Genomic DNA, 72,089 nt, shown 5'->3' with positions numbered 1-72,089 from the left:
AACATCAGAATCTTTTAAAATCTTAGGATTTTAAGAAATCTCAGAATTCTTAGAAACCTCAGAATTTTAAAAATCTCAGATCTCTTCGAAATTTCAATAATCTCAGAATTTTCAGAAATCTCAGAAATTTAAAAATTCTATGATTTTGCAAAAATCTAAGGATTTTCAAAAATATCAGAAATTTTAGAACCCTTAAAAACTTCAAAAAACTCAGAAATCTCAGAAATTGTAGAAATATCCGAAATCTCAGGAACTTCAAAAATCTCAGAAATCTCAGAAATCTAAAAAATCTCATGAATCTTTGAAATCTCAGAAATCTCTTAAATCTTTGAAAAATAAAAAATCTCAGAATTTTCAGAAATTTTGGAAATTCTAGAAATATCAAAAATCTAAGAATTTTCAAAACCCTCAGAATTTTTAAAAATCTCAAAAATCTCAGAATTCTCAAAATTCTCAGCATTCACAGAAATTTCAAAAATCTCAAAATTCTTAGAAATCTAATAATTTTCAAAAATCTCTGAAATCCTAGAAATCTCAGAAATCTCACAATTTTTAAAAATCTCACGAATCTCAGAAATCTTAGATATTTCAAAAATCTCAGAAAGCTCAGAAATCTCAGAAATTTCAAAAATCTCAGAAATCTAAAAAATCTCATAAATATCAGAAATCTCAGAAATCGTTGAAATATTATAATCTCAGAATTTTCAAGAATATTAGAATTTTCAAAAATCTCAGAATTTTTAAAAATTTCAGAAATCTCAGAAATTTCAAAAATCTTCTCAGAGGTTTAAGAATTTTCAAAAATCTCAAAAATTACAAAAATCTCAGAATTCTAAACAATCTGAAATCTCAGAAATCTGAGAAATCTCAGAAATCTCAAAATGCTTTGAAATATCGAAAATCTCAGAATTTTCAGAAATTTTGAAAATCTTAGAAATTTCAAAAATCTCAGAATTTTTTAAAATCTCAGAAATCTCAGATATCTCAGAATCCTCTCCTTGTGAATGCTCAAAAATCTCCGAAACTTCAAAAATCTGAGAATTTTCAGATATCTAAGATTTTTCAAAAATCTCAGAATTTTTAAAAATCTCATAAATCTCAGAAATCTCAGGAATATAAAAAAATCTCAGAATTTTCAGAAATCTAAGAATTTTCTAAAATCTCAGAAATCTTTGAAATCTCAGAAATCTCACAATTTTTAAAAATCTCAGGAACATCAAAAATAAAATAAATTTCACAAACATCAGAATTCTCAGAAATTTCAGAATTTTCTAAAATCTAAGAATTTTCAAAAATCTCAGAAATCTCAGAAAAATAAAAAAATCTCAAAAATCTTAGAAATCTCAGAAATCGTTGAAACTTAAAAATCTCAGAATTTTCAAGAATCTTAGAACTTTCAAAAATCTCAGAAATTTTAAAACTCTCAAAAATCTGAGAAATCTCTGAAATTTCAAAAATCTCAGAATTCTCAGAAAGCTAAGAATTTTTAGAGATCTCAGAATTTTCGAAAATCTTAGAAGTCTCAGAAGTCTTAAAAAATCTCATTTATCTCAGAAATCGCAGAAATCTTTGAAATTTCAAAATCTCAGAATTTTCAAAAATCTTAGAATTTTCAAAAATATTAGAAATGAAACAAATCTCAGAAATTTAAAAATTTCAGAAATCTTAGATATTTAAAAAATCTCAGATGTATCAGAAATGTCAAAAACTTCACAAATCATATAAATCTTTGAAATTTCAAAAATTTCAGAGTCTTCAGAAATTTCGAAAATCTCAGAAATTTCAAAAATTTTAGTAATTTCAAAAATTACAGAATTTTCAAAAATCTCAGAATTTTCAAAAATCTCAGAATTTTCAAAAATCTCAGAATTTTCAAAAATTTCAGAATTTTTAAAACTCTCAGAAATCTCTTCGAAATTTCAAATATTTCAGAATTCTCACAAATATAAGAGTTTTCTGAAATCTCAGGAATTTCAAAAATCTAACAAAAATAAGAAATCTAAAAAATCTCGTAAATCTCATACATCTTTGAAATTTCAAAAATCTCAGAATTATCAGAAATTTCAGAAATCTTAGGAATCAAAAATATCAGAATTTTCAAAAATCTCAGAATATTCAAAAATTTCAGAATTCTCAGAAACTTCAGAATTTTTATAAAGCTTACAAATCTTCGAAATTTCAAAAATCTTTGAATTTTCAGAAATTTCAGAAACTTAAAAATTCTCAGAATTTTCAAAAATCTAAGAATTTTCAAAAATATCAGAAATTTTGGAAATCTCTTAAATTTCAAAAATCTCAGAAATCTCAAAAATTTTAGAAATTTTAGTGAGGCAATGAAAATTAAGGAAATTACGGGTTTCATCAACTTTCAGGCACATCACGAAAACTTCACCACGCTGAACTACTTCCTAAATCTAGAAGTTGTCGGTGGTCGTCAGCTGAAGGAAAATCTGATCGCCTCAGTGTACATTGTTCAGTTTTTTTTAAATTTCAGATATATCAGAAATATTAAAAATCTCAGAATTTTCAGCAATGTTAAAAATCTTAGAAATTTCAAAAATCTCAAAATTTTTAAAAATCTCAGAAATCTCAGATATCTTACAATCCTCTCCTCCTGAATTTTCAGAAATCTCCGAAACTCCAAAAATCTCAGAATTCTCAGAAATCTAAGAATTTTCAAAAATCTCAGAATTTTTAAAAATCTCAGAATTCTCAGAAATTTCAAAAATTCTCAGAATTCTCAGAAATCTAAGATATCTTAGAAATCTCAGAAATCTACCAATTTTTAAAAATCTCAGGGATCTCAGAGATATAAGAAATTTAAAAAATATCAGAATTCTCAGAAATCTCAGAATTTTCTGAAGTCTCAGATATATCAAAAATCTCAGTATTTTCAGAAATCTCGGAAATCTTTGAAAATAAAAAATGTCAAAATTTTAAAGAATCTTAGAATTTTTAAAAGTCTCAGAATTTTTAAAACTCTCAAAAATTTCTGAAATTTCAAGAAACTCAGAATTTTCAGTAATCTTAAAATTTTTAAAAATCTCATATTTTTTTAAAAATCTCATAAATCTCAGAAATCTCAGAAATTTAAAAAAATCTCAGAATTTTCAGAAATCTTAGAATTTTCTAAAATCTCAGAAATCTTAGAAATCTCTGAAATCTCACAATTTTTAAAAATCTGAGGGATATCAGAAATATCAGAAATTTCAATAATATCAGAATTCTCAGAAATCTAAGAATTTTAAGAAATCTTAGATTTTTCGAAAATCTTAGAAATCTCAGATATCTAAAAAATCTCAAAAATCTCAGCAACCGTTGAATTATAAAAATCTCAGAATTTTCAAGAATCTTAGAATTTTTAAAACTCTCAGAATTATTAAAACTCTCAGAAATCTCAGAAATCTCTAAATTCTAAAAAATCTCAGAATTTTCAGAAATGTAAGATTTTTCAGAAATCTCAGATTTGTCGAAAATCTTAGAAGTTTCAGAAACTCAAATAATCTCATAAACCTCGAAAATCTCATAAATCGTTGAAATTTCAAAAATCTCAGTATTTTCAAAAATCTTAGAATTTCCAAAAATATCAGATAATTCACAAATCTCAGAAAGCTAAAAATTCCAGAAATCGTAGATTTTTTAAAAAATCTCAGATGTATCAGAAATTTCAAAAACTTCTCAAATCTCATAAATCTTTGAAATTTCAAAAATCTCAGAGTTTTCAGAAATTTCGGAAATCTCAGAAAATTCAAAAATCTTAGAAATTTCAAAAATATCAGAATCTTCAAAAATCTTAGAATTTTAGGAAATCTCAGAATTCTTAGAAACCTCAGAATTTTTAATTATCTCAGATCTCTTCGAAATTTCACAAATCTCATAATTTTCAGAAATCTCGGAAATTTATAAATTCTTAGAATTTGCAAAAATCTAAGGATTTTCAAATAAATCAAAAATTTCAGAAACCTTAGAAACTTCAAAAAACTCATAAATCTCAGAAATTGTAGAAATTTCCGAAATCTCAGGAACTTCAAAAATCTCAGAAATCTCAGAAATCTAAAAAATCTCATATATCTTTGAAATCTCAGAAATCTCTTAAATCTTTGAAAAAAAAAAAATCTCAGAATTTTCAGATATTTTGGAAATTCTAAAAATAGCAAAAATCTAAGAATTTTCAAAACTCTCAGAATTTTTAAAAATCTCAAAAATCTCAGAATTCTCAAAATTCTCAGCATTCACAGAAATTTCAAAAATCTCAAAATTCTTAGAAATCTAAGAATTTTCAAAAATCTCTGAAATCCTAGAAATCTCAGAAATCTCACAATTTTTAAAAATCTCACAAATTTCAGAAATCTCAGATATTTCAAAAATCGCAAAAAGCTCAGAAATCTCAGAAATTGCAAAATTCTCAGAAAACAAAAAAATCTCATAAATATAAGAAATCTCATAAATCGTTGAAATATTATAATCTCAGAATTTTCAAGAATATTAGAATTTTCAAAAATCTCAGAATTTTTAAAAATCTCAGAAATCATAGAAATTTCAAAAATCTCAAAAATCTCAGAAGTCTAAGAATTTTCAAAAATCCCAAATATTACAAAAATCTCAGTATTCTAAACAATCTGAAATCTCTGAAATCTGAGAAATCTCAGAAATCTCATAATGCTTTGAAATATCGAAAATCTCAGAATTTTCAGAAATTTTGAAAATCTTAGAAATTTCAAAAATCTCAGAATTTTTAAAAATCTCAGAAATCTCAGATATCTCAGAATCCTCTCCTTGTGAATGCTCAGAAAGCTCCGAAACTTCAAAAATCTGAGAATTTTCAGAAATCTAAGAATTTTCAAAAATCTCAGAAATTTCTGAAATTTCAAAAATCTCAGAATTCTCAGTAATCTAAGAATTTTTAAATATATTAGAATTTTTGAAAATCTCATAAATCTCAGAAATTTCAGAAATTTCAAAAATATCAGAATTCTCAGAAATCTTAGAATTTTCTAAAATCTCAGATTTTTCAAAAATCTCAGAAATCTCAGATATCCAAAAAATCTCATAAATCGAAGAATTCTCAGAAATTGTTGAAATTTTAAAATCTAAGAATTTTCAAGAATTTTAGAATTTTAAAAATCTCAGAAATCTCAGAAATCTTTGAAATTTCAAAAATCTTAGAATTCGCAGAAATCTAAAAATTTTTGAAGCAAAAAAGCTCTTCAAGCTTGATGCTTCAAGCAAGCAAGAAAAAAAATATATCCCGACTTCCTCAATCAGGGTTACGTTTCAGAAATCTAAGAATTTTCAAAAATCTCAGAAATTGCTAAAATTTCAACAATCTCAGAATTCTCAGTAATCTAAGAATTTTTAAATATATCAGAATTTTTAAAAATCTCATAAATCTCAGAAATATCAGAAATTTCAAAAATCTCAGAATTCTCAGAAATCTAAGATTTTTCATAAATTTCAGATTTTTCTAAAATCTTAGAAATCTTAGAAATTTAAAAATTCGCATAAATCTTAGAAACCGGTGAAATTTAAAAATCTCAGAATTTTCAAGAATTTTGAAATTTTCAAAACTCTCAGAATTATTAAAACTCTCAGAAATTTCAGAAATCTCTAAATTTTCAAAATTTTTAGATTTTTCAGAATGTAAGATTTTTCAGAAACGGTCTGCCTCCAGCTTCCGTAGCGAAAGGACTTGTTTCGCTCGAAAGCGTCTTTACGGATCATTTGTAAACGGCAGAAAGAGGTTATTGTTCTCGAGTGCGAATGCGTAGTCAACGCGATTACCCGTAACGCACCTATCGGTGTCTCCGTCTTACTCCGATATTCGTGCGGAGAGTGTCCCGTTATCCCTATCGATCGACTGGCGATCGACGTGTGCTCCTGTGGTGTTGCTGTGTGTGTCTGCTGATCGTTGCGATAAGCAAGCGTATCAACGCAACGCTATCGCTTTGATCGGCGCTTGTGCTACAAGTTAGTGTGTGTGTGTGTGTGTCGGTGTGTGTTTATTTGTGCATCGTGTGATACGGTAAGTGTTACCCCTTTTTTATCCGCTCCGTTGTCTCCGGCCCTACCATGGCGGTAGAGCAGGATGCTTCCGACTCTGATCGGGAGAATGATCTTACCAAGGAGGTAAAAAGAAAGCCGGGGCGTCCCAAGGCTGCACCAGCGGCAAAAAAAATTGCCTTGGATGATAGGCCTTCGACTTCGAAGGCCACATGTAGTACCCAACCAAAACGAACGGGGCAAAACAGCGTGTGTCTTGCTCTAAATCGTCTAGCTCACTTATTTACACTTATGTACGAGTATTCTGTGACGTCATGAGGTTTTGGATTTGCCGTAACCGTACGATTCTGTGTTTCGTTCACACTCGTATAACTGTTTCATTCGCACTTACAGACGAGATAGGCCGAGCAATGTTTGTTTGCCAACGATATCGATGTTGTGTCTAGATCGTATCGATGCATTGGTTTTACATTTCGCTCAAACTCGTATGTCATTCCTCTCGCACTCACGGACAGTATAGACGGAGTAAATTTTTGTTCTGAAAGGTATCGATACATGTGTGTATACGCCGGGTGTTTTCCCTTGCTTGCACTGCTATACCTCACACACAAACGCATACATACACGCCTCGTACCTTTAAACGCGTAACCGTCTGAAATCACGCCAGACGGCGGAGTAAGTGAAAGCGAAAAAAATATTCTGGTGCCATGAAGTTTGTAACTCTTTGATATTAGAAGAAACATATATTTTTTAAATACAGGAAAAATCATTATCTCACAAAGTATTTAGTTGTTCAGTTCAGTTTTAATAGGTGTTTATTTCTTGGGTGTTGGTCCAGCTGAGAGATCTTTGTAAAATAGTGTTATTTGAAAGTGTTGTTACCGTTTTTGTAATGGCTGACTTAAAACGTCTGCGCAAATCTGGCATGTTTTATCGCCAAGCTGCAAAGTATATGGCGCTGGAACCTACGGGAAAGGATAATCAGGATGCAGGACCAAGCCAACCATGTTAGTTGACTTTATTACACAAGTTTAACGAATATAAAGTTCGATTACATCGTAGTGTTAATGTTATATTATTATTTACAACATACCCAAAATATAGCCACGAGCAATTTAAACCATGAAATGCAGCGCACATCGCCAACCCCAGAACAAAGTCCAGTACCAAATATGAACCAGACCGAAGAAGAATATGTCGAATTGGCTGACTACATCGATTGCTGTTCTTCCGAAGATGAGAATGAAATCAACACTGACGATACGTTCAAACAAATTATCGATAAAATGTCTTAAGTTGATGGAATTCGTTACTGGGCACTTTCCACCAACGCGCCGCATAGCTCCATAAACATAATTTTAAAGCTTTTTAAAAAAGCCAACATCAAAGTCCCTTTAACCGCTAAAAATTTGCTGCGCACAAATCGGAATCCTTCGACGGACTTCAGTACTAACAAAGTAGTTAATACCATTTTTCCCACGTTAACATACCTTTTGCAATTGGAACAGTATTTTCCTTTCCAGTGTCAGTAGCTAACGCACAATATTTCAATATATTTATAAAAAGCTGTTTAAACCATACATAATGCAATTTGAATGCTACCTTTCGATCGATCCTTGACAAATTGGTTGTACTCAGATGAAAACGTCATATCATCTGTTTCTTTGTCCAGCGGCATTTTGCTTAAATAGTAAAAGATGATAATGAATAAAGGCGATGCATTACATCACGGTCCACCACGACGATTCTTAACAAAACCATGGATCATTGAAACTCAACAATGATATTCATTATAGTTTGCTAGTTTTGCATTTACCAAATACAAATACAAGAATGTACACAAAAAACACATTTTCTTTAACTTGCGATCCTATATAGCGCATGTAAAACAAAACCTACTCCGATCCACACTAGATTATCACGACTAAAAAGGACCATCGCATCACCGCCGCAGCAAATCATATGGTAAATATGCATTATACACTAATAATCACAGTTCAATTCTCACTTCTCCTGCTCACCTCTAGATATCCAGAAAAAACAGTACTGCATATTTCAATCTCTTCTCTCTACAGTTCAATTCTCACTTCTCCTGCTCACCTCTAGATATCCAGAAAAAACAGTACTGCATATTTCAATCTCTCCTCTACACACAGGCTCAAAAGCAGCTACCTTGATCCATAAGAGAAACAGAGCAAAAAGCATGGAAGAACGAACAAGCAGTGCGAAAGAGAAAAAAACAGCATACACAAATCAATTTTTTTGCACATCTTCATGACGTCAAAAATTTTGTGACGTCATAATTTGTGGTAAACAAAATTGCCCCATCCGTTTCTGACTACGGGGCAATTATCGTGACAAAAGTAGGGCCCCATTTTAGCCCCATTCTTGCAACGACTTTACCTATTTTGTTGTGCTTGGGTAGTGTCACTTTGGCAAAGAGTGCCCAGGTGACAAAAAGTGCCCCGCTAACAAAGAGTGCCCCGCTGGTAGCAACTAACGAGCCGCTATCAGAACACCGAGCGCGTGCTTATCCGCCGTCGTGGGAGGGTAAGCCAATAGTGTATTTTATGCCGCGAGTTAAACAACTCGATGTAAGGACGATCGCGGCATCGTTATTTAAAAAGTACCCGGGCGTTGCCGATGTTTTTCGGATGCGCCCAAACAAGATCAGGGTTACCGCAAAGGACCGGGCTCAAGCCAACGTCATTGCGGCTGACCCAGAATATACGGAGCACTATCGTGTTTATATTCCCGGTAGTTTGGTTGAGGTTTCCGGCGTAATCGAGGATTTCGATTACCCTGAGGAGGAAGTGGTGCAATTGGGCTTTGGGGTTTTTCAAACCCCAAACTCGCCCAAGATAAAAGTGCTTGAAGCAAAAAAGCTCTTCAAGCTTGATGCTTCAAGCAAGCAAGAAAAAAAAATATCCCGACTTCCTCAATCAGGGTTACGTTTGAGGGTACGGTACTCCCGCAGGCCCTCATTCTAGAAGGCCTCCGGATACCCATTGACCGGCCGTACGTACCAAGGGTGGCCACCTGTTCAAAGTGCAGTCGGATTGGGCATGCCGATCCGTTTTGCACTCGCAAAACTTCCTGTGGAAAATGCAGAGGGGCACATGCCACCGATGAGTGCAAAGCCCCTTCCCAGAAATGCTCGCATTGTCGGGATGAGTGGCATGAGGTAGCTTTGTGCCCCATGTACCGAAAACTCCAAAAGGAGCAAACGAAAACAATATCCGAAAGGGCACGCGGATCGTACAGCGATGCTCTAAAGGGAGCAAACGCATCAAACCCTTTTGCTGTTTTGGGTACAGATGCAAATGACACGTCCAGCCCGACTGCACTTGAACAGGTGCCATTGAGACCAGTGAAGAGAGTACTTTATAAAAAGGTACAAAGGAAAGTCCTAAGGACAAAAACTAAATCCTTGGCACAACAGCGTCTCGCCAAAGCTAAAGCTTCCACCCCAGTCCAAAAAAGAGATGCTGAACAACCCATTCCCGCTCCCCAAACTGCCAGGAAGGAGCCCAAGAAAAAGCGATCCCCCCGGACTGAAGCCCCTATAGAAAGCTTGGCTTTTCCAACCGGGGGTTCTCCGAAAACCCCTACCCCGTCCCTTTCCGAGATCCTAGAGTCCCTCCTCATGACCCTCAACCTCCCGCAGCACCTGCATATGATCGCTACTTGGGCCCTTCCTTTCCTGAAGGGGATGATCAAACAGTGGCTGGCCCAATGGCCATGCTTAAGCATGATGGTCCGATTGGACGATTAATTCCTCCAAGAGCTACCATCTTACAGTGGAACTGTAGGAGTTTGCTTGGCAAGCTAGACTCCTTTAAAGCATTAGTGGGCGAGCACAACTGCGATGTGTTCGCCCTCTGTGAAACTTGGCTATCGGAAGACATTAATCTTACCTTCCCAGGATATATTATAATCCGTGAAGATCGCATTACAAGGGGTGGGGGAGTACTAATTGGTGTTCGAAAGAGTCACGCTTTCAGCAGAATACCTACCCCTAGGCAAGAAATGATCGAAACTGTCGCAGCAAAGGCAAAAATTGGCGATCTTTACGTGACAATTGCATCCATTTATATCCTCCCGATAGCCAACAATGAAAAAGAAAAAATTGAAAAGTTCAAAGAGGATCTTGGAAATTTAGCAGCGGTCTTGCCTGGACCACTTTTGATCCTGGGAGATTTCAACTCCCATGGAATCGACTGGGGCTGCGATAAGGATGACATTCGCGCTCCAATTATCCGAGACATCTGCGACAGATTCGGGTTTTCAATCCTCAACTCAGGAGAGGCAACTAGGATGCACACACCGAAGAGTAGGGCGAGTGCACTGGACTTGTCTCTATGTCCATCAGCGATGGCCCTGGATTTTAGTTGGAAGGTGATCCAGGACCCTATCGGTAGTGACCACTTGCCGATAGAAATTTCCTACATCAAGGGAGGATGTCCAGAAGGTGGAATCCCCGTTAAATGTGACTTAACGAGGAACATCGACTGGACGAGATACGGTGAATTAGTAGCCGCTTCGCTTTCTCTTGACTTGGAAGATTTGTCTCCAGTTCAGGAGTACGAAAAACTTGTTTCCATTATAAACAAGTGCGCTCTTGAAGCCCAAACAAGGCGCTCCCACCAAGCAAGGACATTCAAAAAACCTCCCACTCCTTGGTGGGACCAGGATTGCCAAGCGGCTTTTAACAAGAAGCGGGAGGCGTTTAAAGCATTCCGGGACACGGGCTCAAGGACTTTATATGAAAAATATAAAGGACTGGAGAGATCGTGTAAAAACCTGTTGAAGGCGAAGAAAAGGGCTATTGGCGTAGATACGTCAATAACCTAGACCCTTCCGCTTCACTTAATTCGCTTTGGAGGATGGCTAGAAGGATGCGAAACGGTAACAACATCAACGAGAGCGAAAGCTTTTCTGGCGAGTGGCTAAATGAATTTGCCCACAAGCTCTGCCCCGATTTTGTTCCTGCACAGAACTTTCATCAAAATGCGCCTGGCAGTGACCCTATCATGGACTCACCGGTCACTATGGTTGAGCTATCGCTTGCTCTCCTTTCAAGCAAAAATTCTTCCCCAGGCCTGGATCAGATCAACAGCAAACTGCTGCAAAATCTTCCCAACATGGGCAAGAAACGTCTGTTAAGAATCTTCAACGATATGTTGGAGTTCAACAGCGTCCCGCAAGAATGGAGGGAAGTGAAAGTTGTCACTATTTTGAAGCCTGGCAAACCGCCAACAAGACACGATTCATATCGGCCGATATCATTACTTTCGTGTCTGAGGAAACTCCTTGAAAGGATGATTCTTTTACGGTTAGAAGAATGGTTGGAAACCAACAACCTTCTCTCAAGTACTCAGTTTGGTTTTCGTAAAGCCAGGGGTACTAATGACTGTTTAGCGCTTTTGGTGACTGAAAAAGAGCTTGCCCGTGCACGCAAGCAGAACATGGGGTCTATCTTCCTTGACATACAGGGGGCATTTGACTCAGTTTCTCCATACAAACTGAGTCAAAAGTAAGAAAATACGGGCCTGGGACCAAAGTTGAATAACTTGTTATTTAACCTTTTGTCGGAAAAAGCTATGAATTTCAACAATGGTAACGTGCAGTTAAAACGGACCAGGTTCCATGGACTAGCACAAGGGTCCTGCTTGAGCCCACTGTTATATAACTTTTATGTTAGTGAGATAGACTCTTGTCTAGCGCCAAACTGCAGTCTTAGACAATTGGCAGACGACGGCGTTATATCTGTTGCAAGCAGAGACACCGACGAAATACAACTGGCTTTACAAACCAATCTGGATAATCTTTCCGAGTGGTCTGAAAACCTTGGTATCAAGTTCTCTGCAACGAAAACTGAGATGGTAGTCTTTTCTCCTTTTAGCGACACGGGAAAAAACCGGGAGAAAAGGCTATATGACCCGAAAATTGATGTCTTTCTGTATGGTGAAAAGATATCAATTACCGACAATTTTCGATACCTTGGTGTATGGTTCAATTCTAGGCTAAACTGGAGTACTCATTTCACCCATCTGGTACAAAAATGCAGTAAGAGAATCAACTTTCTAAGGACAGTCACAGGATTCTGGTGGGGCGCACATCCATCAGACGTCCTTAGACTGTATAAGACAACGGTACTATCCGTATTGGAATATGGAAGCATATGCTTCCATTGGGCATCCAATACGTAGATACTCAAGCTAGAAAGGCTACAGTACCGCTGTCTTAGACTCGCACTAGGGAGCATGAAATCTACACACAACATGTCCCTAGAAGTGATGACCGGAGTGATGCCGCTCAAACTACGATTTGAAATGCTGTCGCTTCGCCTTCTAGTCCGTTGTTCAGTATCAAATCCCTTGATAATAGAAAATTTTGAAGCGCTTCTAGAGACAGGTTCTAAGATCAAAATCCTCAAGATTTATGAAGATTTTGTTGCCCTACAAGTGCATCCTAGCGCTCCACAGGCATTAAATCGTGCTGCCCTTCCTGAGAACTACAGTTCCATTTTAATAACAGATTCCTCATTGCACGAGGAAATTAAGACCATACCTAATGATCTTCGCCCGAGGGTAGTTCCGGGTATTTTCATGAATAAGTATGGTCATTTAGACCAAATAAGCCAGTACTATACTGATGGATCATCCGCTGAGGAGGGCACTGGCTTCGGTGTTTTTAGCGAATCCACCGAAGCATTTTTCAAATTGAGGCAGCCATGTAGTGTCTACACCGCAGAGCTACCCGCAATATTTTACGCACTATCGATGATAGCAGCGAGACCTTCGGACCAGTACTTCATCTTCACTGATAGCCTCAGTGCTATTGAAGCTCTGAGATCTCCGAAGGCTGTTAAGAGTCAGGATTTCCTTACCATAAAAATCATTGAACTGCTTGGCTCAATGTTCGATAAGGCGTATAGGATCTCGCTAATTTGGGTCCCTTCTCATTGTGGAATTCCCGGCAATGAGAAGGCAGACTCACTGGCCAAAACAGGCGTCCAAGAAGGCGCTTTTTACGACCGACCTATCTCGGCCCAGGAGTTCCTTCGTTTTCCACAGCAACTTTTCCTGTCTCGGTGGCAGAGCATGTGGGAGGCGGATGAACTCGGGCGTTTTCTCTTCTCGATCTCTCCGCAAGTGTCCCTGCGGCCTTGGTTCGATGGGCTCTCTGTAGACCGGGCATTCATACGAATGATGTCTCGACTGAGGTCGAATCATTTTGCGTTGAATGCTCATCTACAGCGTATAACTCTGGCTCAGACAAAAGTATGTGGCTGCGGTGACGGATTCCACGATGTGGATCACCTTCTGTGGTCCTGCGTGGAATTTGAAACCGCAAGACCCTCCTTGTTGAGCGCAATCGAGAATATCGGCAGACGACCGGGTACAGAAATCAGAGAAATGTTGGCTACCAGGGACCTCCTCTACATGAGGATCATTTACCGATTCGCCAGAGACAACGGTCTTGTCCTATGATTCCACATCCCAAGTATCCTTTCAATCCTTATTCGTATTTCCCCATTCCTTTTTTGTTAAATCTTGTGTTGTCTATGTTTTAAGTGTATTTTTTGTAGTGCCACGGGTGATCTGATGGGTGCACAGCACTCGAGGGCGATTCCAACACTGCCGTACAAGGGAGGCAGGCGTTGTTCAACGTGCAGAGTTGTCCACTCCAGTCCAGTTTTGGCACATTGAGTTTGACAACGTTGGCGTCGGGTTCGGGGTGTTTGGCGGGTTCAGTCTCGTGAGTAGTGAAGTCGCTTTCGCTGCTGCGGGATAGAGCTTGTCGATCATCCTTCGACTGGACGTTGACTAGAGTTAGCTTGGAATGTCATTGCTGGACTGCACTGGAGAACACTGTACGAAGACAAATAAATGTGCTGTCTTAACAATATTTGTTTGTTTGTTGCAGACCAGACCAATCCACAAAGGACAACAATAGAACGGCCACAACACTACAATAGCCGGAATTTTAATGCAACCAACCACCATCATTACAATAGCCACAGCAATCTCAGATTTTTCGAAAATCTTAGAAGTTTCAGAAATCTGAAAAATCTCATAAACCTCGAATATCTCAGAAATCGTTGAAATTTCAAAAATCTCAGTATTATCAAAAATCTTAGAATTTCCAAAAATATCAGAAATTTCCGAAATCTCAGAAAGCTAAAAATTTCAGAAATCGTAGATATTTAAAAAATCTCAGATGTATCAGAAATTTCAAAAATTTCACAAATCTCATAAACCTTTAAAATTTCAAAAATCTCAGAGTTGTCAGAAATTTCGGATATCTCAGAAAATTCAAAAATCTTAGAAATTTCAAAAGTATCAGAATCTTCAAAAATCTTAGAATTGTAAGAAATCTCAGAATTCTGAGGAACCTCAGAATTTTTAAAAATCTCAGATCTCTTCGAAATTTCAAAAATCTCAATCTTTTCAAAAATTTTGGAAATTTTAGAAATTTCAAAAATCTCAGAATTTTCAAAAGATCATTAAAATTTTAAAAACCTCAGAATTTTCAAAAACCTCAGAATTTTTGAAAATCTCAGAAATCTCAAATATCTCCGATTTCTCAGAATTCTCAGCAATCTCATTTTTTCTCTCAGCAATCTCAATCTCAAAAATCTCAAAAATTTCAAAAAATCTCAGAGTTTTCAGAAATCAAAGAATTTTCAGAAATCTCAGAAATTCATAAAATCCCCGAAATCTCAGAAAGCCTAGAAATATCATTAATCTCAGATATCTCAGAAATCTCATAAATCTTTGAAATTTAAAAAAACTCTAAATTTTCAAAAATTTTGGAAATCTCAAAAATTTCAAAAGTCTCAGAATATTCAAAATTCATTCAATTTTCAAAAATCTCAGATATCTCAGACACTTCAAGAATTTTTAAAAACCTCAGAAATCTCAGATATCTCAGAATTTTCAGAATTCTCAGAAGTCTCAGAAATCTTAGAATATTCAGTAATCTCAGAAATTTCCAAAATCTCAGAAAGTAAAAAAATCTCAGAAATCTTATAACACTCAGAATTCTTAGAAATCTTAGTATTTTCAGAAATCTCAAAAATTTGAAAAATCTCAGACATCTCATAAATCTTAAAATCTCCTTAATCTCAGAAATCTCATAAATATTAGAAAATTCAAAAATCTCAGAATTCTCAGAAATCTAAAGATTTTCAAAAATCTCAGAATTTTTAAAAATCTCAGAAATCTCAGAAATTTCCGAAATCTCAGAAATTTCAAAAGTCTCAGATATCTCATAAATCTAAAATATCTCAGAAATCTCAGAAATCTCAGAAATTTATAAAAACTCAGAATTCTCAGAAATTTAAGAATTATCATAAATCTCAGAAATTTCAAAAACCTCAGAAACCTCAAAAATCTAAAAAATCTCATAAATCTTAGAAATCTCAGAAATCTCTTAAATCTTTGAAATATCAAAAATCTCAGAATTTTCATAAATTTTTTAAATCACAGAATTTTCAAAATCTCAGAATTTTCAAAAATCTCAGAAATCTAAAAAAAATCAGAAATCTCAGAAATCGTTGAAATTTAAAAATTTTAGAACTTTCAAGAATCTTAGAATTTTCAAAAATCTCAGAATATTAATAAATCCCAGAAATTTCTGAAATTTCAAAAATCTCAGAATTCTCAGAAATCTAAGATATCTCAGAAATCTCAGAAATCTCAGAAATTTCAAAAATCTCATAATCTTAAAAATATCAAAAATTTCAGAAATCTAAAAAAAATATAAAATCTTAGAAATTAAAAAGATCTTAGAAATATCAGTAATGTCAGCAACTTCAGAAGTCTCATTAATTTCAAAAACCTCAGAAACCTCAGTAATCTAAAAAATCTCATAAATCTTAGAAATCTCAGAAATCGCATAAATCTTTGAAATATCAAAAATTTCAGAATTTTTACAAATTTTGGAAATCAAAGAAGTTTTAGATATCTTAGAAATTCCATAAAATTTCAGAATTTTAAAAATCTCAGAAGTTTCAAAAATCTCAAAATTCTCAGAAATTTCAGAAATTTCAAAAATCTCAAAAATCTCAGAAATTTAAGAATTTTCGAAAATCTCAGAAATCTTAGAAATATTAAAAATCTCACAATTTTTAAAAATCTCACGAATCTCAGAAATGTAATAAATTTCAAAAATATCAGAAATCTCAGAAATCTCAGAATTTTCTGAAATCTCAGAAAATTCAAAAATTTCAAAAATCTCAGAAATCTAAAAAAAATTCAGAAATCTCCGAAATCGTTGAAATTTAAAAATCTCAGAATTTTCAAGAATCTTAGAATTTTCAAAAATCTCAGAATTTTTATGTATCTCAGAATTCTCAGAAATTTCAAAAATCTCGGAATTCTAAGAAATCTAAGAAATTTCGGAAATCTCAGAAATCACAAAAGTTTCAAAAATCTCATAATTTTCAAAAATGTAAAAAATTTCAGAAATCTTAAAAAAAATATAAATTCTCAGAAATTAAAAAAATCTCAGAAAAATCAGAAAAGCCAGAAACTTCGGAAATCTCATAAATCTTTGAAGTTTCAGAAATCTCGAAATCTTCAAGAGAAATCAAAAAGAAAATTAAAAATCTTTCAAATTGTGAAATTTAGAAAATCTTAGAATATTCCGAATTCTTTGAAATTTCAAAAATCTCAGAATTCTCAAAAATCTTATTATTTTCAAAATTCCAAGAAGCTTTCAATCCTCAGTATTTTTTAAAATCTCAGAAATCTCAGGTATCTCAGAATAATTAGAATTCTGTTTATTTAGATATCTAAGAATTTTCATAATCTCAGATATCTAAGAAATCTCAGATATCTCAGGAATTTCAAAAATATCAGAATTCTCAGAAAACTCACAATAAGTAAAAATCTCAGGAATCTCAGAAAAATCAGAAATCTCAGTAGTCTCAGATATCTCAGAATTCTCAGAATTCCCAGAAATCTCAGAAATCTCAGAAATTTCAAAAATCCCAGAAATTTCAGAAAGCTCAAAAATCTCATAAATCTCAGAAATCGTTGAAAATTTAAAAAATCATTTATCTCAGATACCTCAGAAATCTCATACATCTTTGAAATTTCAATAATCTAAGAATTTTCAAAATTTTGGAGATCTTAGAAATTAAAAAAATCTTAGAATTTTCAAAAATCTATGAAATCTCAGAAACGTCAGGATTTTTAAAAATCTCAGAAATCTTAGATCTCTCAGAAATTTCAGAATTCTTAGAAATCTAAGTATTTTCAGAAATTTAAGAAATTTCAAAAATCTCAGAAATCTCAGCAATCTAAAAAATCTCATTATTTTTAAAAATCTCAGATATCTCATAAATCTTTAAAAACTTAAAAAACTTATAATTTTCAAAAGTTGTGCAATTTCAAAAATTTCAAAAACCTCAAAATTTTCAAAAATGATTAAATTTTCAAAAATCTCAGAATTTTTAAAAACCTTAGAATTTTTTAAAATCTCAGAAATCTCAGATATCTCCTATTTCTCAGAATTCTCAGAAATCTCAGAACTTTTAAAAATCTCAGAAATTTTAAAAAATCTCAGAATTTTCAGAAATCTCTGAAATTTCAAAACTCGCCCAAATCTTAGAAAGCCCAGGAATATCATTAATCTCAGATATGTCAGAAATCTCATAAATCTTAGAAATTTCAAAAATCTCAGAATTTTCAAAAAATTTTTAAATCTCAGAAATTTCAAAAGTCTCAGAATATTCAAAAATCATTCAATTTTCAAAAATCTCAGATTTCTCAGACACCTTAAGAATTTTGAAAAATCTCAGAAATCTCAGATATCTCAGAATTTTCAGAATTCTCAGAAATCTCAGAAATCTTAGAATTTTAAGTAATCTCAGAAATTTCAAAAATCGCAGAAAGTTAAGAAATCTCAGATAATCTTTTAAACTGATAGACGAACCGTAAACAACGTAGCACATTCAGCATCCGAGTTTCACCACCCGCAGTCCATCTCCAGCACTCATCAACGGACGGATCTGCATGATACTAATGCTAGCTTATCGCCGGCACGCACATCTACATTGGCTCCCACAACACTCAATACCACGGGTCCGTCTTCACCACCACCATTGCAGGCGCAGCAATAACAATCGTCTACACCGGTTCCCACTCTCCCAACACCAATCATAAGCTAAATCTCTACTACCAAAATACGAGAGGTATTAGAACTAAGCTTACTGATCTTCGCCTCGCACTCACGGATATATGTTATGACGTCATTGTTATCACCGAGACTTGGTTGGATGATTCGATACCCTCGTCCCTCTTTTCCGATGACAACCTCATCGTTCACCGATGCGATCGTACATCTAATAATAGCAGTGCCACCCGCGGTGGTGGAGTTCTTATTGCCTGCTCATCGAATCTCACAACATCGCAAGTTCCTGTGTGCTATCCCTCCTTAGAAATCCTATGGATAAATGTTCTCTGTAAGGGAATCCGTGTCTTCATCGGAGTATACTACATCCCTCCCGAATCAAGCAGAAACACAGCAGTGTTAATTCGCTGTTCAACTCGATCGCGGATGTACAACGGCGTATGAAGTCGCACGACGTATTACTCCTTTGTGGGGACTTCAATCAACCACATATTTCCTGGTCGTCCGCCGATGGATTCTTCGTCCCATTCCCCACGTCACCTTCTCATGCTTATTTTTGTGATGGAGTACATGAATGTAATCTTAAACAAATTTCAAACGTAAAAAACTCAATGAACAGACAGTTACATTTAGTTTTCATTAATGAGTCGGCTCTGTTCACTGCCCCGAGAGTATCAAGCGCTGCCATACCTTTACTTAGGTTAGACAATTACCACTCAGCTCTAGAGTTTAATTTATCTGTTAGTGCTAGTGATTCCCTCCCCTCCCCTATCCATAGCATGAGGCGAGGGTTTAACTTTCGTAAGTTGGATTCCGCGAAATTGGCCCGTATGTTGGGCGCTTCCGATTGGTCTTTTTTGGACTCGTCTCGGTCGGTGAATGAGGCAACTGACCATTTTTACGAAATTATAAATGCGACGTTACCGTTATGTTGCCCTCCATCATTTCCCACTCAATCCCCCCCCCCCCCCCTGGTCCGATTCGACCCTTCGTTCCCTCCGCAGAGATAGATCTCTGTAGCACTACGGCGTCTGCGTAGACATCCGTCACGTCATCACCACGTGTCATTTAAATACGCAGCATATGCTTACCGCATATACAATCGGGCACGATATTCCCGTTACCTCCACATACTCCAAATCCGTCTTCATTCCCGTCCTAATTCCTTCTGTGCTTTCGTCAAGAGTCAGCGCAAAACCGCCTTCGTTTCCACTGTTATGTCGCTCGGAGATGTGTCGGTTGACAATAGCTCTGATTTCTGCGCCCTTTTTGCTGAGCATTTCTCCTCCAATTTCTCTGCTCCTGTGAATAGTCAGCCTCTAATTACTCCAGTTAGATCACATATTTCAGAGACTTCAAACACTATTCCTTCCTCTCTTATTACGATCGATGCAATACTCCTCGCCATTAACAAACACAAATCATCCTTTTCTCCTGGTCCTGACGGTATCCCTGCTGTAGTTGTGAAAAAATGTAGTACTGTTTTCGCCCCTCTGTTACTAAAGTTATTCCGTTTATCTATGTGTTCGTCCGTTTTTCCTTCGGTCTGGAAACAAGCTTGGCTTGTTCCTATACTTAAGAAGGGAAATCCCTCCATTGTCTCGAACTATCGCGGTATCTCACTTTTATGTGCATTTGCCAAGGTATTTGAGTATGTCTTGCATGCCTGTATCCTTAACGTTTCACGAAGTCTTGTCATCCCTCAACAGCACGGGTTTGTTCCTAAATGTTCCACTTCCTCCAACCTCATGTGTTTTACGTCGTTCGTGTCGACTCATCTTGATGTTGTGCCTCAAGTCGACGCTATTTACATGGATTTCAAATCCGCGTTTGACCGCGTTCCTCATGAGTTACTTCTTGAGAAATTGTCACAATTAGGGATCAACAGCATAATTGTTTCCTTGTTGCAGTCATTTCTAAGTGAGCGTACATATCGTGTTAAACTAAAAGTTAATTTCTCTACTTCCTTCTGTTCTGGGGCCGGTGTTTCCCAGGGTAGTGTCTTAAGTCCTCTATTGTTCGTCCTATTCCTTAATGACATTACCACAAGATAGCTTTCTTTGCTATGCCGATGATGTGAAAATCTTTTTCCCAATCTCATCGGGTGCGGATTGCGTTTTCCTTCAAACTGTTCTTAACTTTTTTTCCTCTTGGTGTGCTCATCCTTCCTCAACTCACCTTTTGTCCTGTGAAGTGTCAAATCATTTCGTTTACTCGTTCCCGCACTCCTTTCCTCTATCCTTATGTGGTTGATCAGGTCCTAGTCAACCGGGTTTCGCTGGTCAAGGACTTAGGCGTATGGCTCGATAGTGGCCTACCCTAACGTCCCACATCGATTCTATGGTTGCTAGAGCCTGGAAAACACTGGGTATCCTGAAGTGAATAATAATAATAATAATAATCTCAGAATTTTTAGAAATCTAAGTATTTTCAGAAATCTCAAAAATTTAAAAAATCTCAGATATCTCTTAAATCTAAAAATCTCATAAATCTCAAAAATCTCAGAATTCTTTGATATTTCAAACAATCTCAGAATTCCCAGAATTCTCAGAAATCTAAGAAATTTCAAAAATCTCTGAATTCTCAAAATTCTAAAGATTTTCAAAAATCTCACAATTTTTAAAATCTCAGAAATCTCAGAAATCTCAGAAATTTCAAAAATATCAGAATTCTCAGAAATCTCAGAATTTTCCGAAATCTCAGAGATTTCAAAAGTCTCAGAAATAAGAATTTAAGAAAATGACAAATCTGAAATTTCTGAAATTAATGAGATTTTTTAGATTTCTGAGATTTCTGCGATTTTTGAAATTTCTTAAATTTCTGAAAATCGTTAGATTTCTAAGAATTCTGAAAATTCTGTGAGATCTTAGTTTAGAATCTTTAAAATTTCAAAAATATCAGAATTTTCAAAAGTTGTGGAAATTTCAGAAATTTTAAAAACCTCAGAATTTTCAAAAAACATTAAATTTTCAAAAATTTCAGAATTTTCAGAAATCTCAGAATTTTCAAAAAATCTCAGAAATTTCACAAAATCTCAGAATTTTCAGAAATCTAAGAAATTTTTTAGAAATCTCAGAAAACAAAAAATCCCCGAAATCTCAGAAAGGTTAGAAATTTCATTAATCTCAGATATCTCAGAAATCTCATAAATATTTAAAATTTCAAAAAACTCTAAATTTTCAAAAATTTTGGAAATCTCAGAAATTTCAAAAGTCTCAGAATATTCAATATCGTTGAATTTTCAAAAATCTCAGATTTCTCAGACACCTTAAGAATTTTTAAAAATCTCAGAAACTCAGATATCTCAGAATGAACAGAATTCTCAGAAATCTCAGAAATTTTAGAATTTTCAGTAATCTCAGAAATTTCAAAAATCTCAGAAAGTTAAGAAATTTTAGAAATCTTATTAATATCAGAATTCTTAGAAACCTAAGTATTTTCAGAAATCTCAGAAATTTCAAAAATCTCAGTAATTTCAAAACTCTCAGAATTCTTTGATATTTCAAACAATTTCAGATATCTCATAAATCTCAGAAATCTAAGAAATTTAATAAATCTCAGAATTTTCAGAAATCTAAAGATTTTCAAAAATCTCAGAAATCTCAGAAATCTCATAAATTTCAATAAATCTCAGAATTCTCAAAAATCTAAAAATTTTCAAAAATATCAGAAATCTTAGAAATCTCAGAAATCTCACAATTTTTAAAAATCTCAGGAATCTCAGAAATTTCAGAAATATCAGAATTCTTAGAAATCTCAGAATTTTCTGAAATCTCAGAAATTTTAGAAATCTTCGAAATCTTAAAAATCTCAAATATATCAGAAATCTCAGAATTCTTTGAAATTTAAAAAATCTCATAATTTTCAAAACTTTCGAATTTTCCAAAATCTCAGAATTTTGAAAAACCTCAGAAATTTTAAAAAAATCATTAAATTTTCAAAAATCTCAGATTTCTCAAAAACCTGTGAATTTTTAATAATCTCAAAAATTTCGGAAATCTCAGAATTCTCAGAAATCTAAGAATTTTTAAAAATAGCAGAAATTTCAGAAATCTAAGAATTTTCAAAAATCTCAGAATTTTAAAAAATCACTGAAACCTCAGAAATTTCGAAAAAAATCTCAGAAATCTAAGAATTTTCAAAAATCTCAGAAATCTTAGAAATCTCAGAAATCTTACAATTTTCAAAAATCTCAGGAATCTCAGAAATCTAAAAAATCTCATAAATCTCAGAAATCTTTGAAATTTAAAAAATCTCATAATTTTCAAAAATCTTAGAATTTTCTTAAATCTCAGAATTTCCAAATATCTGAAAATTCTATGAAACCTCAGAATTTTCCAAAATTTTGAGAAATCTCAGAAATCTCATCAATCTCAGAAATTTCATAAATCTCAGAATTTTCAAAAATCTCAGAATTCTCAGACACCTCCGAATTTTAAAAAATCTGAGAAATCTCAGAAATCTCAGAATTTTCAGAATTCTCAGAAATCTCAGAAATCTTAGAATTTTGAGAATCTCAGAAATTTCAAAAATCTCAGAAATCTCAGCAATCTTATAAATATCAGAATTCTTAGAAATCTAGTTTTTTTCAGAAATCTCAGCAATTTCAAAAACCTCAGACATCTCATAAATCTAAAAAATCTCATTGTTAAAAAACGAGCGGCTTCTTTTGCCTTTTCAGTGTACTGAGCTTTCCTTTATTACCAAGCTCTTGAGATACAATAGAGAGAAAGAAAGAAAGAGCCAAAAAATTAGTCCGCAGTTCGCGCGCGCTTATATTAATTTTGCTATCTTTATCCGCTCGTGATACGTTTTCGAATGACTCGATCGTTCCCTAACTGATCCCGGGGCAGGCTCGTCGTGCCCTTTTCTGATCCTTCTTATTTCTTCTATTCTTCTTCTTGCCTCCTAACTGACAGGGCGTTGAGAACCTTATAAAGTTTCCAACATTGTCCCCCCAAGTGTGCCACGGTTGAATAATCTAATCGTCTACAGCCCGTAAACACTTGCAACGTTCAACCCGCCGTAGTGACCCAACCTTATCTGCGTATCATCTAATCAACTAGTGCACGTAAACGCTTGAAACGCTTAACCCGCCTTATGTGATGACGCAACCTCTCCGTTCTCTTATCTAGCTATCAACCGTGGCTTCACTTCCTTTACCCTGTCAGTTATCGCGTGTGTAGTCCTGTCATTTACGTGTCGTGTACGTATGTGTGTTGTGTGTCGCGTAGTTGTTTCTTTTCCTTGCTCCGTTAAAACCACGCGGTTTTTTATTAGACTGTAACGTCCAAGACTGCTATTTTGTGTGCAGTCCTATCTAACTTCCCTATCCCGATCGGCCGTACCGGTTCGAACCACTTGGTTCGACGAGTAAGCAGGTAAGTATTTTAAAACCCACTGCTTCCAGCATGAATCCGCTGTCTGCTGTGCCGCTCTCCACGTTGATCTTATGGCAGCGAGACTGTTGCCGTAAACGGCCGCTGCATCGAACGTCATGCGGATCTTGCCGTGTTTCTCCGGGGTAGTCACCGGTAAGATGGGTACAAACCGGTCATTATTGCGAGTCTCCACCGTTTCCGCGTTGCTCAACCGCCGTAAGTATCCTTTCGCTTTATACTCTTTCATCTTGGCATTCACAGCACCAGCTTAAATTGGATCCTTGAATATTTTACGTTTTGGGCATACATAGCGCTGAGGTTTTGTTGCGAGGTAATTCAACGCTGTCGTACCGCCACAGGAGTCCGGTCTTGTAGCGCTGTCCGTCAAAGGTAGTCTCGCGTTCCAGTATAGCGAGTGCCCTCTCGTCGTCCTTAGATCGCAACGGCTTTACGGAATTGTCGATTCTGGATCTGGAGTCGATACTGATCGACACCAGATCGGAAGCAGATCGTTTCGTTGCTGCGGTAAGAAGATCGTCCGGCGCAGCGTTACACGAACACACATGGAATGATTTCCACGTGGATCCTGGTGTGGCACTCGCAACCGAGCAAGGACCGTAGAAAACCCATCCCAGGCGGGTTTTCGAAGCGATTGGCTCGTCACACTTCCCATCCACACTCTTCAACGCTCGGGTGATGTTGCAGTTGTCGATGCCTATGAGGACACGTGGCAAGGCACAGGCGTACGACTTAACGGGAAGACCTCTCAAATGCGCATAGCAGCCAGCCAATTGAGCCATGTTAACGGACTGCGTTGGAAGGGCAAGCTCCTTGACGGTATGGACCTCAGTCAGTTCGTACAGCGTTTGCGACTCGTTTCGGCCCGATATGCGAACTGTCAATCTAACGGAATCCTTTTCTTCTCTGGTTACGTCTCCCGTCCATTGTAGACACAGCGGGTGCGGTGTTCCGGCGATGCCTAGTTCCTGCAGCAGTCCGTGTTCCATGAAGGTGGATGTAGACCCGTCATCCAAGAAGGCGAATGTGTCTACATGTCCGTTGGGTCCATACAGTGTCACCGGCACGTATTTCAGGAGCGTGCTATCCTTCAGTCCTGAATGGGTGTGAACTTTAGCAATGCTAAGATCTACTCCCTTACCCGAGTCGGCTCGAGGATCGCGCTGGTCGGGGCTAGCAGTTGTGCGATCGTCCAGGTGGAGCAGCTCGTGGTGATGCATGGTGCATCCGTTTACGCCACACGGTGTCTTCGCACTGCATCGACCTCCGTGGTACCCAAGACATTTACGGCATATCCTGCGCTCGTTTATGAAGGCCCTCCTGGCGGTAACCGTTGTTCCTCGAAACCGCTTACACTGCGCGAGAGACGAACAGTCCGCGCCGCACAGAAGACAACGGGGTAGCAGGGCTGGCGCGTCGATTGACGAAGTTGGGTCCTTCTCGGCTGGGTCCTCTCTCAGCAGAACCGAGGTGTTGCAGTAAGCTGGGTGAACATGCCCAGTACCAACAGGTTGCCGTCGATCGGGCTGCACTGACGGGAATCGATGGGGCTGGAATCGCTGAGGCTGACTACGGGATGGCTGAGCTTGAGGTTCCGCCTGTCGGCGATTCTGGTCGCTGCTGCTCGTCACGGGGTTTATATCAATAACGCCGCAGAGATCCTCCGCAAGATCTCCGATCCATCGACCAAACTCCACCAGCGTAACCTCCGGTAAGTGTCTCCTAGCACGCGCCCAGTCAATGCATATGACGGGTGGCAGCTTTCTAACCAACTCTTTTAGGAGGGCTACGTCGTACATGTAGCCTCGTAGCCCGGACGCCGTCATCGCTCCCACCAAACGCTTCACTGCGAATCCGAAATCCACCACCGTTGTCAACCTGTCAACCTTCGAGGGTGCCATCCTCCTGATCTTCTCGATCATCGATTCGACGATCAAATCGGGTCTTCCGAAACGCGCGTGCAGGGTTGCCATAGCCTCCTTCAAACCACCCGGAAAGGACAAAAGGTGTCGCACAGCTTCGAGAGCCGCTCCTCTCACCGCATGCTGCAGGCGCCCGATGTTTTCATCGTCGTTGTAACCGCAGGAGGCGTTGGTGCGGTTTTACGTCGCTATAAAATGTGGCCAGGTTTGCACGTCTCCTGAAAACATCGGCAAGTCGCGGGGCACCGGTTGGCGAGCCGCTATCTGGCTCTGGCTGAGCATTGTGGCACCAAGATGTGACTGTGCAGTGTGTGGCGGCAGTGTTTGTGAATATGTGGTGTACGGCGGTAGTGTGTGTGTATGTGCTGTGTAGGCCGGTAGTGTCGCGCATCCTGGTTGTGTCGCGTATCCCTGGTGCGTCGCGTATCCCGTGTGTGTTGCGTAGCCGACATGTGTCGCACAGTGTGTTGGTGTGTGTGTCGCGACGCTACCCTGGTTTGTTGTGTTTCTCGGTAGTGTCGCGTGTGCTGATGGTGTCGCGCCGTAAGGCCCGAGGTCATGACCTTTGGCCCCGGGGACGTGACCTCGCGAGAAGCCATCTCCATGCAGGTCAGCCGCGCGCACGGACTCATCGAAACCGCGCACCCACTCCGCGAATGCGTCCCCCCAGTGCTGCAACTAGGACGCTGAGCGATGGACGATGCGCCATTGTCGTTTTCGGCATCCATCAGCGTCTGCATCTCGCGCTCAAGCTCCTGCAAACGCGTTCTCCGCGTTTCGCGGTCCTCTTCGTGGCTCACCTGTGTTTGTTCGGTCGATGCTGCCGTGCTTAGTGCCGGGATGGTTACGCTCCTTAGGGTGTTTCCTCACGACGATACAACTCGCCGTGCTCCCGGAGTTGATGATAATCGGCTTGGCCCGCCGGAAACGTTTCCGCTGTCCTCGCGTTCCATCTCCGGACTCGCCACTAGAGTATCCTCTGCTCACGGTATACGGCTCGCTTTACTCTGCTCCATTTCACTTAACACTTTTTCTCACTCGCGCGCCTAGTTTACTATACTTTCCGCTCCGCGAAACAAGTGTTACCAGTGCAAGTAAAATTAGCGTCACTACTTTCGTTCACGTTCCTATTATCGAAGTCGGATAATTTTTTGGAATGTTAAAAATCGAGCGGCTTCTTTTGCCTTTTCAGTGTACTGAGCTTTTCTTTATTACCAAGCTCTTGAGATACAATAGAGAGAAAGAAAGAAAGAGCCAAAAAAATTAGTCCGCTGTTCGCGCGCGCTAATATTAATTTTCCTATCTTTATCCGCTCGTGATACGTTTTCGAATGACTCGATCGTTCCCTAACTGATCCCGGGGCAGGCTCGTCCTGCCCTTTTCTGATCCTTCTTATTTCTTCTATTCTTCTTCTTGCCTCCTAACTGACAGGGCGTTGAGAACCTTATAAAGTTTCCAACACTCATAAACCTGAGAAATCTCAGAATTCTTTGAAATTTCCGAAATCTCTAAATTTTCAGAAATTTTGGAAATCTCAGAAATTTTAGAAATCTCAGAAATTTCAAAAATCTCAGAATTTTTAAAAATCATAGAAAAAACATAAATCTCAGAAATCTCAGAAATCTCAAAATTCTCTGAAATTTCAGACATCATAAAGTTTTCAGAAAACTCAGAAGTCTATGAAATTTCAAAAATCTCAGATTTTAAGGAAATTTTGGAAATCTCAGGAATTTCAGAAATTTTGGAAATCTCAGAATTTTCAAAAATCTTAGAATTTTCAAAAAATCTCAGAAATTTTGGAATTCTCAAAAATTTCAGATATCTTAGGAATTTCAAAAATCTCCGAATTCTCAGAAATCTCAAAAACTTCAAAAATCTCAGAAATCTCAAATTTTCTGAAATCTCAGAAATTTCAAAAATCTCAGAAATCTCAGAAATCTTAAAAAAATCAGAAATCTCAGAAATTGTTGAAATTTAAAAATCTCAGAATTTTCAAGCATCTTAGAATAATCAAAAATCTCAGAATTATTAAAAATCTCAGAAATCTCAGAAATTTCAAAAATCTCAGAATTCTCAGAAATCTAACAATTTTACAAAACCATAAAATTCTAAAATTCTAAGAAATCTCAGAAATCTCAGATATCTCAGAAATCTCAGAAATTTCAAAAATCTCATAATTTTCCAAAATCTTGAAATTGTCAAAAATATCAGAAATTTCAGAAATCTTTAAAAAATAAAAATAATCAGAAATCTAATATATCTCAGAAATATCAAAATGTCAGCAAGTTCAGAAATATCATAAATCTTAGAAATTTCAAAAATCTCAGAATTTTCTAAAATTTCAAAAATTTCAGCAATTTCAGAAATTTTAGAAGTTTCAAAAATCTCAGAATTCTCAAAAATCTTAGAATTTTCAAAAATATCAGAAGCTTTGAATACTCAGAATTTTAAAAATCTCACAAATCTCAGAATTTTATGAATACTCAGAAATCTCAGAAATCTCAGATATTTCAAAAATCTCAGAATTCTCAGAAAAATAAGAATTTTTAACAAGCTAAGAATTTTTAAAAATATCAGAAATCTCATAAATTTCGAAATATCTCAGAATTCTCAGAATTTTAGAATGCTCAAAAATTTCAGATATCTAAGAATTTTCAAAAATCTCAGATGTCTCAGAAATCTCAGAAATTTCAGAGATCTCAGAAATCTCAGAAATCTAAAAATTCTCAGAAATCTCAGAAAACTCAGAAATTCAAAAATTCCAGAAATCTCAGAAATCGTAAAAATCTCATAAATCTCAGAAATCTCAGAAATCGTTGAAAATTCAAAATCTAAGAATTTTCAAGAAACTTAGAATTTTCAAAAATCTCCAAATTTTTTAAAATCTCAGAAATCTCAGAAATTTAAAAAATCTCAAAATTCTCATAATTCTATAAATTCTGAAATCTAAGAACCAATTTTAAATCGAAGTTATCTCACAAATCTAAAAAATACCCATAAATTAAGAAATTTCAGATATTATTGAATTTTCAAAAATCTCAGAATTTTCAAAATTCTTAAAATTTACAATTGAATATGACGGTCCAGTGCCGTATTGTCAACACCACTTGTGTTGAAAAAAAAAGTACAATTATATTGATAAGGCATTTCCTCTCTATTCTTTGCCTTATCCCGGGGATACTCGGTTATGGTGGTGGTGATGGTGATGATGATGGTGATGATGATGGTGATGATGATGATGAAGATGATGATGATGATGCTGATGATGATGATGATGATGGAAGGGACTATTGCTGTGTCTATTGTGATGATGGTGGTTGGTTACATCCGAATTCCGGCTATAGTGGTGATGTGGCCGTTCTATTGTTGTCCTTTGTGGATTGGTCTGGACTGCAACAAACAAACAAATATTGTTTAGACAGCACATTTATTTGTCTGCGTACAGTGCTCTCCAGTGCATTCCAGCAATGACATTCCAAGCTCACTCTAGTCAACGTCCAATCAAAGGATGATCGACAAGCTCTATCCCGCAGCAGCGAAAGCGACTTCACTACTCACGAGACTGAACCCGCCAAACACCCCGAACCCGACGCCAACGTTGTCAAACTCAATGTGCCAAAACTGGACTGGAGTGGACAACTCTGCACGTTGAACAACGCCTGCCTCCCTTTTACGGCAGTGTTGGAATCGCCCTCGAGTGCTGTGCACCCATCAGATCACCCGTGGCACTACAAAAAATACACTTAAAACATAGACAACACAAGATTTAACAAACAAGGAATGGGGAAATACGAATAAGGATTGAAAGGATACTTGGGATGTGGAATCATAGGACAAGACCGTTGTCTCTGGTGAATCGGTGAATGATCCTCATGTAGGGGAGGTCCTTGGTAGCCAACACTTCTCTGATTTCTGTACCCGGTCGTCTGCCGACATTCTCGACTGCGCTCAACAAGGAGGGTCTTGCGGTTTCAAATTCCTCGCAGGACCACAGAAGGTGATCCACATCGTGGAATCCGTCACCGCTGCCACACACTTTTGTCTGAGCCAGAGTTATACGCTGCAGATGAGCATTCAGCGCAAAATGATTCGACATCAGTCGAGACATCATCCGTATGAACGCCCGGTCTACAGAGAGCCCATCGAACCAAGGCCGCAGGGACACTTGCGGAGAGATCGAGAAGAGAACACGCCCGAGTTCATCCGCCTCCCACATGCTCTGCCAGCGAGACAGGAAAAGTTGCTGTGGGAAACGAAGGAACTCCTGGGCCAAGATAGGTCGGTCGTAAAAAACGCCTTCTTGGACGCCTGTTTAGGAAAGTGAGTCTGCCTTTTCATTGCCGGGAATTCCACAATGAGAAGGGATCCAAATTAGCGAGATCTTAAACGCATTTTCGAACATTGAGCCAAGCAGTTCAATGATTTTTATGGTGAGGAAGTCCTGACTCTTAACAGCCTTCGGAGATCTCAGAGCTTCTATAGCACTGAGGCTATCAGTGAAGATGAAGTACTGGTCCGAAGGTCTCGCTGCTATCATCGATAGTGCGTACAAGATTGCGGCTAGCTCTGCGGTGTAAACACTACATGGCTGCCTCAATTTGAAAAATGCCTCGGTGAACTTGCTAAAAACACCGAAGCCAGAGCCCTCCTCAGAGGATGATCCATCAGTGTAGTACTGGCTTATTTGGTCTAAATGACCATACTTGTTCATCAAAATACCCGGAACTACCCTCGGGCGAAGATCATTAGGTATGGTCTTAATTTCCTCGCGCATCGAGGAATCTGTTTTTAAAATTGAACTGTAGTTCTCAGGAAGGGCAGCACGATTTAATGCCTGTGGAGCGCTAGGATGCACTTGTAGGGCAATACAATCTTCATAAATCTTGAGGATTTTGCTTTTCGAACCTGTCTCTAGAAACGCTTAAAAATTTTCTATTATCAAGGGATTTGATACTGAACAACGGACTAGAAGGCGAAGCGATAGCATTTCAAATCGTAGTTTGAGCGGCATCACTCCGGTCATCACTTCTAGGGACATGTTGTGTGTAGATTTCATGCTCCCTAGTGCGAGTCTAAGACAGCGCTACTGTAGCCTTTCGAGCTTGAGTATCTACGTATTGAATGCCCAATGGAAGCATATGCTTCCATATTCCAATACGGATAGTACCGTTGTCTTATACAGTCTCAGGACGTCTGATGGATGTGCGCCCCACCAGAATCCTGTGACTGTCCTTAGAAAGTTGATTCTCTTACTGCATTTTTGTACCAGATGGGTGAAGTGATTACTCCAGTTTAGCCTTGAATTAAACCATACACCAAGGTATCGAAAATTGTCGGATGTTGATATCTTTTCACCATATAAAAAGACATCAATTTTCGGGTCATATAGTCTTTTCTCCCTGTTTATTCCCGTGTCGCTAAAAAGAGAAAAGACTACCATCTCAGTTTTCGTTGCAGAGAACTTGATACCAAGGTTTTCAGACCACTCGGAAAGATTATCCAGAGTGGTTTGTAAAGCCAGTTGTATTTCGTCGGCGTCTCTGCTTGCAACAGATATAACGCCGTCGTCCGCCAATTGTCTAAGACTGCAGTTTGGCGCTAGACAAGAGTCTATCTCACTAACATAAAAGTTATACAACAGGGGGCTCAAGCAGGACCCTTGTGCTAGTCCATGGTAACTGGCCCGTTTTAACTGCACGTGACCATTGTTGAAATTCATAACTTTTTCCGACAAAAGGTTGAATAACAAACTATTCAACTTTGGTCCCAGGCCCGCATTTTCTAACTTTTGACTCAGTTTGTATGGAGAAACTGAGTCAAATGCCCCCTGTATGTCAAGGAAGATAGACCCCATGTTCTGCTTGCGTGCACGGGCAAGCTCTATTTCAGTCACCAAAAGCGCTAAACAGTCATTAGTACCCCTGGCTTTACGAAAACCAAACTGGGTATCTGATAGAAGGTTGTTTTTTTTCCAACCATTCTTCTAACCGTAAAAGAATCATCCTTTCCAGGAGTTTCCTCAGACACGAAAGTAATGATATCGGCCGATATGAATCGTGTCTTGATGGCGGTTTGCCAGGCTTCAAAATAGTGACAACTTTCACTTCCCTCCATTCTTGCGGGACGCTGTTGAACTCCAACATATCGTTGAAAATTCTTAACAGACGTTTCTTGCCCATGTTGGGAAGATTTTGCAGCAGTTTGCTGTTGATCTGATCCAGGCCTGGGGAAAAATTTTTGCTTGAAAGGAGAGCAAACGATAGCTCAACCATAGTGACCGGTGAGTCCATGATAGGGTCACTGCCAGGCGCATTTTGATGAAAGTTCTGTGCAGGAACGAAATCGGGGCAGAGCTTGTGGGCAAATTCATTTAGCCACTCGCCAGAAAAGCTTTCGCTCTCGTTGATGTTGTTACTGTTTTGCATCCTTCTAGCCTTCCTCCAAAGCGAATTAAGTTAAGCTGAAGGGTCTAGGATATTGACGTACTTACGCCAATAGCCCTTTTTCTTCGCCTTCAACAGGTTTTTGCACGATCTCTCCAGTCTTTTATATTTTTCATATAAAGACCTTGAGCCCGTGTCCCGGAATGCTTTAAACGCCTCCCGCTTCTTGGTAAAAGCCGGTTGGCAATCCTGGTCCCACCAAGGAGTGGGGGGTTTTTTGAATGTCCTTGCTTGGTGGGAGCGCCTTGTTTGGGCTTCAAGAGCGCACTTGTTTATAATTGAAACAAGTTTTTCGTACTCCTGAACTGGAGACAAATCTTCCAAGTCAAGAGAAAGCGAAGCGGCTACTAATTCACCGTATCTTGTCCAGTCGATGTTCCTCGTTAAGTCACATTTAACGGGGATTCCACCTCCTGGACATCCTCCCTTGATGTAGGAAATTTCTATCGGCAAGTGATCACTGCCGATAGGGTCCTGGATCACCTTCCAACTAAAATCCAGGGCCATCGCTGATGGACATAGAGACAGGTCCAGTGCACTCGCCCTACTCTTAGGTGTCTGCATCCTAATTCCCTCTCCTGAGTTGAGAATTGAAAACCCAAATCTGTCGCAGATGTCTCGGATAATAGGAGCGCGAATGTCATCCTTATCGCAGCCCCAGTCGATTCCATGGGAGTTGAAATCTCCCAGGATCAAAAGTGGTCCAGGCAAGACCGCTGCTAAATTTCCAAGATCCTCTTTGATCCTTTCAATTTTTTCTTTTTCATTGTTGGCTATCGGGGGAATATAATGGATGCAATTGTCACGTGAAGACCGCTAATTTTTGCTTTGACTGCGACAGTTTCGATCATTTCTTGCCTAGGTAGGCTTGCCTAGGTAGGTATTCTGTTGAAAGCTTGACTCTTTCGAACACCAATTAGTACTCCCCCACCCCTTGTAATGCGATCTTCACGGATTACATTATATCCAGGGAAGGTAAGATTAATGTCTTCCGATAGCCAAGTTTCACAGAGGGCGAACACATCGCAGTTGTGCTCGCCCACTAATGCTTTAAATGAGTCTAGCTTGCCAAGCAAACTCCTACAGTTCCACTGTAAGATGGTAGCCCTTGGAGGAATTAATCGTCCAATCGGACCATCATGCTTAAGCATGGCCATTGGGCCAGCCACTGTTTGATCATCCCCTTCAGGAAAGGAAGGGCCCAAGTAGCGATCATGTGCAGGTGCTGCGGGAGGTTGAGGGTCATGAGGAGGGACTCTAGGATCTCGGAAAGGGACGGGGTAGGGGTTTTCGGTAAACCCCTGGTTGGAAAAGCCAAGCTTTCCAGAGGGGCTTCGGTCCGGGGAGATCGCTTTTTCTTGGGCTCCTTCCTGGCAGTTTGTGGGAATGGGATGTTCAGCATCTCGTTTTTGGACTGGGGTGGAAGCTTTAGCTTTGGCGAGACGCTGTTGTGCCAAGGATTTAGTTTTTGTCCTTAGGACTTTCCTTTGTACCTTTTTATAAGGTACTCTCTTCACCGGTCTCAATGGCACCTGTTTGAGTGCAGTCGGGCTGGACTTGTCATTTGCATCTGTACCCAAAACAGCAAAAGGGTTTGATGCGTTTGCTCCCTTTAGAGCATCGCTGTACGATCCGCGTGCCCTTTCGGATATTGTTTTCGTTTGCTCCTTTTGAAGTTTTCGGTACACGGGGCACAAAGCTACCTCGTGCCACTCGTCCCGGCAATGCGAACATTTTTGGGAGGGAGCTTTGCACTCCTCGGTGGCATGTGCCCCTCTACATTTACCACAGCATGCAACGGGTGCAAAACGGTTCAGCGTGTCCAATCTGACTGCACTTGGAACAGGTTGCCACCCTTGATACGTACGGCCGGTTAATGGGTATCCGGAGGCCTTCTAGAATGAGGGCCTGCGGGAGTACCATACCCTCAAACGTAACCCGGATTGAGGAGGTCGGGACATATTTTTTTTCTGGCTTGCTTCTGCACGGTAGTGCTCCGTATATTCTGGGTCAGCCGCAATGACGTTGGCTTGAGCCCGGTCCTTTGCGGTAACCCTGATCTTGTTTGGGCGCATCCGAAAAACATCGGCAACGCCCGGGTACTTTTTGAACAACGATGCCGCGATCGTCCTTAAATCGAGTTGTTTAACTCGCGGCATAAAATACACTATTGGCTTACCCTCCCACGACGGCGGGTAAGCACGCGCTCGGTGTTCTGATAGCGGCTCGTTATTTGCTACCAGCGGGGCACTCTTTGTCAGCGGGGCACTTTTTGTCACCTGGGCACTCTTTGCCAAAGTGACACTACCCAAGCACAACAAAATAGGTAAAGTCGTTGCAAGAATGGGGCTAAAATGGGGCCCTACTTTTGCCACGATAATTGCCCCGTAGTCAGAAACGGAAGGGGCAATTTTGTTTACCACAAATTATGACGTCACAAAATTTTTGACGTCATGAAGATGTGCAAAAAAATTGATTTGTGTATGCTGTTTTTTTCTCTTTCGCACTGCTTGTTCGTTCTTCCATGCTTTTTGCTCTGTTTCTCTTATGGATCAAGGTAGCTGCTTTTGAGCCTGTGTGTAGAGGAGAGATTGAAATATGCAGTACTGTTTTTTCTGGATATCTAGAGGTGAGCAGGAGAAGTGAGAATTGAACTGTAGAGAGAAGAGATTGAAATATGCAGTACTGTTTTTTCTGGATATCTAGAGGTGAGCAGGAGAAGTGAGAATTGAACTGTGATTATTAGTGTATAATGCATATTTACCATATGATTTGCTGCGGCGGTGATGCGATGGTCCTTTTTAGTCGTGATAATCTAGTGTGGATCGGAGTAGGTTTTGTTTTACATGCGCTATATAGGATCGCAAGTTAAAGAAAATGTGTTTTTTGTGTACATTCTTGTATTTGTATTTGGTAAATGCAAAACTAGCAAACTATAATGAATATCATTGTTGAGTTTCAATGATCCATGGTTTTGTTAAGAATCGTCGTGGTGGACCGTGATGTAATGCATCGCCTTTATTCATTATCATCTTTTACTATTTAAGCAAAATGCCGCTGGACAAAGAAACAGATGATATGACGTTTTCATCTGAGTACAACCAATTTGTCAAGGATCGATCGAAAGGTAGCATTCAAATTGCATTTTGTATGGTTTAAACAGCTTTTTATAAATATATTGAAATATTGTGCGTTAGCTACTGACACTGGAAAGGAAAATACTGTTCCAATTGCAAAAGGTATGTTAACGTGGGAAAAATTGTATTAACTACTTTGTTAGTACTAAAGTCCGTCGAAGGATTCCGATTTGTCCACAGAAAAGTTTTAGCGGTTAAAGGAACTTTAACGTTGGCTTTTTTAAAAAGCTTTCAAATTATGTTTATGGAGCTATGCGACGCGTTGGTGGAAAGCGCGCAGTAACGAATTCCATAAACTATTGACATTTTATCGATAATTTGATTGAACGTATCGTCAGTGTTGATTTCATTCTCATCTCACAGGAAGAACAGCAATCGATGTAGTCAGCCAATTCGACATATTCTTCTTCGGTCTGGTTCATATTTGGTACTGGACTTTGTTCTGGGGTTGGCGATGTGCGCTGCATTTCATGGTTTAAATTGCTCGTGGCTATATTTTGGGTATGTTGTAAATAATAATATAACAATAACACTACGATGTAATCGAACTTTATATTCGTTAAACTTGTGTAATAAAGTCAACTAACATGGTTGGCTTGGTCCTGCATCCTGATTATCCTTTCCCGTAGGTTCCAGCGCCATATACTTTGCAGCTTGGCGATAAAACATGCCAGATTTGCGCAGACGTTTTAAGTCAGCCATTACAAAAACGGTAACAACACTTTCAAATAACACTATTTTACAAAGATCTCTCAGCTGGACCAACACCCAAGAAATAAACACCTATTAAAACTGAACTGAACAACTAAATACTTTGTGAGATAATGATTTTTCCTGTATTTAAAAAATATATGTTTCTTCTAATATCAAAGAGTTACAAACTTCATGGCACCAGAATATTTTTTTCGCTTTCACTTACTCCGCCGTCTGGCGTGATTTCAGACGGTTACGCGTTTAAAGGTACGAGGCGTGTATGTATGCGTTTGTGTGTGAGGTATAGCAGTGCAAGCAAGGGAAAACACCCGGCGTATACACACATGTATCGATACCTTTCAGAACAAAAATTTACTCCGTCTATACTGTCCGTGAGTGCGAGAGGAATGACATACGAGTTTGAGCGAAATGTAAAACCAATGCATCGATACGATCTAGACACAACATCGATATCGTTGGCAAACAAACATTGCTCGGCCTATCTCGTCTGTAAGTGCGAATGAAACAGTTATACGAGTGTGAACGAAACACAGAATCGTACGGTTACGGCAAATCCAAAACCTCATGACGTCACAGAATACTCGTACATAAGTGTAAACAAGTGAGCTAGACGATTTAGAGCAAGACACACGCTGTTTTGCCCCGTTCGTTTTGGTTGGGTACTACATTTGGCCTTCGAAGTCGAAGGCCTATCATCCAAGGCAATTTTTTTTGCCGCTGGTGCGGCCTTGGGACGCCCTGGCTTTCTTTTCACTTCCTTAGAGAGATCATTCTCCCGATCAGAATCGGAAGCATCCTGCTCTACCGCCATGGTAGGGCCGGAGACAACGGAACGGGTAAAGATAAAGGGTAGCACTTACTGTATCACACGATGGACAAATAAACACACACTCACACAAACACACACTAGAGTGTAGCACATGCGCCGATCAAAGCGATAGCGTTGCGTTGATACGCTTGCTTTTCGTAACGATCAGCAGACACACACACTAAAACCACAGGAGCACACGTCGATCGCCAGTCGATCGATAGGGATAACGAGACACTCTCCGCACGAATATCGGAGTAAGACGGAGACACCGATAGGTGCGTTACGGGTAATCGCGTTGACTACGCATTCGCACTCGAGAACAATAGCCACTATTTGCCGTATGCAAAATAGACAATGACTTTTCCGAGCGGAATTCGTCCTTTCACTACGGAAGCTGGAGGCAGACTGAATTTCCAAAAATCTCAGAATTCTCACAAACCTCAGAATTTTTATAAATCTCAGAAATATTCGAAATTTAAAAAATCTTAGAATTTTCAGAAATTTCAGATATCTCAGAAATGTCAAAATTCACCGAATTTTCAAAAATCTAACAATTTTCAAAAATCTCAGGAATCTCAGAAATCTCAGAAATATCAGAAAACTCAGATATTTCAGAAATTTCAAAAATCTTTGAAATTTTAAAAACCTCAGAATTTTCAGGAATTTTGGAATTCACTGAAACCTCAGAATTTATAAAAATCTCAGAAATCTCAGATATCTAAGAGTTCTCAGAGTTCTCAGATATCTCAGAAATGTCAGAAATTTCAAAATTCTCAGAACTCTCAGAAATCTAAGAATTTTCAAAAATCTCAGAATTTTTAAAAATCTCAGATATCTCAGAAATTTAAACAATCTCATAATTTCCAAAAATCTTAGAATTTTCAAAAAAATCAAAAATTTCAGTAATCTTAAAAAAATAATTCCCAGAAATTTAAAATTTTTTTGAAATCTCAGAAATGTCAGAAACTTCAGAAATCTGATAAATCTTTGAAATTTCAAAAATCTATGAATTTTCTGAAATTGCAAAAATCTCAGAAATTTCAGAAATCCTCAAAATTTCAAAATTCTCAAAGTTCTCAATAATCTTATAATTTTCAAAACTCTCAGAAGCTTTGAATCCTCAGAATTTTTAAAAATCTCAGAAATCTCAGTAATCTCAGAATTCTTTGAATTCTATGAATTCTCAGAATTCTCAAAAATCTCATAAAGTTAAAAATCTCAGGATTCTCAGAAATATAAGAATTTTCAACAAGCTCAGAATTTTTAAAAATGTCAGAAATTTCAAAAATCTCAGAATTCTCAGAAATCTCACAATTAGTAAAAATCTCTCAGTCTGCCTCCAGCTTCCGTAGTGAGAGGACGTATACCGCTCGGAAGCGTCTTTGTCTATTTGGCATACGGCAGATAGTGGCTATTGTTCTCGAGTGCGAATGCGTAGTCAACGTGGTTACCCGTAACGCACCTATCGGTGTCTCCGTCTTACTCCGATATTCGTGCGGAGAGTGTCCCGTTATCCCTATCGATCGACTGGCGATCGACGTGTGCTCTTGTGTTGTTAGTGTGTGTGTCTGCTGATCGTTGCGATAAGCAAGCGTATCAACGCAACGCTATCGCTTTCATCGGCGCTTGTGCTACAAGCTAGTGTGTGTTTGTGTGAGTGTGTGTTTATTTGTGCATCGTGCGATACGGTAAGTGTTACCCTCTATCTTTACCCGTTCCGTTGTCTCCGGCCCTACCATGGCGGTAGAGCAGGATGCATCCGACTCTGATCGGGAGAATGATCTTACCAAGGAGGTAAAAAGAAAGCCAGGGCGTCCCAAGGCCGCACCAGCGGCAAAAAAAATTGCCTTGGATGATAGGCCTTCGACATCGAAGGCCACTTGTAGTAGTGTCACTTTGGCAAAGAGTGCCCAGGTGACAAAAAGTGCCCCGCTGACAAAGGGTGCCCCGCTGGTAGCAACTAACGAGTCGCTATCAGAACACCGAGCGCGTGCTTACCCGCCGTCGTGGGAGGGTAAGCCAATAGTGTATTTTATGCCGCGAGTTAAACAACTCGATGTAAGGACGATCGCGGCATCGTTATTCAAAAAGTACCCGGGCGTTGCCGATGTTTTTCGGATGCGCCCAAACAAGATCAGGGTTACCGCAAAGGACCGGGCTCAAGCCAACGTCATTGCGGCTGACCCAGAATATACTGAGCACTACCGTGTTTATATTCCCGGTAGTCTGGTTGAGGTGTCCGGCGTAATCGAGGATTTCGTTTACCCTGAGGAGGAAGTGGTGCAATTGGGCTTTGGGGTTTTTCAAACCCCAAACTCGCCCAAGATAAAAGTGCTTGAGGCAAAAAAAGCTCTTCAAGCTTGATGCTTCAAGCAAGCCAGAAAAAAAATATGTCCCGACCTCCTCAATCCGGGTTACGTTTGAGGGTACGGTACTCCCGCAGGCCCTCATTCTAGAAGGCCTCCGGATACCCATTAACCGGCCATACGTACCAAGGGTGGCAACCTGTTCCAAGTGCAGTCAGATTGGACACGCTGAAACGTTTTGCACCCGTAAAACATGCTGTGGTAAATGTAGAGGGGCACATGCCACCGAGGAGTGCAAAGCTCCCTCCCAAAAATGTTCGCATTGCCGGGACGAGTGGCACGAGGTAGCTTTGTGCCCCGTGTACCGAAAACTCCAAAAGGAGCAAACGAAAACAATATCCGAAAGGGCACGCGGATCGTACAGCGATGCTCTAAAGGGAGCAAACGCATCAAACCCTTTTGCTGTTTTGGGTACAGATGCAAATGGCAAGTCCAGCCCGACTGCACTCGAACAGGTGCCATTGAGACCGGTGAAGAGAGTACCTTATAAAAAGGTACAAAGGAAAGTCCTAAGGACAAAAACTAAATCCTTGGCACAACAGCGTCTCGCCAAAGCTAAAGCTTCCACCCCAGTCCAAAAACGAGATGCTGAACATCCCATTCCCGCTCCCCAAATTGCCAGGAAGGAGCCCAAGAAAAAGCGATCTCCCCGGACCGAAGCCCCTCTGGAAAGCTTGGCTTTTCCAACCGGGGGTTTACCGAAAACCCCTACCCCGTCCCTTTCCGAGATCCTAGAGTCCCTCCTCATGACCCTCAACCTCCCGCAGCACCTGCACATGATCGCTACTTGGGCCCTTCCTTTCCTGAAGGGGATGATCAAACAGTGGCTGGCCCAATGGCCATGCTTAAGCATAATGGTCCGATTGGACGATTAATTCCTCCAAGAGCTACCATCTTACAGTGGAACTGTAGGAGTTTGCTTGGCAAGCTAGACTCCTTTAAAGCATTAGTGGGCGAGCACAACTGCGATGTGTTCGCCCTCTGTGAAACTTGGCTATCGGAAGAAATTAATCTTACCTACCCTGGATATAATATAATCCGTGAAGATCGCATTACAAGGGGTGGAGGGGTACTGATTGGTGTTCGAAAAAGTCACGCTTTCAACAGAATACCTACCTCTAGGCAAGAAATGATCGAAACTGTCGCAGTCAAGGCAAAAATTAGCGGTCTTCACGTGACAATTGCATCCATTATATCCCCCCGATAGCCAACAATGAAAAAGAAAAAATTGAAAGGATCAAAGAGGATCTTGAAAATTTAGCAGCGGTCTTGCCTGGACCAATTTTGATCCTGGGAGATTTCAACTCCCATGGAATCGACTGGGGCTGCGATAAGGATGACATTCGCGCTCCTATTATCCGAGACATCTGCGACAAATTTGGGTTTTCAATCCTCAACTCAGGAGAGGCAACTAGGATGCACACACCGAAGAGTAGAGCGAGAGCACTGGACCTGTCAGAATTCCCTGAAATCTCAGAAATCTCAGAAATTTCAAAAACCTCAGACATCTCATAAATCTAAAAAATCTCAAAAATCTCATAAATCTCAGAAATCTCAGAAATCTTAAAAATATCATAAATCTTAGAAATCGCAGGAATCGTGGAATATTAAAAATCTCAGAATGTTCAAGAAACTTGGAATTTTCAAAAATCTCAGAATTTTAAAAAACTCAGAAATCTCAGAAATTAAAAAAAATAACAGAATGCTCGTAAATTTAAAAATTTCTGAAATCTACAAAAACTCATAAATTCCAGAAATCTCAGAATTGTTGAAATTTTAAAAATCTCAGTATTTTCAAAAATTTTAGAATTTTCAAAAATATAAGAAATTTCAGAAATCTTAGAAATTTAAAATCTGTTAAATCTCTGAAATTTTAACAATAACAAAAATATCAGAAAGGTCAGAAATTTCAGAAATCTCACAAAAGTCAGAAATCTGAAAACTCTCAGAATTTTCCGAAATTTCGTAAATCTCATAACTTTAAAAATTCTCAGAAATCTCAGAAATCTCGGATATTTAAAAAAATCTCAGAATTCTCAGAAATCTAACAATTTTCAAAAATCAGAATTCTCAGAAATCTTATAAATCTCAGAATTCTTAGAAATCTAAGTATTTTCAGAAATCTCAGAAGTTTAAAAAGCCTCAGACATCTCATAAATCTAAAAAATCTGATAAATCTCAGAAATCTCAGAATTCTTGGAAATTTCAAAATTTCAAATTTTTCAGAAATTTCGGAAATCTCAGAAATTTTAGAAATCTCCGAAATTTCAAAAATATCAGAAATTTCAAAAATCTTAGAAATTTCAAAAAGCTCAGAAATCTCAGAAATCTCAGAAATCTCAGAAATCTCAAAAATCTCAAAAATCTCAAAAATCTCAAAAATTTTAAAAATTTCAGAAATCTCAGACGTCAAAAATATTAAAAATTTCAGAATTCTCAGACGTCTTTGAAATTTCACAAATCTCAGAATTTTCATACATTTTGGAAATCTCAGAAATTTCAGAAATATCAGAAATTTTGGAAATCTTAGAAATTTCAAAAATATCTGAATTTTCAAAAATCTTAAAAATTTCAAAAATCTCAGAAATCTCAGAAATCTAAAAAATCTCCGAAATCTCAGAAATCTTAAAAATTTCAGAAATCTCAGATATCTCAGAATTTTCAGAATTCTCAGAAATCTAAGAATTCTTAGAATTTTAAGAAATCTCAGAAATCTTATAAATGTAAGAAATCTTAGAAATCTAAGTATTTCCAGAAATCTCAGAAATTTCAAAAACCACAGACATCTCATGAATCTAAAAAATCTCATAAATCTCAGAAATCTCAGAATTTGTTGAAATTTCAGAAATTTCAAAATTTTCAGAAATTTTGGAAATCTCAGAAATCTCAGAAATTTCAGAAATCACAGAAATCTCAGAAATCTCAGAAATCTCAGAATTTTCTGAAATCTCAGAAATTTCAAAAAAATCAGAAATCTCAGAAATCTACAAAATCTCAGAAATCTCCTAAATCGTTAAAATTTAATAATCTCAGAATTTCCAAGAATCTTAAAATTTTCAAAAATCTAAAAATTTTCAGAAATCTTAGAAATCTCAGAAATCTCAGAAATTTCAAAAATCTCCGAAGACTCATAAATCTAAGTTTTTCCGAAATCTCAGAAATTTCACAATTCTAAGAAATCTAAGATATCTCAGATATCTCAGAAATTTCACAAATCTTATAATTTTCAAAAAAATTTGAATTTTCAAAATTTTGAAAATTTTCAGAAATCTTAAAAAAATTAAAATTTTCAGAAATTTAAAAAATCTCAGAAATATCAGAAATGTCAGAAACTTAGGAAATTTCATAAATCTTTGAAATTTCACTCATCTCAGAATTTTGTAAAATTTCGAAAATATCAGAAATCTCAGAAATTTCAAAAATCTCAGAATTCTTATAAATCTAAAAATTTCATAAATCTCAGAATCAATTTTAAATTTAATGAATCTCAGAAATCTAAAAAAAACTCTTAAATTCCAGAAATCTCAGAAATCTTTGAAATTTAAAAAATCTCAAAATTTTCAAAAATCTTGGATTTTCAAAAATATCAGAAATTTCAGAAATCTCAGAAATTTAAAATCTTAGAAATCTCTGAAATTTTAACAAATAACGGATACGATATTTCCAATCCACAAAGGACAACAATAGAACGGCCACAACACCACAATAGCCGGAATTTGGATGCAACCAACCACCATCATTACAATAGCCACAGCAATAGAACCGGACCATCATCCACGAATACATGTTCATCATCATCATCATCATCATCATCACCATCATCATCACCATCACCACAACCATCCACAACCGAGTATGCCCGGGATAAGGCAAATAATAGGGAGGAAATGCCTTATCAATATGATTGTAATTTTTTTTTTTTCAACACAAGCGGTGTTGACAATACGGCATTGGACCGTCATAATCAATTGTTAATAAATAAATAAATAAGAAATGATATTTCTGAATATCATGAAGAAATGAAAGGAAAGAAATTTCAGAAATCTCACAAATCTTTGAAATCTCAAAAATCTCAGAATTTTCAAAAATTTCGTAAATCTTAGAACTTAAAAAAATCTCAGAAATCTCGGAAATTTCAAAAAATCTCAGAATTCTCAGAAATCTAAGAAGTTTCAAATATCTCAGAAATCTTTGAAATCACAGAAATCTCACAATTTTTAAAAATCTCAGGAATCTCAGATTTCTCAGAAATTTCAAAAATATCAGAATTCCTAGAAAACTCAGAATTTTCTGAAATCTCAGAAATTTCAAGAATTACAGAAATCTCAGAAACCTCAAAAAATCACAAAAATCTCAGAAATGTATGAAATTTCAAAAATCTGATATTTTCAAAAATCTAAGAATTTTCCCAAATCTCAGAATTTTTCAAAACCTCACAATTTTCAAAAATTATTAAAATTACAAAATTTTCAGAATTATCAGAAATCTCAGAATTTTTAAAATCTCAGAAATCTCAGATAACTCAGAATTCTCAGAATTTACAGAAATCTCAGAATTTTAAAAATCTCAGAAATTTAAAAATATCTCAGAATTTTCAGAAATCTAAGAATTTTCAGAAATCTCAGAATTTCCAAAAATCTCAGAAATCTCAGAAAGCTTCGAAAAATCATTTATCTCAGATATCTCAGAAATCTCATAAATCTTTAAAATTTCAAAAACATCAGAATTTTCAGAAATTTTGTAAATCTCAGAAATTTCATAAGTTTCAGAATATTCAAAAACCATTACATTTCAAAAATTTCAGAATTCCCAGACAACTCAGAATTTTTAAAAATCTCAGATCTCAGATCTCAGAAATTTCATAACTCTCAGAAATCTCAGAAATCTTAAAATTTTCAGTAATCTCAGAAATTTCAGAAATCTCAGATATATCAGATATTTCAGAATTTTTAGCAATCTCAGAAATCTTAGAGTTTATAGTAAACTCAGAAATTTAAAAAATCTCAGAAATCTCAGAAATCTTATAAATCTCAGAATTCTTAGAAAACTTTTTTTTTTCAGAAATCTCAGAAATTGCAAAAACCTCAGTCATCTCATAAATCTAAAAAATCTCATAAATCTCAGAAATCTCAGAATTCTTTAAAATTTTAAAAATTTCAAAATTTTCAGAAATTTTGGAAATCTCAGAAATTTTAGAAATCTCAGAATTTTCGAAAATCTTAGCAATGTCAAAAATCTCAGAAATCTCAGAATTCTTATAAATCTCAGAATTCTTAGAAATCTTAGTATTTTCAGAAATCTCAGAAATTTCAAAAACCTCAGACATCTCATAAATCTAAAAAATCTCAGAAATCTCAGAATTCTTTGAAATTTTAAAAATTTCAAAATTTTCATAAATTTTGGAAACATCAGAATTTTCAAAAATCTCAGAAATTTAAGAAATCTCAAAAATCAGATATCTCAGAAATTTCAAAAATCTCAGAATTCTTAGAAATCTCAGAAATTATAGAATTCTCAGAAATTTCAGAAATCTCAGAAATCTCAGTGTTACGCCTAAAGGCATACTTTGCGGTTTGCATGCCATAAAGTGAGTATGTATGTATGTATAGGTATAAGGATTAGGATTAGAAATGTACAGCAAGTAGAGTAAGACCATGTAAATATAGAACCCTAAGAACCAGCAATCAACACGGACGTTCCCCCTCAGTGCATAGTGAAACCAGTCCGAACATTTGGTCCTTCGAACCGGATAGGTTGTGCCAGTCACCGTCACAGTTATATTCACGTTGGTTTTTGCAAAGTTTAGAGTGTTTATCGCGTTTTTGGTGTGTTTGTAGGAGATAAACAACTGGCGCTTGCGTCGTATGAGAAACTTTCTGCACCATTTGTAACCAGCGAACGTGTTAAGTTTGAGGACGGAGAAGCAAATTTGTTGCGCTGAGGGACATTGATGATTTGTGTTACGTTGTGCGTGTATGACGTGTGTTGATTGGAAGAATTTGGTACTTAACTAAGTGTGTACTTAGGGCATTGGCCTAGTTGGTATAGTGAACGAACGACGTATTAGAGCAGCCATTGCCAAGGATTGAGCGTGGGTTCTTACAGCGGTGATCATAATTGTCTGAACATTGATTTGTGATTGTTCCGTGTGTTAGTAGTTCAAGTAAGAAGCTTCTTGGTTGTTGAAACTAAATTGCGTGTAATAAACGATAGTGCCCGTAAACTTGTGTGTGGAATAATTCACGTAATACATTTGTGGAGTTGAGCTGAATTGAACTATAGTGCGCAATTAAGGATAGTGCGCGAAGGCCCGACTGAATAATTTCGTGTCGAGAGTGAAAGGCCAAATTAGTGGTAGCGTCAACGTTTGGTTAACACGTTTTCGTGTTGGTTCGAAAGTAGTAGTGAGACATCAACTTAGTACGTTGACCTTAGAACGCGTCAGAGTGAACAAGTGAAATAAGAGTTCATCGTGGAAGTAAAGGTGTTCATTCGCGATACGATTACAGTGTCGATCATAATAATACGCGTTAGATTTCAATCATCGGAAGGAGTGAAAGTTTATCAAAATGCCTGCAGGAGATAAGCAACAGAAACATTTACAACAGTTGCAACGCATGTATTTCGATAGTTTTCGTAGTGTTGATATTTACGAAGAGTTTGTGAACGAGTATGATGCAGCCAGAGATAGCGACCAGGTTCCCGTGCAATTAGAGCAGTTAGAGGAAGTGAAAAATGTGTTTACTGATACCCGAAGACAACTTCTTGTCGAGGAATTGAGTGATGTTGATACAATGTGGAACGATCAAAAGACATTTATGACAAAATACATGAAAATAAAGGGTTTTTTGTGTGCACAACAACGATTAGATGCAGCTGTTCCGGTTGCTAGCAGCACCCTTCAAACGACAGTGACGTACACGCCATTAAGGATCCCTGAAATCAACCTACCATCTTTCGACGGCGATGCTACAAAATGGCTCACTTTTAAGGATCGTTTTACTTCTATGGTGCATGAAGTGGCTGAGCTTCCAGATGTTACAAAACTGCAATATCTATTAACGGCGTTAAAGGGAAGTGCAGCAACACCATATGACCATACGCAATAAGTAGTGGAAAACTACGAGTCTACATGGAAATCACTCCTAGAGCGATTCGATGATTCCAAGAGGATAAGACGTGAGTATTTCAAGGCGCTTTATCAACTGGAGCCGATGAACGGGTCAAGCGCTGAAGAGTTGGCACGACTTGTGAATGAGACCCGGCGGTTGGTACGTGGTATGGAGCGGTTAAAGGAGCCTGTGAATAATTGGGATACGCCACTGACGAGTTTAGTTCTATACAAGCTAGATTCTGCGACGTTGATGGCCTGGGAGCAGTATTCGGCCGATCATGAGGCAGACACCTATAAACGAATTATCGAGTTTTGCGAGAAAAGAGTGAAGATATTAAGTAGTTGCACCACACACAAATCGAACGCAATAGATACAAAGCCGGCAAGGGTGGTCGCCAACTCATCATCACGTAACCATCCTGGAACGCGTTAGAAGAAAGAAAACGCTGTGTTTTTGGCATGTGCAGCCCAAACTCCTTAGGCGACCTCCAACAACTGCCCCGTCTGCAAGGCTGATCATAATGTGGCGAAGTGCACCGTGTTTAGAAATATGGAATCATCCCAAAGGCAGACAGTTGTGAAAGAAGCCAGGTTGTGCTTCAACTGTTTGAGAGCAGGACACTCTATAAGATTTTGCAGAATGTATGGTAGATGTTCAAACTGTAACGCAAGGCATCACACATTATTGTGTAACAAACAACGAGAAGCTCCTGTATCGACAAGTCCAGAGACATCAACACTACCAATTAGTGCGACAGTTCAGGATAAAATAAGACGGCCACAAAAAACAGTCTGGTCTACAGCGCTTATTCTGGTGGAAGGTAGCAATGGATTCTCGGTTCCTGCACGAGCACTGCTTGACATGGGAGCCCAGTCTAATTTTATGTCTGAAAGATTGGTTCAGCAGCTAAAATTGAAAAGGGGAAGAGTTCACAAACCGCTTTCAGGAGTGGGAACTGTTACATTAACGGCCAACAGTGTGGTGTCAGCGACTGTGAAATCTAGAACCACCACGTTTATCAGAACACTCGAGTTTTTAGTCCTGGCCAGAGTAACAGCAAACTTCCCATCGAGGCACGTGGAAGTACAGGACTGGAGTATTCCATCGGGATTGGAATTGGCTGACCCGACTTTCTTTCAACCCGGATCAATTGACCTGCTATTAGGTGCGGAGGTGTTTGCAGATATGTTGCAGCAAGGCCAGTTTAATCTCGCACCTCACTTACCCAAGTTACTCGAAACCCAACTTGGATGGATAGTTAGTGGAACCGTGGTTGAGCATCCGCAAGAGAGTATTGGTGAGACCCATATGGCATGTTGTGCTGTTGAAGATGATAGCTTTGACATGGCTATGAAGCGGCTTGTGATGTTGGAAGACCTTCCAACTGAAAGAATTCGTTCCAAGGAAGGGGAACAATGCGAGCGCATCTACGAAGGAACAACATACCAAAATGAGAAAGGCAGATATGTGGTTCAGCTGCCTAAACGTTCCGGTTGGCAGCAGCTCGGAGATTCGAAAGAAACTGCATTGAAGAGGTTTATGGCCATGGAACGTCGGAGAAGATTGGACAGCAAGCTAGACCATGCTTACAAGGCATTTATGAAGGAATACCGAGATCTCCAGCACATGTCATATTTGGGTACGTATGCAGAAATCAATACAAATGACTCACCACTTTCTTATTTTCTCCCACATCACGCGGTTTGGAAGGCGGACAGCACCACCACTAAATGCAGAGTAGTATTCGACGCATCATGTAAAACATCTTCCGGTCGGTCTCTGAATGATGTGCTACTAACCGGCCCACAGCTACAAGACGACGTGGTATCGATACAGCTACGCTTCCGGATGAATCTCGTAGCGTTAGTGGCAGATGTGGAGAAGATGTATCGCCAGATACTGGTGGAGGATAATGATAAGGCCTTGCAAAGAATTCTGTGACGCGATGATGCTAACGAGCCAATAGCAGTGTACGAGTTAAACACGGTTACATATGGCACGGCCTGTGCCCCGTTTCTGGCGATCAAAACCCTCCAGCGAATCTTCGATGATCATGGTAGCGCGTACCCAAAGGCACTGACATGCAAGGCAGATTTCTACGTAGACGATTTGCTGTCCGGAGCAACGACTATTCGGGAGGCACAAGAAATGGCCCGACAGCTGAATAAGCTGCTTACCTACGGAGGTTTTAGCTTGAGAAAATGGGCATCTAACCATCCAGAGGTATTGATAGATATTCCGGAAGAGCAGAGAGCAACAAATACACAGTTTGAATTGGCGGCTGAGGTCAAAACTATTTCAACGCTTGAATTACTTTGGACACCACAGACGGACATGTTACAAGTCCAGGTTAAGCTTTCGAGACCAGAGAACAATTGCACGAAACGACATGTGTTAGCATGTATTGCACGTATCGACGATCCACTCGGCTTCATTGATCCAGTCAAGATGAAGGCCAAGCTTTTCATGCAGCAGATTTGGATGTTAAAGGGAATTGATAAACGCGCTTGGCCATGGGATGATGAACTACCGGAACATTTGGCTCGAGAGTGGACAGTATTTTTTATGCAGCTAAATCTCTTAGAAAGAGTTCGCATACCTCGGGTGGTGATTGAAGGTGACAGCGTATCGATGCAGTACCATTTGTTTTGCGATGCTTCGGAAAAGGGCTACGGCGCGTGCTGCTACGTTCGAAGCGTGTCGAGTGGAGGAGAGATAGTAGTTCGTCTACTGATTTCAAATTCCAAGGTAGCTCCACTGTCGCAGCGTCTTACTATTGCGCGTTTAGAGCTCTGTGGCGCGTTACTAGCAAGCAGACTGTACGAGCAAGTGAATAAGGCGTTAAGCAGCGATAAATCGACGTTCCTGTGGACTGATTCAATGACCGCATGGCATTGGATTCAGTCTCCCCCCAGTCGGTGGAAGGCGTTTGTAGCGAATCGGGTTTCTAAGATTCAAAACCTTACGGAAGGAGCTAGTTGGAGACATGTTCCTGGAGTGACGAACCCGGCCGATTTGGTGTCACGAAGTTGCGATCCAGCAACGTTTGTTGAGTCGACGTCATGGTGGTCGGGGCCAGAATGGTTAGCGTTGTCCGAAGAAAATTGGCCATCAGTACCGGAGTCCAAGGCTTTACGTGACGAGACGGGTGAAGAACGTTCCACCGAGTTAATACTTTCTTCACTGGATGAAGATAGCTTTAGTAGCAATCTGTTCGCCCGTTATGGATCATACTCCAAGCTTCGCATGGTAGTAGGGTACTGTTTGCGATTTATACACGCTTTACGAGTGCGAATTAGTACCCCAAAGATCAAGCCTGAGTTTTTTGAGGGTCTTTCCACGGCAGAAAGACAACAGGCAGAATGGGCATTGAGTCGATTGGCTCAGCGCGATTCGTTTAAGCGAGAATGGAAGGATCTTTCGGCCAAGAAACCAATTCATCGAACGTCACAGCTCCGAGGGTATAATCCATTCATGGACAACGTCGGGTTAATACGGATAAATGGTCGAGTGCAGCATGCATCTCTATCACCTGAAGCCAAACAACCCATCGTAATACCAAAGAAACACCCATTGGCAGTTATGTTAGCGGAGTATTATCACATTAAAGATTTACATGCCGGTCCACAAATGATGCTAACTAGATTAAGGCAACGATTTTGGCTGCTGGATGGACGCTCGGTGGCAAGGAAGGTTTTTCATCAATGCGTGCGCTGTTTCCGATGCAAACCTAAAGCAATCACTCAACCGATGGCGAGTCTCCCTGAGAGCAGAGTGACTGAAGCGAGACCTTTCTCTATATCGGGGGTCGATTATTGTGGTCCTGTATGGATAAGGGCACAGTCGCGGAGGGCCGCTCCTATAAAGGCTTTCGTCGCAGTATTTGTGTGTTTCGTTACACGTGCCGTCCACATCGAGCTCGTGTCCGATCTGAGCACAGCAGCGTTCCTAGCTGCACTAAGGCGCTTCGTATCGAGAAGAGGTTTGGTGTCAGAATTACACTCGGATAACTTTACGAATTTTTGAGGAGCTGCAAACGAGCTACACCGCCTGTACGAGCTACTCAATCAACGTGATGACAAAGAGAGGATTACATCCTGGTGCGCAGAGAACGAGATAACGTGGAAGTTCATTCCTCCACGGACTCCACATTTTGGCGGACTGTGGGAGGCGGCGGTGCGATCAATGAAACATCATCTAGTTCGCGTCGTCGGAAATGCCACAATGTCTTATGAAGACATGACAACGTTGTTAACGGAAGTAGAAGCGTGTCTCAATTCAAGACCACTAACGATTCTCTCTAATCATCCCACAGATCCCGAAGTATTGACTCCTGGACACTTTCTAACTGGCTCACATCTCCAGCATGTCGTAGAGGTCGATTGGAAAGACGTACCAGAAAATCGTTTAAACCATTGGCGTCTAGTGCAAAAACGATTACAACACTTCTGGGCCAGGTGGCGACTAGAATACATACAACAATTGAATGGTAAACACAAATGGGACTGCGTATCAACACAAATTGTGCCTGGAATAGTAGTGTTGTTAAGAGAGGACAATGTAGCACCAATGAAATGGCCCTTAGCGATCGTAACTGAAGTTTACCCAGGAAGTGACGGGATAGTAAGAGTGGTAAAGGTACGGACAGCTCAAGGCACTGAAATGAAAAGACCAACTGTAAGAATTTGTATGTTACCAAATCAATGTCAATGAAGGGTAGATGATGGAAATGAGGGAACAGAACAAAGCAGTGAGAAAGAGAGAGAAAGAGAGAAAAAGAGAGAGAGGAAACACACGAAATCTACTAATAAATTAGTGCATGAAGCATCAAAGGGCATGCGGGGTAAAATTAAGAAATTTTAGGTGGTCGGTATGTTACGCCTAAAGGCATACTTTGCGGTTTGCATGCCATAAAGTGAGTATGTATGTATGTAAAGGTATAAAGATTAGGATTAGAAATGTACAGCAAGTAGAGTAAGACCATGTAAATATAGAACCCTAAGAACCAGCAATCAACACGGACGTTCCCCCTCAGTGCATAGTGAAACCAGTCCGAACACTCAGAATTTTCTGAAATCCCAGAAATTTCTAAAATCGCAAAAAACTCAGAAATCTAAAAAATCTCAGAAATCTCCGAAATCGTTGAAATTTAAAAATCTCAGATTTTTCAAGATTCTTAGAATTTTTAAAAATCTTAGAAATCTCAGAAATCTCAGAAATTTCAAAAATATCAGAATTCTCAGAAATCTAAGAATTTTCCGAAATCTCAGAAATTTAAAAATTCTAAGAGATCTCAGAAATCTCAGATTTCTCAAAAATCTCAGAAATTTCAAAAATCTAATAATTTTCAAAAATCTTACAATCATCAAAAATTTCAAATATTTCAGAATATAAAAAAAAATAAAAATTCTCAGTAATTGAAAAAATTTCAAAAATATCAGAAATGTCAGAAATTTCAGAAATCTCATAAATTTTAGAAATTTCAAAATTCTAAGAATTTTCTGAAATTTCAAAATTCTAAGAATTTTCTGAAATTTCAAAAATCTCAGAAATTTCCGAAATCTTAGAAATTTAAAAAATCTCAGGATTCTCAAAAATCTTATAATTTTCAAAAATCTCAGAATTTTAAAAAATCTCAGAAATCTCAGAAATATCATAAATCTCAGATTTCTCATAAATTAAAAAATTTCTGAAATCTCAGAACCAATTATTAATGTAAGTAATCTCAGAAATCTAAAAAAACTCATATATTCCAGAAATCTCAGAAATGTCAAAAATCTCAGAATTTCCAAATATCTTAGAATTTTCAAAAATATCAGAAATTTAAGAAATCCCAGGAATTTAAAATCTCAGAAATCTCTGAAATTTTAACAAGTATCAGATGTATCAGAAAGGTCAGAAATTTCATAATTCTTATGAGAATCTTTGAAATCTTAAAAATCTCAGAATTTTCATATGTCTAATCAAATAAATCTCAGAAATCTCAGAATTCTTTGAAATTTTAAAAGTTTCAAAATTTTCAGAAATTTTGGAAATCTCAGAAATTTTGAAAATCTCAGAATTTTCAAAAATATCAGAAATTTTAGAAATCTCAAAAATTTCAGATATCTAAGAAATTTCAAAAATCTCAGAATTCTCAGAAATCTCAGATATTTCAGAAATATTAGAAATCTCAGAAATCTCAGAAATCTCAGAATTTTCTGAAATCTCAGAAATTTCAAAAATCTCAGAAAACTCAGAAATCTTAAAAATCTCAGAAATCTCAGAAATTGTTGAAATTTAATAATCTCAGAATTTTCAAGAATCTAAGAATGTTCAAAAATCTCAGAATTTTTAAAAATCTCAGAAAACTCAGAAATCTCAGAAATTTCAAAAATCTCAGAATTCTCAGAAATCTCAGAATTTTCCGACATCTCAGAAATTTTAAAATTCTAAGAAATATCAGAAATCTCACATATCTCAGAAATCTCAGAAATGTCAAAAATATCATAATTTTCAAAAACCTTAGAATTTTCAAAAATATCAAAAATTTCATAAAACTTAAAAAAAAATTCTCAGAAATTTAAAAAATCGCAGATATATCAGAAATGTCGGAAACTTCAGAAATTTCATAAATCTTTGAAGTTTCAAGATCTTAGAATTTTCTGAAATTTCAAAAATCTCAGAAATTTCAGAAATCTTTGAAATTTCAAAAATCTCAGAATTCTCAAAAATCTTATAATTTTCAAAAATCTAAGAAGCTTTGAATCCTCAGAATTTTTCAAAATCTCAGAAATCTCGGTTATCTCAGTATTCTTAGAATTCTATGAATTCTCAGAATTCTCAGAAATCTCATAAATTTCTAAAAATCTCAGAATTCTCAGAAATATAAGAATTTTCAACAAGCTAAGAATTTTTTAAAATCTCAAAACTCTCATAAATTTCTAAAAATCTCAGAATTCTCAGAAATCTAAGAATTTTCAAAATCTCAGAAATCTCAGAAATCTCAGAATTTTGTGAAATCTCAGAAATTAAAAAAAAAAAAACTCAGAAATCTTAGAAATCGTATAAATAAAAAATATCAGAATTTTCAACAATCTTAGAATTTTCAAAAATCTCAGAATTTTTAAAAACTCAGAAATCTCAGAAATCTCAGAAGTCTTAGAATTTTCAGTAACCTCAGAAGTTTCAAAAAACCCTGAAATCTTTTATATCTCGGAATTCTTTGAAATCTAAGTATTTTCAGAAATCTCAGAAATTTCAAAAACCTCAGACATCTCATATATCTTAAAAAATCTCATGAATCTCAGAAATCTCAGAATTCTTTGATACTTCAAAAATCTAAAAAAATTCAGAAATTTTGGAAATCTCAGAAATTTTAGAAATCTCAGAAAACTAAAAAATCTCAGAATTTACAGAAACCTAAGAATTTTCAGAAATCTCAGAAGTCTTCGAAATTTCACAAATCTCAGAATTTTATGAAATTTTGGAAATCTCAGAAATTTCAGAAATCTCAGAAATTTTTTAAATATCAGAATTTTTAAAAATCTTACAATTTTCAAAAATCTCAGAAATTTTAGAAATCTCAAAATTTTCAGATACCTAAGAAATTTCAAAAATTTCAGCAAACTCATAAATCTAAAAAATCTCAGAAATCTCAGAAATTGTTCAAATTAAAAAATTTCAGAATTTTCAAGAATATTAGAATTTTCAAAAATCTCAGAATGTTTAAAAATCTTAGAAATCTCAGAAATCTCAGAAATTTCAAAAATCTCAGAATTCTCAGAAATCTAAGAATTTTCCGAAATCACAGAAATTTTAAAATTCTTACAAATCTAAAAAATCTAAGATATTTCAGAAATCTCAGAAATTTAAACAATCTCATAATTTCCAAAAATCTTAGAATTTTCAAAAAGATCAAAAATTTCAGAAATCTTAAAAAAAAATTCCCAGAAATTTAAATTTTTTTAGAAATCTCAGAAATGTCAGAAACTTCAGAAATCTGATAAATCTTTAAAATTTCAAAAATCTATGAATTTTCTGAAATTTCAAAAATCTTAGAAATTTCAAAAATCTCAAAGTTCTCAATAATCTTATAATTTTCATAAATCTCAGAAGGTTTGAATCCTCAGAATTTTTAAAAATCTCAGAAATCTCAGTTATCTCAGAATTCTTAAAATTTAAAAAATCTCAGGATTCTCAGAAATGTAAGAATTTTCAACAAGTTAAGAATTTTTAAAAATGTCAGAAATGTCAGAAATTTTAAAAATCTCAGAATTCTCAGAAATCTCACAATTAGTAAAAATCTCTCAGTCTGCCTCCAGCTTCCGTTGTGAGAGGACGTATTCCGCTCAGAAGCGTCATTGTCTATTTCGCATACGGCAGATAGTGACTATTGTTCTCGAGTGCGAATGCGTAGTCAACGCGATTACCCGTAACGTACCTATCGGTGTCTCCGTCTTACTCCGATATTCGTGCGGAGAGTATCCCGTTATCCCTATCGATCGACTGGCGATCGACGTGTGCTGCTGTGGTTTTAGTGTGTGTGTCTGCTGATCGTTGCGATAAGCAAGCGTATCGACGCAACGCTATCGCTTTGATCGGCGCTTGTGCTACAAGCTAGTGTGTGTTTGTGTGAGTGTGTGTTTATTTGTGCATCGTGCGATACGGTAAGTGTTACCCTTTTTCCTTACCCGTTCCGTTGTCTCCGGCCCTACCATGGCGGTAGAGCAGGATGCTTCCGATTCTGATCAGGAGAATAAGCTCTCCAAGGAAGTGAAAAGAAAGCCAGGGCGTCCCAAGGCTGCACCAGCGGCAAAAAAAATTGCCTTGGACGAAAGGCCTTCGACATCGAAGGCCGCGTGTAGTAGTGTCACTTTGGCAAAGAGTGCCCAGGTGACAAAAAGTGCCCCGCTGACAAAGAGTGCCCCGCTGGTAGCAACTAACGAGCCGCTATCAGAACACCGAGCGCGTGCTTACCCGCCGTCGTGGGAGGGTAAGCCAATAGTATATTTTATGCCGCGAGTTAAACAACTCGATGTAAGGACGATCGCGGCATCGTTATTCAAAAAGTACCCGGGCGTTGCCGATGTTTTTCGGATGCGCCCAAACAAGATCAGGGTTACCGCAAAGGACCGGGCTCAAGCCAACGTCATTGCGGCTGACCCAGAATATACGGAGCACTACCGTGTTTATATTCCCGGTAGTCTGGTTGAGGTTTCCGGCGTAATCGAGGATTTCGATTACTCTGAGGAGGAAGTGGTGCAATTGGGCTTTGGGGTTTTTCAAACCCCAAACTCACCCAAGATAAAAATGCTTGAGGCAAAAAAGCTCTTCAAGCTTGATGCTTCAAGCAAGCCAGAAAAAAATATGTCCCGACCTCCTCAATCCGGGTTACGTTTGAGGGTATGGTACTCCCGCCGGCCCTCATTCTAGAAGGCCTTCGGATACCCATTAACCGGCCGTACGTACCAAGGGTGGCAACCTGTTCCAAGTGCAGTCAGATTGGACACGCTGAAACGTTTTGCACCCGTAAAACATGCTGTGGTAAATGCAGAGGGGCACATGCCACCGAGGAGTGCAAAGCTCCCTCCCAAAAATGTTCGCATTGCCGGGACGAGTGGCACGAGGTAGCTTTGTGCCCCGTGTACCGAAAACTCCAAAAGGAGCAGACGAAAACAATATCCGAAAGGGCACGCGGATCGTACAGCGATGCTCTAAAGGGAGCAAACGCATCAAACCCTTTTGCTGTTTTGGGTACAGATGCAAATGGCAAGTCCAGCCCGACTGCACTCGAACAGGTGCCATTGAGACCGGTGAAGAGAGTACCTTATAAAAAGATACAAAGGAAAGTCCTAAGGACAAAAACTAAATCCTTGGCACAACAGCGTCTCGCCAAAGCTAAAACTTCCACCCCAGTCCAAAAACGAGATGCTGAACATCCCATTCCCGCTCCCCAAATTGCCAGGAAGGAGCCCAAGAATAAGCGATCTCCCCGGACCGAAGCCCCTCTGGAAAGCTTGGCTTTTCCAACCGGGGGTTTACCGAAAACCCCTACCCCGTCCCTTTCCGAGATCCTAGAGTCCCTCCTCATGACCCTCAACCTCCCGCAGCACCTGCACATGATCGCTACTTGGGCCCTTCCTTTCCTGAAGGGGATGATCAAACAGTGGCTGGCCCATTGGCCATGCTTAAGCATAATGGTCCGATTGGACGATTAATTCCTCCAAGGGCTACCATCTTACAGTGGAACTGTAGGAGTTTGCTTGGCAAGCTAGACTCCTTTAAAGCATTAGTGGGCGAGCACAACTGCGATGTGTTCGCCCTCTGTGAAACTTGGCTATCGGAAGACATTAATCTTACCTACCCTGGATATAATATAATCCGTGAAGATCGCATTACAAGGGGTGGAGGGGTACTGATTGGTTTTCGAAAGTGTCACGCTTTCAACAGAATACCTACCTCTAGGCAAGAAATGATCGAAATTGTCGCAGTAAAGGCAAAAATTAGCGGTGACAATTGCATCCATTATATCCCCCCGATAGCCAACAATGAAAAAGAAAAAATTGAAAGGATCAAAGAGGATCTTGAAAATTTAGCAGCGGTCTTGCCTGGACCAATTTTGATCCTGGGAGATTTCAACTCCCATGGAATCGACTGGGGCTGCGATAAGGATGACATTCGCGCTCCAATTATCCGAGACATCTGCGACAGATTTGGGTTTTCAATCCTCAACTCAGGAGAGGCAACTAGGATGCACACACCGAAGAATAGGGCGAGTGCACTGGACCTGTCTCTATGTCCATCAGCGATGGCCCTGGATTTTAGTTGGAAGGTGATCCAGGACCCTATCGGCAGTGATCACTTACCGATAGAAATTTCCTACATCAAGGGAGGATGTCCAGGAGGTGGAATCCCCGTTCAATGTGACTTAACGAGGGACATCGACTGGACGAGATACGGTGAATTAGTAGCCGCTTCGCTTTCTCTTGACTTGGAAGATTTGTCTCCAGTTCAGGAGTACGAAAAACTTGTTTCAATTATAAACAAGTGCGCTCTTGAGGCCCAAACAAGGCGCTCCCACCAACCAAGGACATTTAAAAAACCCCCCACTCCTTGGTGTGACCAGGATTGCCAAGCGGCTTTTAACAAGAAGCGGGAGGCGTTTAAAGCATTCCGGGACACGGGCTCAAGGTCTTTGTATGAAAAATATAAAGGACTGGAGAGATCGTGCAAAAACCTGTTGAAGGCGAAGAAAAAGGGCTATTGGCGTAGATACGTCAATAACCTAGACCCTTCCGCTTCAGTTAATTCGCTTTGGAGGATGGCTAGAAGGATGCGAAACAGCAACAACATCAACGAGAGCGAAAGCTTTTCTGGCGAGTGGTTGAATGAATTTGCCCACAAGCTTTGCCCCGATTTCGTTCCTGCGCAAAACTTTGCACAAAACGCGCCTGGCAGTGACCCTATCATGGACTCACCGTTCACTATGGTTGAGCTATAGCTTGCTCTTCTATCAAGCAAAAATTCTTCCCCAGGCCTGTATCAGATCAACAGCAAACTGCTGCAAAATCTTCCCGACATGGGCAAGAAACGTCTGTTAAGAATCTTCAACAATATGTTGGAGTTCAACAGCGTCCCGCAAGAATGGAGGGAAGTGAAAGTTGTCACTATTTTGAAGCCTGGCAAACCGCCATCAAGACACGATTCATATCGGCCAATATCGCTACTTTCGTGTCTGGGGAAACTCCTTGAAAGGATGATTCTCTTACGGTTAGAAGAATGGTTGGAAAAAAACAACCTTCTATCAGATACCCAGTTTGGTTTTCGTAAAGCTAGGGGTGCTAGTGACTGCTTAGCGCTTTTGGTGACTGAAATAGAGCTTGCCCGTGCACGCAAGCAGAACATGGGGTCTAACTTCCTTGACATACAGGGGGCATTTGACTCAGTTTCTCCATACAAACTGAGTCAAAAGTTAGAAAATGCGGGCCTGGGACCAAAGTTGAATAACTTATTATTCAACCTTTTGTCGGAAAAAGCTATGAATTTCAACAATGGTCACGTGCAGCTAAAACGAACCAGCTTCCATGGACTAGCCCAAGGGTCCTGCTTGAGCCCCCTGTTGTATAACTCTTATGTTAGTGAGATAGACTCTTGTCTAGCGCCAAACTGCAGTCTTAGACAATTGGCAGACGGCGGCGTTATATCTGTTGCAAGCAGAGACGCCGATGAAATACAACTGGCTTTACAAACCACTCTGGATAATCTTTCCGAGTGGTCTGAAAACCTTGGTATCAAGTTCTCTGCTACGAAAACTGAGATGGTAGTCTTTTCTCCTTTTAGCGACACGGGAAAAAACAGGGAGAAAAGGCTATATGACCCGAAAATTGATGTCTTTCTGTATGGTGAAAAGATATCAATTACCGACAATTTTCGATACTTTGGTGTATGGTTTAATTCAAGGCTAAACTGGAGTACTCACTTCACCCGTCTGGTGCAAAAATGCAGTAAAAGAATCAACTTTCTAAGGACAATCACAGGATTCTGGTGGGGCGCACATCCATCAGACGTCCTGAGACTGTATAAGACAACGGTACTATCCGTATTGGAATATGGAAGCATATGCTTCCATTGGGCATCCAATACGTTGATACTCAAGCTTGAAAGGCTACAGTACCGCTGTCTTAGACTCGCACTAGGGAGCATGAAATCCACACACAACATGTCCCTAGAAGTGATGACCGGAGTGATGCCGCTCAAACTACGTTTTGAAATTCTGTCGCTTCGCCTTCTAGTCCGTTGTTCAGTATCAAATCCCTTGATAATAGAAAATTTTGAAGCGCTTCTAGAGACAGGTTCGAAGAGCAAAATCCTCAAGATTTATGAAGATTTTGTTTCCCTATAAGTGCATCCTAGCGCTCCACAGGCATTAAATCGTGCTGTCCTTCATGAGAACTACAGTTCCATTTTAAAAAAAGATTCCTGGATGCGCGAGGAAATTAAGACCATACCTAATGATCTTCGCCCGAGGGTAGTTCCGGGTATTTTCATGAACAAGTATGGTCATTTAGACCAAATAAGCCAGTACTACACTGATGGATCATCCTCTGAGGAGGGCACTGGCTTCGGTGTTTTTAGCGAGTTCACCGAGGCATTTTTCAAATTGAGGCAGCCATGTAGTGTTTAGACCGCAGAGCTAGCCGCAATCTTGTACGCACTATCGATGATAGCAGCGAGACCTTCGGACCAGTACTTCATCTTCACTGATAGCCTCTGTGCTATTGAAGCTCTGAGATCTCCGAAGGCTGTTAAGAGTCAGGATTTCCTCACCATCAAAATCATTGAATTGTTTGGCTCAATGTTCGATAAGGCGTATAGGATCTTGCTAATCAGGGTCCCTTCTCATTGTGAAATTCCCGGCAATGAGAAGGCAGACTCACTGGCCAAAACAGGCGTCCAAGAAGGCGCTTTTTACGACCGACCTATCTCGGCCCAGGAGTTCCTTCGTTTTCCACAGCAACTTTTCCTGTCTCGCTGGCAGAGCATAAGGGAGGCGGATGAACTCGGGCGTTTTCTCTTCTCGATCTCTCCGCAAGTGTCCCTGCGGCCTTGGTTCGATGGGCTCTCTGTAGACCGGGCATTCATACGAATGATGTCTCGACTGATGTCGAATCATTTTGCGTGGAATGCTCATCTACAGCGTATAACTCTGGCTCAGACAAAAGTGTGTGGCTGCGGTGACGGATTCCACGATGTGGATCACCTTCTGTGGTCTTGCGTGGAATTTGAAACCGCAAGACCCTCCTTGTTGAGCGCAGTTGAGAATATCGGCAGAAGACCGGGTACAGAAATTAGAGAAGTGTTGGCTACCAAGGACCTCCCCTACATGAGGATCATTCACCGATTCGCCAGAGACAACGGTCTTGTCCTATGATTCCACATCCCAAGTATCCTTTTAATCCTTATTCGTATTTCCCCATTCCTTTTTTTTAAATGTTGTGTTGTCTATGTTTTAAGTGTATTTTTTGTAGTGCCACGGGTGATCCGATGACTGGGCAACAGCACTCGAGGGCGATTCCAACACTGCCGTACAAGGGAGGCAGGCATTGTTTAAAGTGCAGTGTTCTCCACTCCAGTCCAGTTTTGGCACATTGAGTTTGACAGCGTTGGCGTCGGGTTCGGGGTGTTTGGCGGGCTCAGTCTCGTGAGTAGTGAAGTCGCTTTCGCTGCTGCGGGATAGAGCTTGTCGATCATCCTTTGATTGGACGTTGACTAGAGTGAGCTTGGAATGTCATTGCTGGACTGCACTGGAGAACACTGTACGAAGACAAATAAATGTGCTGTCTAAACAATATTTGTTTGTTTGTTGCAGACCAATCCACAAAGGACAACAATAGAACGGCCGCATCACCACTATAGCCGGAATTCGGATGTAACCAACCACCATCATCACAACAGACACAGCAATAGTCCCGGACCATCAAAACTCACAACAACCACCACTACATCATAATCATCATCATCAGCATCATCAACACCATCATCACCATCACCACAACCATCCACAACCGAGTATGCCCGGGATGAGGCAAATAATAGGGAGGAAATGCCTTATCAATATGATTGTAATTTTTTTTTTTCAACACAAGTGTTGTTGACAATACGGCATTGGACCGTCATAATCAATTATAAATGAATAAAATAAATAGTACAAATCTCAGGAATCTCAGAATTCTCAGAAATCTCAGAATTCTCAGATTTCTCAGAATTCTCAGAATTCCCAGAAATCTCAGAAATCTCAGAAATTTCAAAAACCTCAGACGTCTCATAAATCTAAAAAATCTCATAAATCTCAGAAATCTCAGAAATCTTAAAAATCTCATAAATCTTAGATCGTGGATAAATCGCAGGAATCGTGGTATATTAAAAATCTCAGAATTTTCGAGAAACTTAGAATTTTCAAAAATCTTAGAATTTTTAAAAATCTCAGAAATCTCAGATATTAAAAAAATAACAGAATTCTCGTAAATTTAAAAATTTCTGAAATCTGCAAAAACTCATAAATTCCAGAAATCTCAGAATTTTTGAAATTTTAAAAATCTCAGTATTTTCAAAAATTTTAGAATTAAAAAAAAAAATAAGAAATTTCAGAAATCTCAGAAATTTAAAATCTCTGAAATCTCTGAAATTTTGATAAATATCAGAAAGGTCAGAAATTTCAGAAATCTCGCAAAAGTCAGAAATCTCAAAACTCTCAGAATTTTCAGAAATTTCGTAAATCTCATAACTTTAAAAATTCTCAGAAATCTCAGAAATCTCGAATATTTCAAAAAATCTCAGAATTCTCAGAAATCTAAGAATTTTCAAAAATCTCAGAAATCTTAGAAATCTTAGAAATCTCACAAGTTTTTAAAATTTCAGGAATCTCATATATCTCAGAATTTTCAAAAATATTGGATTACTTAGAAATCTCAGAATTTTCTGAAATCTCAGAAATTTCAGAAATCTCAGAAATCTCAGAATCCTTAAAAATCTTAAAAGTCTCAGATTTTTATGAAATTTTAAAAATATCATAATCGTCAAAAATCTAAGAACTTTCCAAAATCTCTGAATTTTTCAAATCCTCAGAATTTTCAAAAATAAGTAAATTTTCAAAAATCTCAGAATTATCAGAAAACTCAGAATTTTTCAAAATCTCAGAAATCTCAAATATCTCAGAAATATCAGAAATCTCAGAATTTTGAAAAATCTCAGGAATTTCAAAAAATCTCAGAGTTTTCAAAAATCTAAGAATTTTCATAAATCTCAGAAATTCCGAAAATCTCAGAAAGCCTCGTTATATCATTAATCTCAAATATCTCAGAAATCTCATAAATTTTTGAAATAAAAAAAATCCCAGAATTTTCAAAATTTTTGTTAGTCTCAGAAATTTCAGAAATTCAAAAATCATTGCATTTCAAAAATTTCAGAATTCTCAGACAACTCAGAATTTTTAAAAATCTCAGATCTCAGATCTCAGAAATTTCATAACTCTCAGAAATCTCAGAAATCTTAAAATTTTCAGTAATCTCAGAAATTTCAAAAATCTCAGAAATCTCAGAAATCTTATAAATCTCAGAATTCTTAGAAATCTAAGTATTTTCAGAAATCTCCGATATTTCTGAAACCTCAGACATCTCATAAATCTTAAAAAATCTCATAAATCTCAGAAATCTCAGAATTCTTGGAAATTTCAAAATTTCAAATTTTTCAGAAATTTCGGAAAACTCAGAAATTTTAGAAATCTCAGAAATTTCAAAAATATCAGAATTTTCACAAATCTAGGAAATTTCAAAAATCTCAGAAATCTCAGAAATCTCAGAAATCTCAAAAATCTCAAATATCTCAAAAATCTTAAAAATTTCAGAAATCTCAGCCGTCTTTGAAATTTCACAAATCTCAGAAATTTCATACATTTTGGAAATCTCAGAAATTTCTAAAATATCAGAATTTTCAAAAATCTAAAAAATTTCACATATCTCAGAATCTAAGTATTTCCAGAAATCTCAGAAATTTCAAAAACCTCAGACATCTCATGAATCTAAAAAATCTCATAAATCTCAGAAATCTCAGAATTCTTTGAATTTTCAAAAATTTCAAAATTTTCAGAAATTTTGGAAATATCAGAAATTTTAGAAATCTCAGAAATTTCAAAAATCTCAGAATTTTCAAAAATCTTAGAATTTTCAAAAATCTCAGAAATTTTAGAAATCTCAAAAATTTCAGATATCTAAGAAATTTCAAAAATCTCAGAATTCTCAGAAATTTCAGAAATTTCAGAAATCACAGAAATCTTAGAAATCTCAGAAATCTCAGAATTTGCTGAAATCTCAGAAATTTCAAAAATCTCAGAATTTTCAAAAATCTTAGCAATGTCAAAAATCTCAGAAATCTCAGAAATCTTATAAATCTCAGAATTCTTAGAAATCTAAGTATTTTCAGAAATCTCAAAAAATTCAAAAACCTCAGACATCTCATAAATCTAAAAAATCCTTGAAATCTCAGAAATCTCAGAATTCTTTTAAATTTTAAAGATTTCAAAATTTTCAGAAATTTTGGAAATATCAGAATTTTCAAAAATCTCAGAAATATAAGAAATCTCAAAAATTTCAGATATCTCAGAAATTTCAAAAATCTCAGAAATCTTAGAAATCTCAGAAATTATAGAATTCTCAGAAATTTCAGAAATCTCAGAAATCTCAGTGTTACGCCTAAAGGCATACTTTGCGGTTTGCATGCCATAAAGTGAGTATGTATGTATGTATAGGTATAAGGATTAGGATTAGAAATGTACAGCAAGTAGAGTAAGACCATGTAAATATAGAACCCCAAGAACCAGCACTCAACACGGACGTTCCCCCTCAGTGCATAGTGAAACCAGTCCGAACATTTGGTCCTTCGAACCGGATAGGTTGTGCCAGTCACCGTCACAGTTATATTCACGTTGGTTTGTGCAAAGTTTAGAGTGTTTATCGCGTTTTTGGTGTGTTTGTAGGAGATAAACCACTGGCGCTTGCGTCGTATGAGAAACTTTCTGCACCATTTGTAACCAGCGAACGTGTTAAGTTTGAGGACGGAGAAGCAAATTTGTTGCGCTGAGGGACATTGATGATTTGTGTTACGTTGTGCGTGTATGACGTGTGTTGATTGGAAGAATTTGGTACTTAACTAAGTGTGTACTTAGGGCATTGGCCTAGTTGGTATAGTGAACGAACGACGTATTAGAGCAGCCATTGCCAAGGATTGAGCGTTGGTTCTTACAGCGGTGATCATAATTGTCTGAACATTGATTTGTGATTGTTCCGTGTGTTAGTAGTTCAAGTAAGAAGCTTCTTGGTTGTTGAAACTAAATTGCGTGTAATAAACGATAGTGCCCGTAAACTTGTGTGTGGAATAATTCACGTAATACATTTGTGGAGTTGAGCTGAATTGAACTATAGTGCGCAATTAAGGATAGTGCGTGAAGGCCCGACTGAATAATTTCGTGTCGAGAGTGAAAGGCCAAATTAGTGGTAGCGTCAACGTTTGGTTAACACGTTTTCGTGTTGGTTCGAAAGTAGTAGTGAGACATCAACTTAGTACGTTGACCTTAGAACGCGTCAGAGTGAACAAGTGAAATAAGAGTTCATCATGGAAGTAAAGGTGTTCATTCGCGATACGATTACAATGTCGATCATAATAATACGCGTTAGATTTCAATCATCGGAAGGAGTGAAAGTTTATCAAAATGCCTGCAGGAGATAAGCAACAGAAACATTTACAACAGTTGCAACGCATGTATTTCGATAGTTTTCGTAGTGTTGATATTTACGAAGAGTTTGTGAACGAGTATGATGCAGCCAGAGATAGCGACCAGGTTCCCGTGCAATTAGAGCAGTTAGAGGAAGTGAAAAATGTGTTTACTGATACCCGAAGACAACTTCTTGTCGAGGAATTGAGTGATGTTGATACAATGTGGAACGATCAAAAGACATTTATGACAAAATACATGAAAATAAAGGGTTTTTTGTGTGCACAACAACGATTAGATGCAGCTGTTCCGGTTGCTAGCAGCACCCTTCAAACGACAGTGACGTACACGCCATTAAGGCTCCCTGAAATCAACCTACCATCTTTCGACGGCGATGCTACAAAATGGCTCACTTTTAAGGATCGTTTTACTTCTATGGTGCATGAAGTGGCTGAGCTTCCAGATGTTACAAAACTGCAATATCTATTAACGGCGTTAAAGGGAAGTGCAGCAACACCATATGACCATACGCAATAAGTAGTGGAAAACTACGAGTCTACATGGAAATCACTCCTAGAGCGATTCGATGATTCCAAGAGGATAAGACGTGAGTATTTCAAGGCGCTTTATCAACTGGAGCCGATGAACGGGTCAAGCGCTGGAGAGTTGGCACGACTTGTGAATGAGACCCGGCGGTTGGTACGTGGTATGGAGCGGTTAAAGGAGCCTGTGAATAATTGGGATACGCCACTGACGAGTTTAGTTCTATACAAGCTAGATTCTGCGACGTTGATGGCCTGGGAGCAGTATTCGGCCGATCATGAGGCAGACACCTATAAACGAATTATCGAGTTTTGCGAGAAAAGAGTGAAGATATTAAGTAGTTGCACCACACACAAATCGAACGCAATAGATACAAAGCCGGCAAGGGTGGTCGCCAACTCATCATCACGTAACCATCCTGGAACGCGTTAGAAGAAAGAAAACGCTGTGTTTTTGGCATGTGCAGCCCAAACTCCTTAGGCGACCTCCAACAACTGCCCCGTCTGCAAGGCTGATCATAATGTGGCGAAGTGCACCGTGTTTAGAAATATGGAATCATCCCAAAGGCAGACAGTTGTGAAAGAAGCCAGGTTGTGCTTCAACTGTTTGAGAGCAGGACACTCTATAAGATTTTGCAGAATGTATGGTAGATGTTCAAACTGTAACGCAAGGCATCACACATTATTGTGTAACAAACAACGAGAAGCTCCTGTATCGACAAGTCCAGAGACATCAACACTACCAATTAGTGCGACAGTTCAGGATAAAATAAGACGGCCACAAAAAACAGTCTGGTTGTCTACAGCGCTTATTCTGGTGGAAGGTAGCAATGGATTCACGGTTCCTGCACGAGCACTGCTTGACATGGGAGCCCAGTCTAATTTTATGTCTGAAAGATTGGTTCAGCAGCTAAAATTGAAAAGGGGAAGAGTTCACAAACCGCTTTCAGGAGTGGGAACTGTTACATTAACGGCCAACAGTGTGGTGTCAGCGACTGTGAAATCTAGAACCACCACGTTTATCAGAACACTCGAGTTTTTAGTCCTGGCCAGAGTAACAGCAAACTTCCCATCGAGGCACGTGGAAGTACAGGACTGGAGTATTCCATCGGGATTGGAATTGGCTGACCCGACTTTCTTTCAACCCGGATCAATTGACCTGCTATTAGGTGCGGAGGTGTTTGCAGATATGTTGCAGCAAGGCCAGTTTAATCTCGCACCACACTTACCCAAGTTACTCGAAACCCAACTTGGATGGATAGTTAATGGAACCGTGGTTGAGCATCCGCAAGAGAGTATTGGTGAGACCCATATGGCATGTTGTGCTGTTGAAGATGATAGCTTTGACATGGCTATGAAGCGGCTTGTGATGTTGGAAGACCTTCCAACTGAAAGAATTCGTTCCAAGGAAGAGGAACAATGCGAGCGCATCTACGAAGGAACAACATACCAAAATGAGAAAGGCAGATATGTGGTTCAGCTGCCTAAACGTTCCGGTTGGCAGCAGCTCGGAGATTCGAAAGAAACTGCATTGAAGAGGTTTATGGCCATGGAACGTCGGAGAAGATTGGACAGCAAGCTAGACCATGCTTACAAGGCATTTATGAAGGAATACCGAGATCTCCAGCACATGTCATATTTGGGTACGTATGCAGAAATCAATACAAATGACTCACCACTTTCTTATTTTCTCCCACATCACGCGGTTTGGAAGGCGGACAGCACCACCACTAAATGCAGAGTAGTATTCGACGCATCATGTAAAACATCTTCCGGTCGGTCTCTGAATGATGTGCTACTAACCGGCCCACAGCTACAAGACGACGTGGTATCGATACAGCTACGCTTCCGGATGAATCTCGTAGCGTTAGTGGCAGATGTGGAGAAGATGTATCGCCAGAACTGGTGGAGGATAATGATAAGGCCTTGCAAAGAATTCTGTGACGCGATGATGCTAACGAGCCAATAGCAGTGTACGAGTTAAACACGGTTACATATGGCACGGCCTGTGCCCCGTTTCTGGCGATCAAAACCCTCCAGCGAATCTTCGATGATCATGGTAGCGCGTACCCAAAGGCACTGACAAGCAAGGCAGATTTCTACGTAGACGATTTGCTGTCCGGAGCAACGACTATTCGGGAGGCACAAGAAATGGCCCGACAGCTGAATAAGCTGCTTACCTACGGAGGTTTTAGCTTGAGAAAATGGGCATCTAACCATCCAGAGGTATTGATAGATATTCCGGAAGAGCAGAGAGCAACAAATACACAGTTTGAATTGGCGGCTGAGGTCAAAACTATTTCAACGCTTGGATTACTTTGGACACCACAGACGGACATGTTACAAGTCCAGGTTAAGCTTTCGAGACCAGAGAACAATTGCACGAAACGACATGTGTTAGCATGTATTGCACGTATCTACGATCCACTCGGCTTCATTGATCCAGTCAAGATGAAGGCCAAGCTTTTCATGCAGCAGATTTGGATGTTAAAGGGAATTGATAAACGCGCTTGGCCATGGGATGATGAACTACCGGAACATTTGGCTCGAGAGTGGACAGTATTTTTTATGCAGCTAAATCTCTTAGAAAGAGTTCGCATACCTCGGGTGGTGATTGAAGGTGACAGCGTATCGATGCAGTACCATTTGTTTTGCGATGCTTCGGAAAAGGGCTACGGCGCGTGCTGCTACGTTCGAAGCGTGTCGAGTGGAGGAGAGATAGTAGTTCGTCTACTGATTTCAAAATCCAAGGTAGCTCCACTGTCGCAGCGTCTTACTATTGCGCGTTTAGAGCTCTGTGGCGCGTTACTGGCAAGCAGACTGTACGAGCAAGTGAATAAGGCGTTAAGCAGCGATAAATCGACGTTCCTGTGGACTGATTCAATGACCGCATGGCATTGGATTCAGTCTCCCCCCAGTCGGTGGAAGGCGTTTGTAGCGAATCGGGTTTCTAAGATTCAAAACCTTACGGAAGGAGCTAGTTGGAGACATGTTCCTGGAGTGACGAACCCGGCCGATTTGGTGTCACGAGGTTGCGATCCAGCAACGTTTGTTGAGTCGACGTCATGGTGGTCGGGGCCAGAATGGTTAGCGTTGTCCGAAGAAAATTGGCCATCAGTACCGGAGTCCAAGGCTTTACGTGACGAGACGGGTGAAGAACGTTCCACCGAGTTAATACTTTCTTCACTGGATGAAGATAGCTTTAGTAGCAATCTGTTCGCCCGTTATGGATCATACTCCAAGCTTCGCATGGTAGTAGGGTACTGTTTGCGATTTATACACGCTTTACGAGTGCGAATTAGTACCCCAAAGATCAAGCCTGAGTTTTTTGAGGGTCTTTCCACGGCAGAAAGACAACAGGCAGAATGGGCATTGAGTCGATTGGCTCAGCGCGATTCGTTTAAGCGAGAATGGAAGGATCTTTCGGCCAAGAAACCAATTCATCGAACGTCACAGCTCCGAGGGTATAATCCATTCATGGACAACGTCGGGTTAATACGGATAAATGGTCGAGTGCAGCATGCATCTCTATCACCTGAAGCCAAACAACCCATCGTAATACCAAAGAAACACCCATTGGCAGTTATGTTAGCGGAGTATTATCACATTAAAGATTTACATGCCGGTCCACAAATGATGCTAACTAGATTAAGGCAACGATTTTGGCTGCTGGATGGACGCTCGGTGGCAAGGAAGGTTTTTCATCAATGCGTGCGCTGTTTCCGATGCAAACCTAAAGCAATCACTCAACCGATGGCGAGTCTCCCTGAGAGCAGAGTGACTGAAGCGAGACCTTTCTCTATATCGGGGGTCGATTATTGTGGTCCTGTATGGATAAGGGCACAGTCGCGGAGGGCCGCTCCTATAAAGGCTTTCGTCGCAGTATTTGTGTGTTTCGTTACACGTGCCGTCCACATCGAGCTCGTGTCCGATCTGAGCACAGCAGCGTTCCTAGCTGCACTAAGGCGCTTCGTATCGAGAAGAGGTTTGGTGTCAGAATTACACTCGGATAACTTTACGAATTTTTGAGGAGCTGCAAACGAGCTACACCGCCTGTACGAGCTACTCAATCAACGTGATGACAAAGAGAGGATTACATCCTGGTGCGCAGAGAACGAGATAACGTGGAAGTTCATTCCTCCACGGACTCCACATTTTGGCGGACTGTGGGAGGCGGCGGTGCGATCAATGAAACATCATCTAGTTCGCGTCGTCGGAAATGCCACAATGTCTTATGAAGACATGACAACGTTGTTAACGGAAGTAGAAGCGTGTCTCAATTCAAGACCACTAACGATTCTCTCTAATCATCCCACAGATCCCGAAGTATTGACTCCTGGACACTTTCTAACTGGCTCACATCTCCAGCATGTCGTAGAGGTCGATTTGAAAGACGTACCAGAAAATCGTTTAAACCATTGGCGTCTAGTGCAAAAACGATTACAACACTTCTGGGCCAGGTGGCGACTAGAATACATACAACAATTGAATGGTAAACACAAATGGGACTGCGTATCAACACAAATTGTGCCTGGAATAGTAGTGTTGTTAAGAGAGGACAATGTAGCACCAATGAAATGGCCCTTAGCGATCGTAACTGAAGTTTACCCAGGAAGTGACGGGATAGTAAGAGTGGTAAAGGTACGGACAGCTCAAGGCACTGAAATGAAAAGACCAACTGTAAGAATTTGTATGTTACCAAATCAATGTCAATGAAGGGTAGATGATGGAAATGAGGGAACAGAACAAAGCAGTGAGAAAGAGAGAGAAAGAGAGAAAAAGAGAGAGAGGAAACACACGAAATCTACTAATAAATTAGTGCATGAAGCATCAAAGGGCATGCGGGGTAAAATTAAGAAATTTTAGGTGGTCGGTATGTTACGCCTAAAGGCATACTTTGCGGTTTGCATGCCATAAAGTGAGTATGTATGTATGTAAAGGTATAAAGATTAGGATTAGAAATGTACAGCAAGTAGAGTAAGACCATGTAAATATAGAACCCTAAGAACCAGCAATCAACACGGACGTTCCCCCTCAGTGCATAGTGAAACCAGTCCGAACACTCAGAATTTTCTGAAATCCCAGAAATTTCTAAAATCTCAAAAAAATCAGAAATCTAAAAAATCTCAGAAATCTCCGAAATCGTTGAAATTTAAAAATCTCAGATTTTTCAAGATACTTAGAATTTTTAAAAATCTTAGAAATCTCAGAAATCTCAGAAATTTCAAAAATATCAGAATTCTCAGAAATCTAAGAATTTTCCGAAATCTCAGAAATTTAAAAATTCTAAGAGATCTCAGAAATCTCAGATTTCTCAAAAATCTCAGAAATTTCAAAAATCTAATAATTTTCAAAAATCTTACAATCATCAAAAATTTCAAATATTTCAGAATTTAAAAAAAAATAAAAATTCTCAGTAATTGAAAAAATCTCAAAAATATCAGAAATGTCAGAAATTTCAGAAATCTCATAAATCTTAGAAATTTCAAAAATCTAAGAATTTTCTGAAATTTCAAAAATCTACGAATTTTCTGAAATTTCAAAAATCTCAGAAATTTCAGAAATCTTAGAAATTTAAAAAATCTCAGGATTCTCAAAAATCTTATAATTTTCAAAAATCTCAGAATTTTAAAAAATCTCAGAAATCTCAGAAATATCATAAATCTCAGAATTCTCATAAATTAAAAAATTTCTGAAATATCAGAACCAATTATTAATTTAAGTAATCTCAGAAATCTAAAAAACTCATATATTCCAGAAATCTCAGAAATGTCAAAAATCTCAGAATTTTCAAAAATCTTAGAATTTTCAAAAATATCTGAAATTTTAGAAATCTCAGAAATTTAAAATCTCAGAAATCTCTGAAATTTTAACAAGTATTAGATGTATCAGAAAGGTCAGAAATTTCATAATTCTTATGAGAATCTTTGAAATCTTAAAAATCTCAGAATTTTCATATATCTAATTAAATTAATCTCAGAAATCTCAGAATTCTTTGAAATTTTAAAAGTTTCAAAATTTTCAGAAATTTTGGAAATCTCAGAAATTTTGAAAATTTCAGAATTTTTAAAAATATCAGAAATATTAGAAATCTCAAAAATTTCAGATATCTAAGAAATTTCAAAAATCTCAGAATTCTCAGAAATCTCAGATATTTCAGAAATATTAGAAATCTCAGAAATCTCAGAATTTTCTGAAATCTCAGAAATTTCAAAAATCTCAGAAAACTCAGAAATCTAAAAAATCTCAGAAATCTCAGAAATTGTTGAAATTTCATAATCTCAGAATTTTCAAGAATCTTAGAATGTTCAAAAATCTCAGAATTTTTAAAAATCCCAGAAATCTCAGAAATCTCAGAAATTTCAAAAATCTCAGAATTCTCAGAAATATCAGAATTTTCCGACATCTCAGAAATTTTAAAATTCTAAGAAATATCAGAATTCTCAGATATCTCAGAAATGTCAGAAATGTCAAAAATATCATAATTTTCAAAAACCTTAGAATTTTCAAAAATATCAAAAATTTCATAAAACTTTAAAAAAAATTCTCAGAAATTTAAAAAATCGCAGAAATATCAGAAATGTCGGAAACTTCAGAAATTTCATAAATCTTTGAAGTTTCAAGATCTTAGAATTTTTTGAAATTTCAAACATCTCAGAAATTTCAGAAATCTTTGAAATTTCAAAAATCTCAGAATTCTCAAAAATCTTATAATTTTCAAAAATCTAAGAAGCTTTGAATCCTCAGAATTTTTCATAATCTCAGAAATCTCGGTTATCTCAGTATTCTTAGAATTCTATGAATTCTCAGAATTCTCAGAAATCTCATAAATTTCTAAAAATCTCAGAATTCTCAGAAATATAAGAATTTTCAACAAGCTAAGAATTTTTTAAAATTTCAAAAAATCTCAAAAATTTCTAAAAATCTCAGAATTCTCAGAAATCTAAGAATTTTCAAAATCTTAGAAATCTCAGAAATCTCAGAATTTTGTGAAATCTCAGAAATTAAAAAAAAAACTCAGAAATCTTAGAAATCGTAGAAATTAAAAAATATCAGAATTTTCAACAATCTTAGAATTTTCAAAAATCTCAGAATTTTTAAAAACTCAGAAATCTCAGAAATCTCAGAGGTCTTAGAATTTTCAGTAACCTCAGAAATTTAAAAAAACTCAGAAATCTTTTATATCTCGGAATTCTTTGAAATCTAAGTATTTTCAGAAATCTCAGAAATTTCAAAAACCTCAGAC

The sequence above is a fragment of the Anopheles maculipalpis genome, chromosome 3RL (assembly GCF_943734695.1).
Source record: "Anopheles maculipalpis chromosome 3RL, idAnoMacuDA_375_x, whole genome shotgun sequence".
In the NCBI taxonomy this organism is placed as follows: domain Eukaryota; kingdom Metazoa; phylum Arthropoda; class Insecta; order Diptera; family Culicidae; genus Anopheles; species Anopheles maculipalpis.
This window is presented reverse-complemented; position numbering follows the sequence as displayed.